At 38.2% G+C, this 72,089-nt stretch overlaps 2 protein-coding genes across 4 annotated transcripts; both read left to right on the forward strand.

Moving 5' to 3' along the window:
* Positions 1-2,780: 2,780 nt before the first annotated feature.
* Positions 2,781-31,006, forward strand: LOC103721719 (E3 ubiquitin-protein ligase RKP). 2 transcript variants are annotated; one of them, XM_008812029.5, is made up of 11 exons: positions 2,781-3,081; positions 3,299-4,953; positions 9,731-10,558; positions 15,880-16,040; positions 17,114-17,252; positions 17,547-17,630; positions 21,197-21,475; positions 21,579-21,710; positions 22,327-22,526; positions 24,251-24,455; positions 30,110-31,006. In XM_008812029.5, the coding sequence occupies exons 2-11, from the start codon at positions 3,454-3,456 to the stop codon at positions 30,428-30,430; spliced, it is 3,849 nt and encodes a 1,282-aa protein (XP_008810251.4). In that variant the 5' UTR covers positions 2,781-3,081; positions 3,299-3,453; the 3' UTR covers positions 30,431-31,006. The 2 variants fall into 2 exon arrangements, with proteins under 2 accessions (XP_008810251.4, XP_008810252.4); XM_008812030.5 differs by lacking the exon at positions 24,251-24,455.
* A 2,241-nt stretch (positions 31,007-33,247) lies between these two features.
* DPE1 (disproportionating enzyme) lies at positions 33,248-45,199 on the forward strand. Of its 2 annotated transcripts, none has more exons than XM_008812028.6 (16): positions 33,248-33,812; positions 35,612-35,674; positions 36,066-36,154; positions 36,245-36,305; positions 37,505-37,583; positions 40,502-40,638; positions 40,727-40,885; positions 40,989-41,065; positions 42,873-43,012; positions 43,144-43,175; positions 43,262-43,336; positions 43,469-43,541; positions 43,948-44,036; positions 44,208-44,252; positions 44,393-44,542; positions 44,835-45,199. In XM_008812028.6, exons 1-16 carry the CDS (start codon positions 33,312-33,314, stop codon positions 44,937-44,939), a joined length of 1,875 nt encoding a protein of 624 aa, XP_008810250.3. In that variant the 5' UTR covers positions 33,248-33,311; the 3' UTR covers positions 44,940-45,199. The 2 variants fall into 2 exon arrangements, with proteins under 2 accessions (XP_008810250.3, XP_088577908.1); XM_088721782.2 differs by lacking the exon at positions 33,248-33,812 and adding an exon at positions 35,245-35,374.
* Positions 45,200-72,089: the final 26,890 nt, after the last annotated feature.

Consider the following 72,089-nt stretch of genomic DNA (forward strand, 5'->3'; position numbering starts at 1 on the left):
CTCTCTTCCGGTCATACTTCTTTCTCCACCGCCAATGCAAAAATTTGTGCTCTCTTTATTTTTTCCAACCACACCTGCATGGATTGATCAGGAAAAACAAATACGACCAGTAATTGTACTTTTAATCAAAATCGTGCAACCTTATGGACCATGCACGTTAAAAGCTCGTTTTAGGGAAGAAGTGAAGCGTAAGTGTGGCCACGGTATATTTATTCCAGGGACAACAATGGCTAGTTTGTACAACATAATGTAACATACGATTTATAGCTTTCGGCAGGTAAATGGTGGGGTATTATTTTTATAAATCATGATGAAGCTTATTTACTTTCTAGCCAAGAAGTTGTGATGCAATTGCATTTAACTAAAATATTTTGACATGCATCACACATATTTCAATGTCCCATGCAACATTTGATTGGTATTGTTGGGGGAAAAATGGATTGCTCAAAACACGTGGATAAATTGCCGGCACTTGATGGCGAGCGCGACGACAGCAACTCTCAAGGCGCCTGGCCCCACAGCTTGCAGCCTTGATCTCAGCTAAGTTGAGCCCGATCGACCTTAAGGCCAAAGAAGACCTAGTCAAAGGAAGAAGCAGACCCTCCCACTCCACCGGAAATCAAGTCCCCTCCTCCTCATCCGGGGTCCAATCCCGCGATCTCCGCCTCAACGACTGTCAATGATTAAATACGCACGATATCAACGGACCGACAGCCAGCCCAAAATCTCGGGCCGTCTATGGTAATGCATTAATTCACACAATCACGTCCAATCACTACGGTAACTCATTAATTCGCACAGTCAGGTCCAGTCACAGGCAACCCCTACACTCCTCTTATAAAAAGGGGACTTCTTTCTTCTAAAAGGGGATCTTTTCTTTTAGGTAATCTTTCTACTTGCTCCACCAAAAATTTTTTTTTTGACTTAAGCATTGAAGGGTCGGTACCGAAATCTCCGGCTATCGGCTTCTTATAGGTTCTCCGAAAAAAGCTGTCCGCCATCGCAACTCCTACCGGGCTCCTCTTTTTCGGTCTGCGGCCACTCTCGGGTCCAGTTTCCAGCAACCGCATGGTCAGTGTAGTTGGGCTTCTTTGGTGACGTGAGCTATGCAAGGATGGATGATTACCTTTTTCAATTTTCAATGAGGCACGTTAACTCGGGCATTCTAGTCTTTCTAGAAAGCAGCGTGTCGTGTTTTGTAGACGATGACTAGGTGATTTTTCAAAAATTTGCCATGATTGGCAGGCGGAAACGCGTAGCGTACCCGCAAAAACGAGCTCCCGTACATTGTATGCATGGGAATTGATGGAGGCTCGCGGACATTGCGTGCGTCTCCATCCAATATTTCTATCAAAGAAATATATTGTCATGCACCGAAAAGAAATATAGGATGAGCGATTTGTCAACTCATTCAACTCGATACATCTGATCGCCAAAAAGTTTTCTTTTTTTTTTAGTATTGTAGATAAAATATTGAATATTTTGATCTCAACTTAGACAGATCTCATTGACCCCGATATTAACATAGATAAACTACTTTGGTGAATATCGAGATGCCACTCTGCACATATTAATAAAGACCAACAGTTATAACAATACCGTAGTCAATGCATGATCGGCGTACTTGCGGCCACGTGCTCACGTGGGATGGTTACTATGTCGTTAATGTGCAGCCGACTGTTACCATACAATTAAGACACGTTGCGCCAAATCAAATAACGAATTAGTATACTATTCTATATAAAAGGATAGCTCGGAAATTCTAAAAAAACTTATTTTTGGAGAACACTTTTCTACAAATTTTTTCTCGTCCACACTGTTGCTCTATTATTCTAACTTAAGTATTGGAAGGTTTTGTGTCAAGTGAATTTTTTGCAAGTTAGCTTTGAAGGCAACAAGTTCTTCCTCACCTCGATTTCATCCGACCTCACTCAGCTCGGTTCTTACCGACCTCAAAGTTAGTTGAGCAGTGTCCCGACCTCGGTTCAAAAATTTAGCAGCAATAAGTACATTCTTATGAAATAAGCATCGTGTTATTGTCCGGTTAAATAAAAAAGTATAGTTTTTTCTTGTTGGGTCGTTTAAGGTAGATCGGGAAAAAATATAAAAAATAAAATTTATTAAAACTTAACGAGCCGGTCGAATTTTTTAAGAAAGAGAATAAAATAATTTCATCCAACCTAATATCTAATTCAAATGACGAACTTGAATCCACCCCAACAAAGTAGATGCGAGAAGGGCTAGGCACCTTGGCACATAATATACACTAAGATCAAGTAAATTGATATAAATGGATCCAATAGCCAATTTGGGCATCTCTCAAAATGGTGTATGCATCAATGATCCTATTCATTGGCCTAGCTTGATCCACGTCCCACCGCCTCCTCAACATTGTGCTGCCTCCATAAGTCACCACAACTCCCATTTCAATTTAGCCTCGAACTCCTCCAACCTAGCCTAAATTGATATTGCAACATCTACATGCATCGCTTTAAAGTCACATCACTATGCGGTCACAATCCGAGAAGGCTTTTAATGGCGGGGCAGAGCTTTCCGCTTCGCTGAGCCAAAGCAAACAAAAGCTAAAGCAGAAACCAGCGAACTCCTCCAACCAAATGGGAGAAAAAGCCAGTACGGCACCTGTTCCGGCTCACCACCGGTGCTGCGATCCCATCGAGCCAGCCCTCGAAATATCGCGCCGAGAAAATCGCGAGTAGAATAACCCCGTCGCACGTGCGAATTCTCTCTCCTAGGGCCGGCGCTGGAACTCGGAGGAAGGTGCGGTCGCCACGTCATCTCCCTTAGCTCGCCACACGACCCGTCGACCCGTTTTGATTGACTCCTCGCACCGCCTCCGAGGGTCAGCGTGCGGGCGCCCGCGTGGCCTTCCATATTCGTTGAAAGAATTGAACCCATTTCTCCCGTCTCTTCTCTTCCCGTTTTATTTGTTCCTTCTCTTCTTGTTCGTCCATGGCGTCCGCGAACCCTAATGCTCCCTCCGCGCGGCCCTATTCATGGTCTATGTGAAATCCTAGTTCTGCTTCGCTAAGAATTCGGCTTCCGGAGCCCTGGCGCCCCTAGGTCCGTCTCCTCTGCTCGATATCTCTATCAACTGTTGCTTTACTTTGATCGAAATCTTGATTCTTTGTGTCTCTCGATGAAAATGTCGAGAATTCTCGAATTTAGTGCCTTTTGGGTTGATTTATCCTTTTCTTTAGGATTTTTCTCTTTGAATTTGATGAAGACTGATCAAATGTGGATTTTTCCTCACTTCTCTTTGAATTTGTTTGTTTTGCAGCTTTTTATGTTATTTGATAACAGATTGTGTACCTCTTTGAATTTTAATGGGTTGAAGAAGAAGCGGCTTGCAAGAAATTAATAGTAATTTATTGTCGAATAGGCTGATAGTGTTGAGGAAGCGGAAAAAGTATAGTTTGTTAGCCGTGAAATTTCATGGCTGAAGATAGTCTAAGGCATAATGGATTCTTGTCGGGCCTGGCTGTTTTATTGTCGGATGATGATCCGAGAGGAGTTTCTCAAAATTCTCACTTGATTTCATACTGCGATGACATTGGTAATCAGTCAGTGGAACGCACTCTGGAGCATATATTTGATTTGCCTTACAAGTCAATTTGTCCGTCTGGTACTTCAATTGATGTTGAATTCATCCGTTCCATTTTGAGGAACCAACTGCCAAGGTTTCAGCTTGATCCAGCAGTAGATAGCCGTAACAGAGATGGCATGTCTATTGCGAAACATGGGTCAGGCCCGGATGTTGTCGTTATAGATGATGCAAGCATTTGTGGAGATATCAAGATTATAAGGAAGCCACTGCTTATAGAAAGCCTTGCTGAGTTCAGTAGTGCCCGAGCTAATTCCTGTGTGTGGAAGGGGAAGTGGATGTATGAAGTGACTTTAGAAACTTCAGGGGTTCAGCAGCTTGGATGGGCCACCATTTTATGTCCCTTCACTGATCGCAAAGGTGTTGGAGATGCAGAGGATTCATATGCTTTTGATGGGAAGAGGGTAAGCAAATGGAACAAGGAACCCAAGTCCTATGGTCAGTCATGGGTTGTTGGTGATGTAATTGGATGTTGCATCGATTTGGATGCTGACATGATTTCCTTTTATAGGAACGGGGAATCTCTTGGTGTGGCATTCGATGGTGTTCGTAAGATGGAGCGTGGGCTTGGGTACTATCCTGCAATTTCTCTTTCTAAAGGAGAGTGCTGTGATTTGAATTTTGGGGCCCGGCCATTCAAGTACCCGATCGATGGGTTTCTTCCTATCCAGGCTCCACCTAGTTCCAGATACTTTGCTACTTATTTGCTCCAGTGTTTGTGCAGGCTATTTGAGGTACAGTGCTTGGATAAATCTGAGTCAGCATACTTTGAGAAATTTAGGAGGTTGAAAAGGTTTGCACCGCTCAAGGAACTATTCTCTTCCATATCTCGTGGGATTTGCGAGGAGTTCTTTAACTTAATCAAGGAAAGTGAGGAGTGTGCTGAATATATGGCATGGGATGCCTTTGTATCATTCTTATTAGAAGTATTTGGAGCACAGGAACCACATGATTATGCATCTTTGGATCAAATTATTGACCTTTTTTTAGAGTTTTCAGGATCAAGTTCTTTGTTCCAGCATGTAATTGTGGCACTTTCTTGTAGTTGCAAAGTGGCACCAATTGTACTGATGGAATGCCCTTATTCTGGATCATATCCTTATCTAGCACTGGCCTGCCATATTCTTAGGCGTGAAGACATGATGGTCTTGTTGTGGAAGTCACCTGATTTTGGATTCTCACTGGAGGGGTTCCTGTCCAGAAAGAGCCCGAACAAGCAGGATTTGCACAGCCTTATTCCATCAGTTTGGTGGCCTGGTTCATCTGAAGACATTGGTTCTGAAAGTAGCATGATGATGACAATGACAGCATTGTCTGCAGCTGTAAATAAGGTATTATATGCTGTTTTTGATTGGTATTTATGCTTTTCATTATTTAAAGTAGGAACTATCTTGGTTTTACATTGGGGTTCAAGATTAAAATGTATTTTGCTCTCTCTATAAGTAGCTTGTATAGCAAAGGAAAACAACTTTTCATCTATGAGATATCATTAATATAAATATGGCATGATCAGTGGTTATCTTTTGGGTGACATATGTTATGCCATCAATCAGAGTTTCAAGTTGGTCTGCGGAGACTTGGACAGCCGTCAAAGATTTTGAAAAGTTCTGTACTTAATGCGATAGAATTTAATCAACATTCACCATATATTGATCTAAACTGAAAAGCTATTGTGTTTAGAAAAGGGTTGTATTTTTATTCATCTACACGACATTCCATTATCATAATCAATTTTCTTGCTGAGTGATTGAAGTTTATTCATGCTCTTTTATCTTTTGGCAGTGCTGGTAGTATATTTTGAGGTTTTGAAACCTGCTGATGACAACTTAAAAGCTCCTCTTATTCTGAATTCGACGTAATCATGCAATTATCACTCATCAGCAGCAGTGCATCTGTCATTTTTTCACTATTCTGTGCTCAAGTTAGAGGCGCAGCCTGACAATCCTTTTTGCCTCTGTAGCCACACTACCATAGCAATTGGCTCAGATTAATTATGAAAAAAAATGAAGTTGTTTAAAATGGATCGCCCATGTAATATCATATGTTCAGACAGGTATTATTAGTCATATAGAAGCCTATGTTGACCCCTTCATCTGTTGAAATGACATTAAGAATGAAGCTAGACTGCTCATGAAAATATAAATCTGAAGGCTATGTTAGAGAGCCATATCTTTCTGTATTTTTTTAAATAAAAAAACCAAGCCCAGTGATCTGGGCTCTGTTTCTCACCATTTGTCTCTCTTCTAGCTCCTCAAAGTTCCATGTTGTCTTGGCTTCACTTCTTTAGTATAGATGATTTTCCTTCCACTTTTCGACTTGGTAAAAGTCATTTCACCACATATATTCCTTCTTTTTGCAATATAATTAAATTATTATATGGTGGTCCACAAGGTCTGTATTACTTATTCTTGCTAGAATAGTCGCTTCACTATTTGGTAGAGTAACATGTGAATAATATAATTTAAAACAAAATTAAATTTCTTTGAGCCCTTGTATCCTAATAATGGAAAATATCGAGATCGTAGTGCCTTATAGTAAACTAAGTCATGGTTATTGGAGACGAATAACAATTGTAGTATAATTTTATTGGTCCATTCATTTCCCCCCTCTTTGTACTTGGTCTCCCAAGTACGTAGTCATAACTCCACCGTTGACTCAAATGCTGCAACTACTTATGTTTATAATTTGTCTTAGCCCTTTTAGGCCAGATGGCTTGTCAAAACAGGCCCATTTGGTGTGTCTACCATATTTGAAGATGCATCTTATCTAGGCACTCCGAAATCATATACTACTATAGTTGTTCGAAACTCAAGTTACACTGTTGAAAATCTATAGTAGAATTAAATCCAAATTAAAATTTTGGACAAGAACTGCCACCCTCAGGCTTCTTACATATATCCATAATTTATTCAGTTGTTTTTCTCTCCCTTCATTGAATGATGATAAACTTGACCATTCGAATTTATATATTTTTCTTTTGAAATCCCTCCTTTCTCTTTGCGTAGCAACACAAATTTTTTTTCTTTTCCTTGTTACCAAGTATGTTACATTTCTTGTCATGACTTGAGGCTTGACTTTACACAAATTTTAAGGTGTGATCATCATACTTGATGGAGCTCAGCTTAAAATTTAATTATCATCAAAGAAGTCATATGATCAAACATCATGCAACTAACTATACAATATATGATAACCAATAACTTTTAGATAAAAATTCTCTATAGTCAATTGTACATGCATCTTCAAAAGTAAACAGAAAATTGATATATTGTATATGATAAATAACCATTTTAAGTATAAAATAACTATATTACCCTTTTGTATCAATATCCTTGAAAAAATTATATAGAATTCTAGCTCTTTTCAATACGATTTGAATTTAAATTTTTCATGAGTATTAACATAAAAAGGTTAATAATGTCAAATGATACTCAAAATAGTTTTTTATTAACATCATTAACTAAAAATCTAATGGGAGGAGAGTTCATGTGAAAACAAGATGATTTGAACGGTATATATTACAAATAATGATTTTCAAAGGGTAAATATGCAATAAGCTGTATTTGCAAGGGGACTTGCAAAAAACCCTAAAAAAGCTTTTGTTTTAAATTTGACCTAGAAATTCATTTCATACAACTGAACATTTTCAACTATTTCTTTTTAAGAACCAAAAAAGTTGCACCAAAATAATAGATGCCAAGAAGAACAAAACCACTCATATCCTCATTGCTAATGCAATTGAGGTGTCATAGATAATTCGGATGAGGCTACTTATGTTATCCTGTTCACTAATATAGCTAGGGCTACTCCTATCTTTGAGGTCAACTTATTCCACTTGACCAAGGGCCGATGTATGTCATCGATCTAGAAGTTCCTTTTTGACAATTCAAGTGAGGCCACTCATATATTATTTGGCTAGGGGTCCATATGTACCATCATCTATAATTGGAATGAGGTCATCAGTACTGCCTACCTAGAGGCTTTTTATTGATAAGTCAAATGAAGCCACTCATATGCCAGCTAGCTAATGGTCCATTCATGTATGTTAAGTATGATATTTTTTTTTACACTAGATAAAAATTCACTGACATTATGAAATACTTAATTAGAAAGCCCTAGTGGTAATCAGGCACTTTATTTCATGACCAAATGTAAAAAAGAGTCTGATAAAGATATGATTACAAGTCAGAAGACATAGACAAGTTAAAAACGATTTTAGAAATAGTATTGCATAGTTTCATTTTTTTTAAAAATAGAAATGGAAGCTGTTTTTAAACTAAGTCCTGATTTCCAAATAATCATTGACAATTAAATGATGGTTTCATTATAACTTTGTAATGATGCCAACTGTAGAGATGAAATTTCAAAGATCATAAACTTTGGAAATGATTGCAAGGTTTTAGAAATTCAAAATGACATGTGAACTTGCTATAGAATACGTCTAAGAACACCAAAAAGACATTTTTCGAAACATATGGAAGAAATACTTGCAAAGGATCCATAAACTTTTGAAAGGACCATAGGAAATGGGATTCTTATTGATACTTAAAAGCGACCAAGAGACTGAAAAATGGCATACAACTTTTTTTAATATTAAATTTTAACAGTATGGAAAAGTCACTTATTATATAAAACCAATGAACTTCATAATTCCTGGTGCAAGCTTCCCTTCTTCACTCTCCTAAAAGCCCAGTCTTCTCTTCCTCTTCTCTCCTTAACCACACTATTAGCTTCTATTTGTAGACTTGGAAGGGCAGTTTGGGAAGTAGGGCCCACTAAGTTTGTTTATCAAGAAGGTTGGTTACCCTAAGGTGGTTGACTAAGTTGGTCGTTTTGATGGGTTCATTGCCAGTTCAAGTAAGTTGAGCCTACGAGTTGGCATCCAGACTACAAAATAAAGAGATAGATAGGTTTGTTTATATGAATACCATTTAGATAAATGTTTGTTGAAGGTATTACATGCAAGTAAAGAACAACCCCCTAGTTGAATTCAAAAGAAATACTCAAAAATTCAAAATCCAGTAGGATAAAAAGTTGAATTTTCTGCTTTAGTTCATTTTCAGATTTTTGGCCGTAGGTCAAAATTTCAACTGTTAAATATTGAGGTATTTCTCAAAGCTTATGATTTTCTTTATACCTAGATATAGTCAAATCCAAAAGTCTGGTAAGAGAATTGCTATTTAGTTCAATTTTAGATTTTTGGCTTTAGGTCAAAATTTCAACCAAGGTCCGTTGTACCGGTACCGGTCGGCGTACCGGTGGCGGCTCGGATCGGTACGTACCAGTACATACCGGTCTTGTACCGGTTCCGTACTGGTATGGAAGTCGCACCGGCCAGTTTCTCAATGAAAAGCTTCCGGTACCGAATCCTATGCTGATCCGGTATCGGTCCCAGCCCGGACCGATTCGTACTGGCCAGTACGGGCCAGTACGAACCGGTCCGGGCTGGTACGGCATACCATGATTTCAACTGTTAAATATCGAGGTATTTCTCAAATGTTAAAAGCTTATAAATTATTTTATACCCAGATATAGTTAAATCCAAAAGTCTGGTAAGAGAATTCTTATATCTTGGTCTCTAAAGCGTCTCTTCTAAAATGACACTAAACAAGTTTCCACATAATATACATACATATATTTTTTTTTTCAATTATGTTTTGTGTTGTTACATGTCTATTAGTTTGTGTGGGTTATTTATGCATGGAATAATGTTTGTTATGATTCATGCCTTGCTAGTATGCCTGTTATAACTATTGCTTCCCCTTGGTGCATTTAGGAAAAGGATTCAAGTACTGAGTGCTGGCACTTGCACCATATGGATCATGCTGTGCTGTTTGTGCAAGTGATTGGCATGCTTTTACATCCATCATGTTAGCAGGCAAAGTACTGGCATGCAGTTGGTGCTTGTCAGTGCTACATTTTCAGTAAGGCATTGACACAATCTGTACAGTGCCATGCCGATCAGCTCCTAAGTCCACAATTTAGGGACAACAACTCCACTGCTATTTTGTTAAAATAGTGCATTAGAAAATAAGTTTAGGAATCATGAAGTGACATATTTATCCTAAACATGTATCAAGATTAATATTAGGCTTGCATAATATGCAGATTGAAGAAATGCAACAGGAAATCTGTAGTCTGGTCATACATTTCATACCTCCAGTATCTCCCCCTCAGTTACCTGGGTCTGTGTTTAGGACATTTTTACAGAATCTCATATTAAAGGTCAGAGGTGCAGATCATAAGAATCCTCCTTCAGGTGTTTCAAGCAATTCTATACTTGTCTCTTTGTATACAGTAATCCTCCATTTCCTATCTGAAGGGTTTTCCATGGAAGATTTCCCTGGTTCGATGAAGGGCTCTAGAATGAATGCTGGAACAGATGGTGGATTTCTTCATAGGGGCGGAAAGAGAAGCTTTCCTGTGGATTTGTTTCTCAAAGCTGATCCAAATTGCATTAGGACTCCTAGAATTGGAGGCTCAGTGAATCATGTATTAAAGTCTTACCAAGTCAATGGTTTAGAAACTGAAAAGGTATTTTGGGATGAAGGCTGCATGGATGATGAAGATACAAGAATAACACATTCTACAAGGCAAAAGCCTTGCTGCTGTTCAATATCTGATGTTGATGTTGTCCAAACTTCAAAAGATAATATCAGATATGCAACTAAAAGTTCAAAGGGGACTTGCAGTCCTATTCCAGAGAGATCAGCTCATGTTGCAGCAGAGTGCAGTGTGAGGAGTTTGAGTGATGAGATTGCAGATAAACCAAGTTCAAGTGATCAGTCGGAAACTGACTTTGGATATCAATCCTTGCAGCATTTGGAGAGTGTACCGATGACCAATCAATTATCTTCAGGCACATTAAGAGAAGAGGAGTTGCTTGATATTATGCTATTGTTGTATCATTTAGCTGTTGCTCCAAACTTCAGGCAGGCAAGTAAATTGAACTCGTATATTATCTTTTCTTCCATAGGTCATAAAACTATGCATATGCCAATTGCATATATTGTTTTGTATTTCTTCTGTATGAAGTGATATACCATGCCTTGAATTTGCTTACTGTTGGTGATGATGATTTCTTGCTGAGATTAGAGTGTGCATCTCTTGTATAGTTCAAGCATCAAGAACTTGGGTCAAATCCGATAAAAAACTGAATTTCTTTTGTAATCTTTTTCTATTTCATACACGAACAATGTGCATCTTGAAAACTTGGCAAAAAATTGGGAAATTTATAATGTCACTTCCGTTGTTGACAACCCACTGCCTTTTCCTTGCAACACTAGGTTTCTAACACTTTCTAACCAGTCTGCAACATAATGATGGTGGCCTATTGATGGTCAATAAAGTGGAATATCACAAAGGAGGATAAACATTATCATTGTTATTTTTTACTTAAATGTCTTGCTTTGCAAAATGTGAGCAAAACAGGCATTCTAATTTAAATAAATTCTTGTATCATCCATTGTTGTTCGTCTCTTTGCATATCCTGCTATATTTATTTTCTAGCATCAATACTCTTAAAATTTGCTAGGGTATAATTCAATCATTTCATATTAAATCTTAGATTTAATGGTTACTATGTACGTTAGAATGATGGATTGTGATTTTTAAAATAATCCATTATATGTACATTTTTGGAAATGTGATTGCACCTATGATGTTAAAAGGTTGAATTTTTGATGTTTTGGGCTTTTAGAACTTGATAAATCGGATGCTGGTATCAATGTTCATAGTTTTGGAACACCGAGAATAAACCTTTATATTCCTAGATATGCATTTAGTTTCATGCGTGTAGTACCGTGTGATGAATTGATAAAAATCAACTCAAACATAAAGAACAGAATGATCAATATCATTGCACCTATTTCCTTCCATCTTTCATGTATCAAACCATGGCATTTGTGTCTATCTAGGACAAAAATTTTCTTCTCTCTCTCTTTTTACTACATCTAGGAATGAATAAGCAAAAAAAGGTCAATAGTTTTCCTGATGTGGACAAAGAAGGAAAAGCATGTATTATAATAACTGAAGAAGGCGAAAGTACTAAGGTGAGGATATGTATCGGAATGGACTTTGCTTCTCTTACTCTTCTTGACTTCAAAATCAATAATGGGGCAACGAAATCGAAGATCCACATGGTCGATCATGATCTATACCACTAAAAGTGCCTAAAAACCATGAATTATGTGTTTTAGTAGCCTTTAACCTATGTATCATATGGACAAAAATGAACAATTAAAATAATATAAGATCATGTTTTGTTATGATCTAAGCATTAAAATCTATTGATTTTCAATCTATATATGTCTTAATGTGTGTAGACCAGGATCAATAAGGTGGATGCTTAGTTTAAATGATTTATTATGTATTTTACCACACTAGCATAATGGAAACTATCCATTTTGTGTCTCCATGATGCATTGGTTTGAAACCATCAAAATACATGATTTTTGATTTCTAGGCACTTTAGTGGTATAGATCATGATGACCGTACGGATCTTCTATTTGGAAGTTCCATTATTGATTATGGAGTCGAAAAAAATACGTTAACCTCTTCCCTTCAGAGGAGCAAAGTCCATCTCATATATGTAGATATATAAGTATATATAATATGTATATATATGTCAATATGTATATATGTGTGTATAATATGTATAGGTGTCTTGTTTTTGAGTAGCTATAATCATGGTCTGCCGTACTGGTCCGTACCGGCCGGTACGTACCGGTCCGATTTGGGACCGGTACTAAATCAGCGTGGAATCCGGTACCGATGGTTTATTGTTGGAGAACCGGTATGTGACCGGTACGTGACCGGTACGGGACCGGTCCGGGCCGCCACCGGTACGCCGACCGGTATCGGTACCGGTACGGCGGACCTTGGCTATAATTGATCTGAAATAGTTCACAGTTCATTCTATGCGATCCTCATGTAAAGTGTGCTACTTTTTGATCATCCTGGTAGTGCTAAACACACCTATCTATTGAACAGGGGGACTACATTGTTACATCTTGGGAGAATTCTTGTCAAATGGACCTTCAAATAACTTGAATATTATACTTCCAGAAACCTGTTTATGCAGACTTGAAGGATTATGAATTTGAATTGCTCATACTTGAAGTAACAGACGACGCACTATGACTGTTAAATTATGAACTTTTAGTATGCCATGCAATTATAACCAAGGAACCCCCAAAAAAAAAATCTTGAACCCTTGAAAGGACTTCTCGATGATGTTAAGAATTAAAAGTACTAAAAGTAATATGATGAAATGCTATGGCTACGAAAATACGTCCTTGGTGATCCAAGGTTTTAACTAAAGCTAGGGGGCAGCTTGTTTTTCATTGCTCAAATGATTGAATTATTAACTGACAGGCATAAAAGATCGGATGGTGCATATTCCTTTCTTTTTTTTTTATAGTGTTCTAAATAGGATTAAAGCACATTTCTGATGTGCCTTTAACAATCGCCATTGACCTTGTTATAGAAATGTACATTATGTTATTATGTATTTATGATTTAGTCTAGCAGCTGCCAACCTTTTATGGGAAGCCCGAATTAATTTTTGATGCCATGTTGATCTGACTTAATTACTTTCATATATATAGAAAAAAATACTGTTTGGTAATGCCAAAGGAATGATTTACTGATTATTGTGTAGATGCTGGTAGTGGAATTATTTATATTATGACTTGCAAAAAACGAGAAAATTTAGAACAATTCTAATGTGGACTTAAGTTCGGAATTTGAAGATCTATCTTGGCGAACTTTGACAAGTTTCTTATTTTCAAAGAAGCTGTAAGAAGTCATAAAAGTTAGAGCAAGAAGACAAAGGCATGCACCTGCATATTAAGAAATCAAAGGATGAGAACTTGAAGAGGAAAAGGAAGAAAGCATAATAAATAATATTGAAAAACTTACACCTCTCCAGTGAAGCACTTATGTAGACCAATACAATCTCAAGAAATAATACCATCCTTCCATAGTCCTCTAGTCGATGCTGTTTACAACTTGCCTTCAAAGACTATGTCTAGGATATTATTTTTGAAGATATGCAGGTCTCTGACTCCATAATTTTTGCCAGATAATGTTTTGGGCGTCCTTGTATTTTTTTACCTTGATTTTTTAGGGAAAAAAACCCAGGAAGAAGCAAAATAAAATATTTCTTGGGAGAGGGACATTAATATGCGTTGAATCTGATATGTGCATGCAAATGACTTTGGTGAATGAGCTGTAAAAGTGAAAAAAATTAATGGTGAACTGTGATGCAGCTTAGAATATGTGTGCAAGCATACCCGTAGTCAACATGATTAATGTAGCATAGTAGATGTTGTGATCTTGTGCTTGACTGTACAGCAATGCTAGTGCATGCCAAGTTGCCTAGCAGTACCAGGACATGACAGAGTACTTGTGCGAGGCTGGCAGGCCCCTGTAGTCTGGTACATGATATCTTACTCCCCGAGTATACGAATATTTGGTAGTTCAGCGGTAAATAGAGCACTCACTTTGCTACTTAACCTTAGGTTTGAGTACAACTAGACAGGTGGAGCTAGGATTCATCTTTGTCAACCCTCTTCCGCCTGCAAGTTTTACCTATTGAGCATTACCATATTCTGCATAGTAAGAAAATGACTTTAATAAACAATTTATAAATGAATTTTACTGAATCACTGTTTTAACTTTTAACAGAATGATCAATGTATTTTTATTATAATTAATGTGTTTTATCAGGCTGCCATTATAAATTTCTGACATTGCACGTATGAAATGTATTTTTTTTAAAGATGAAAACTCATAATTGAAGACCATTCTTGTACTATAACTGGGTTGAGTATACAATATGAAAGAGTATTATAAGCATGATATCAAAATTAATATTAAATATGCCAAGCGCCTTTATCTTCAAGATCTTGACTCTTTTAATGCCATGAGAGAGGAGAAGAGATTTCAAAACATTTGCCGAAAGCAAGAAAGAAACCACCCTCCAATATATAAAAACTAAAACTGATATGTCAGTCTCTTTTCTTAGTTCTCATGCCACTAAAAGGCAGGGAGAGACTGTGCTCATGCTTAGGTTTCATTCAATGTTTTAATTAAAACAGCAAAACATAAAGCATGCGCATGCATGAGAGAGAGAGAGAGAGAGAGAGAGAGAGAGAGAGAGAGAGAGAATTTGTTTGGTTCGTTAAGAAAGGTGGAAGCTTATCTGAGATTTGGTCCATTATAATGCTTTGGTGTTGCTAAAATTTTAAAAAAATCTGGGTTTGCTGAAAGAACTTCTATCAAATTTTTCCATCTTCATGATAGAAATTTCTGTGCAAGAAAACCAACTGTTAAGAGCACTCTCATAAAAAGCGTGGACTTGCTGGGTGGTCCCATTGCCAGTCAATCTCCTTAACCTAAGGAGAATTCTAAAGAAAATTGTTAGCGGTTGGAGAGGGAAACAGTTCATAATTGGACTGCCATAGAATTCCCCTCTTGGGTCGGAGACACAGACGCACACAAGAAAATGCAACGGATGTATATCTTGAGAGAACTACACATGGGGTGTAAAAGAATTAACCTTGGATCACCAACAACATAAATGCACATGAAGGGATCTGAACTCCTTTTTCCTCCCTCTCATTTACATTGTTCTTAGCAAAGGCCAAGTAGTTATTAGCAATATATATGATCTGAGGGACTCTTTAATCCTTATACTATCAGTTTAATCTTAAATTTACTCTATTCCTATTGCCTATTTTGTGTGTTTTTTTTTTTAAGTTTGTGTTTTCTTTGAGCGCAAGTTATGGACGGTAGCTTTCTTTGCAATATATGGAGCAATATTTGGAGTCTATTAGATTCAGGATGAACTCATCTAGCTTAACTGATGGCAGCCATGCAAAATAGCGGTCAAAGTTGATCTCTTGTGTGTCGTGACTGTTAAAGTTTGATTCTCGCTATTTTGTCACGATATGAGAGTTTCATCGAGTATCCAGCTTTCAGATGTCAATTTGTATACTAACCGAACTTATCTGAGCTGCTTCATGTTGTGTATACTATCTGACTGTACCTTGAGATGCATTTAATTTGTTCTCCAGTTCAAAATTTGTATACTTGTATTATTTGCCTACACCAACTATGAACTTTTTCTGAACTTTTTCTTTTTTATCATTGTAATTGATCTTCTATTGGTTTTGCACTAAATAGAATTTAAAATTCTATTTTTGCATTTGTATGCCATCAACAGAAGTTGACACAGATTCATGAAATGCAGGCATTCTACTACATGACACATCAGTCACAATCAATCTCTCTATTAGATGACACTGATAAACAAATAAGAGAAAGATCTTGCATTGAGCAAGTAAAGCGTTTAAAGGAAGCTCGTAATGTTTATCGTGAAGAATTAGTTGATTGTGTCAGACAATGTGCATGGTAAGAATACCAGTGCACAGTTTCATTTCTGCTACTTGCCATTTATCTCTTCAGTTTGGCATTTTACAGTTCTTTATATGCTTTTTTTAAGTTTCTCATACAAGTTATCATCCAGCTTGTTCATACTTGTTTGTGATGCCATGAGGATGAGCATCGTGACCTTCCCTTTTTATTCATGGTCTTTCTACAAAGATAAAAATGCTGCAGTCTTTTCTGTTTCATTGAATTACTTCTTCTGAAGGTTTATTTTTATGTCATATGAATTATTTCAACAAGTTTGAGTTGAGAAGTAATATGGTTTTATATATTGTGCCTAAATCACCATTTTTATTATTTGCATTAATGTTAGAAATATGTGACATATGGATTGCACATCTGGGGTGGATGCTGTATCTGTATATACCAAGCTAGCATTGTTTTTGGTTTATCTTTTTATGCCAAGTATTGAAACATAATGATGATTTATAAAGATGTCTGATACTTTTTTCTCCTGAAACCTTCTTGCTTTTCTAAGACCTGCCATCTTTTGATTGTGTATTACTGACATAAGTTTGGTTTTGCAGTTGTTAGTGTGGTATTACTGTTTTGTATAAAATATATAATACTTAAAATAGCTGAACATTCTCGGTTTTCTAGACTTGCGTTTCTTCAGTTCTCTGTCATTGATGGTGGCTTGGCTTTGGAATTGTAAATGCTGCCATGTTATATTGAAAATTTTGATCCTTCTAAGGTATCATATTCTATCTGATATTAGTTAGTCAAGGGAAAAGAAAGAAAAAGATGCTTTATAAACAAAATGAGTAACAAATGCTTGCTTTCCATATAATAGGTTTTTCTGCTTTGTCAACGCTGTTGTGATAGTTTGAAAGGACTATGTGTAATTCATTTTAAAAAATAAAAAATATTTTTTAAACTAAGTTTTGACTGTTTGAAGATTGATTTGGGGCTCTTTTGCTGATGTGTTCTTGTGATAAGGTGTGGTGACATGTATTTTTGTGATGTCTTTGTCAGTTCCTTTACTATTGTGGCTGTTCCAATCTGAATGCTGTTGTCTGTTTTTTTATGTGCTGCAGGTACCGCATTTCTCTTTTTTCTCGGTGGAAGCAAAGAGGAATGTATGCAACATGCATGTGGATTGTGGAACTGCTCTTGGTTCTGAGCAATACTGATTCTATTTTCCTTTATGTTCCAGAATATTATGTCGAATCCGTGGTACATGAATATTTGGTTTCTCCCATCTGGCTACATCTAATATAATATTGTCATGAGTAATGCTTAATGCACATGCTTATGTGCATAAAGATGTGCAGTTGCAGCCTGGTTATGCTGTGTGCCCAGGTTTAATGCCAAAGTGTTGAAGTGGTCAGGACCCACATTCTCTGGCATCAGTTACTGATAGGCAGTGTGACCAGGCTTTGTGTGCACGAGGCAGTAGATTTCGTATTTCTAAGTAATTTTTTTGATGATGGCGAATTAAATTGAAAGCTCTTTTATAACTTTTTGCAGGTTGACTGTTTCCATGCATTGCGCAGGAGTGATCCTCCTTTTGTTTCTTCTGCAATTTTTATCAAACAAGGGCTTGCTCCATTTGTATGTGTCAGCTGTGAAGCCTTTCCTCCCTTTGAGAAGCATTTAAATGCCATTGCTTTTTAATATATTTTTTTATCCTTCTCTTGCTGTAGTAAACATTACTAGTAGGATGCAAGATGCAGTTCTATAGATGTGTATAACATTGCAGATTCGAGTCAGTGTTTAATAGCTGCAACAAGAAAACCAACGTAACCGTTCATACTAGTAGTATGTATAAAATTATAGAAAACTAAAAATCAAGATCGGTATTCTCGGTACCAGGTACCGTATCGGTGCCTTATTGATTCTGTACGGTACGATAGCACCCTGTACTGAAGTAGCTCTCTAATATTTTTTTTCTCAATTTTTATACTGGTACGTCTCGATACAGGTCGATATAGATTGCCTCGGTACAGGTCGGTACAGGCGGTATGGGGCTTATACCGACTTGAAGTAAAGTTTCATACCAGTTTTCTCTCAGTACACTATGGTATGCCACGTATCAGGCAGTACGGGGTGGTACGGCAGAGCATGCTAAAAATACATCTGTACATGTAAAATATTTTAGTTTTAAGAGTTCTTTGTTTAACTTTTCTTTTGTTTGCAATATTGTTCTAAATCTTTAGGTTAAAATTCTATAATGTACGATGATGGCATTATTTCCTAAGAGAAACCTAATGCATCAATGGAGGTCAGGAGTTAGAAGGAGCCTGGGGATCTTGGAAGTTATTTGAATTTTTGGGGAGGATTGAAGAGGGCTTGTTGGCATTGGAAGGACTCAGCCTCAGGTGTATATGTGTATTATCACTTGGTTCTCTTTCATGAGGAGGAGGTTGAATGGGAAGGACTTTGAGTAATCTTGCAGGCACTTGAAATAGGTCCAACCATAAGGAGTAGGTTCAGTAATTCTAGAGTGAAGACTCCATGATTGGTTGGCTTTTTTCTGCATGATTAATGGGAGGGGCAATTCCACTGGTTATTCTAGTTGTCATTCGTAGGCCAACCTTGAATCATATCTTTCTCATTTGAACAGAAAATATGGCTGTAGTCCTTATTTTTTGATCCACATGGGTACATCGCTACAGAATCCTTGGATTCGAGTCTCTCTAAATTGTAGGCAGACGGGGTGGGAAGTGCAACACAGAGCATGTGAAGGTAAATATGAAGGTGCAATGGAAAGAACATTCGTAGAATTTTCTAGATAAGATCTTTGATGAGTTTATTATGATATACTCGGCGGGAATCTCTAAATGAATGAGTGTCAAAACTTGGTTTTGATGAATTTAATTTTTAGTTAAAAAGGAAGGAAATTTCTCAGAGATAAAAAATGTTATGCCATTTGATGAGAAGAGGTGACATGGTATCATATTTTGCCTATAGTTGGCATATGGGAGACACTTCAGCTAATTGTGTATAAGAATCAAAGTTGTTGGTCGGAGATAAATGGCTTTATGGATATGCATAGCATGATCATGAATTATTTTCAGAATTGGACAGGGACCTTCAGAGATTGTTTCTGGAAGGAGGGAAAAAAACTTAGACAACTTCTTGGAGATCGGTATGGTTAATTTGTTTGAAGTGCCAATGTATTTTTCTAGAATCAATGGTCTTGTGATGTTTCTGTATGCAACATCTGTCTTCTTACATCCTAAAAAAGGAGTGGGTAACATTATTGTGTCGACCACTTATTGAACAATCTTTCAAAACCATGGCTGGTGCCGTTGCCCAATGACTATGAGAAGTATCAGGTGCACTGATATCTTTGACAATGTGCCTCCAAGTGCATGCCAATGTTGTTTGCATTTATCATTGCACTGGGTGACTTGCTTTTAGAAGGCTCAAAGTTTGTAGGTTTGACTTGGAGAAGGCATATTGTCATGTGTACTATTATCCATATTGTTTTCAATGAACAAGTTGTTTCTGAGGCAGGATGAAAGGGGTTCAATATGTTCACATTTCTTCTACCTTCATTTCCATTTTTAAATGGTTCAGATTAGGAGTTTATTAGCCAGGGTTCATGAAAAGGTATATTACTTTGCTTTTTATTCACCTTGGTGTTTGAGGTATTCCCATGTCATTCTTCAAACTATTTGAGATTTTTTTTAGATGGTTTTCCTGGCTAGGGAAGTTTTGGACATGGTGACTCAACCTAGCATATAAATGAATATTTACATGAGAAATATGGTCAGGGTATTGCAATACTTGTTTTCTTTTCTCTATTTTAAATATAGTTGTTTGAGCGAGCTATGGGCTTCATGAAAACCTGACGAAAAGTGCCCTTGAGGTGTGGATACTGACAACTTGTTTTAGCTAGCTGTGTTGATTGTGTGATTGGCTGTTTTATGTAGAAATACCTTTTTTTTTTTGACTTCTAGAATTTGGAAACCTAGGGACATGATGTTGCGATTATGAATGAAAGTTTGATGGTTAATGCATGAAATCCCAAATTTCTAGACTTTACCAGGCAAATGTGCATGCCAACTATTTATGTATTGACCTAGGGTTGTTTTTCTGGATCGACTGTTCTCATTCTGATGGTGGATCTGCTCTCTAGGGGGGCTATAGCTTCAAATTCTATGCTGTAACCGTGCAGTGTCCAAGTAGTTGGATAAGCTTGATGACTAAGATAATGGTGATAGTCATAGATATTGCATCCTGCTAGATTTCAAAACCAGTAGATCTGCTCTTTGCTTCCATGAAATCTTCTAGTTTAACAAGAGTGCTACTTTACTATTTGGTCTCATTAGTCTTACTGGTCAATTAGCTTGCTGTTATTATAGCTAGGAAAATTGAGGGTGTTACATAAAGTATGACTATATTTCTCTATTCATTTTGCTTAATCATTTCCAGATTGTTAACTAGCTTCTTATGTATTAGTTAAAATTGAATTTATGAGCATGCAGTATGCTACATTCTTACTGTTCACAGCAATAATACAAAATGGGTCTAATAAAATGACATATAGAGCTGTGTCACGAAGATAGATCGCAATTTTGAGCTAATAAATCTGGCATTGTAATTCATAATGAATGGTTTAAATGTTTAAAACAAAGACATGTTTTGGATAACTTAAGTATAACTTAGAACCGATCATGATAGGAGGAGATGATCGACAAATGGTGTGGGCAAATTAAACATTGTAAATTTAACCAAACTGGGTAAGTTAAATATGCTTGAGTTTGTAAATAAATAAACCATATTTTTTGATTGATGATTTTTTAGATAGTTAAGTTTGACATATGAGCAATATTGCCCTGATATTGTCTCATATATTAATTCGAACACTTTGATCATACCAACGAGGCTTTGTTGATCAGATAAAAGGCTGCTAAAAAGATTTCAAGTTGAACAATTGTATAATCATATAGTAAGAAAATCAGAGATCCTTGCAGATACATTAATGACTGTGATCACAACAGACAACCAACCTAAACTGGAAGTGATTGGTAATTAATGTCATGAGCAGCTGTCTAAATTAGAAGAACCTCATAAGGATTGAGTATGCAGTTTCCCTGGTGTATCTTGTATCAGTTTGAGATACTTGGCTAGGAAACTCATAGTTTGAATTTTCCATGTTTTGTTATCAGATAACCTTTGTTGTGAAGCACTTCAATGATCCACGAATATCAAGTGCAGACATAAAAGATCTTCTTCTCCAATCGATATCAGTCTTAGTACAATACAAGGATTATTTGATTGCTTTCGAGAATAACAAGGAAGCTGTTAGGAGAATGCCAAGGGCATTACTGTTGGCATTTGATAACAGATCCTGGATTCCAGTCACGAACATACTAGTAAAGCTATGTAAAGGTTCAGGATTTGGTTCCTCAAAGCATGCGGAAACTTCGTCATCTGCACTTTTCCAGGTTAGACAACAATATGATACCTCGTCATTTTTGCTATGTCTGTATTGTATCTTTCCTTTTTATTTTGTGTAATGTGTTGTTTTGGTCCTTTTGCATCATGAAGGTCTTATTAAGAGAGGCATGCGTCCATGATGAAGTGCTATTCTCTTCATTCCTTAATCGGCTTTTCAACACTCTTAGCTGGAGCATGACTGAGTTCTCTGTGTCCATTCGAGAGATGCAGGAGAGTTATCAGGTTTACTTTTTGTTATTTTCTGGTGTATGGATTAGTAAGCTGATTCATTGCAAATCTGATTTGCTGAGTGACAGAAATTAGGGCAGTCTGCGGTTGCAAATCACTTGCATTCTTTTTTTAGTGCTTAATTTGTTGTATTGAGTAGTTCATTTTCTGAAAATCTTCAGTTTCTCATGGTAGGTCTTTAGAAACTTCTGCAGGCACCATTGGGATAATAATAAAATCGATATTTCATAATGAGGCCCTTGCAGTTCCATTTAGTTAAAAAAAATATTGAAAAATTATTGGAAAAAGTTAAAAATTCATCAATGGATACCTCTAATTGTAGAGTAGTCATCAGATGTGTATTTTCAGTTTGAAACAGTGTTTTTCCATTGATTTGCTGAATAGAATTTCATGGTTGCTCTCAGAATATGCTTAATCGTTGTTGGCGCTGAAGATTTCTACTCTATGCGCTATACTTTGTAATATTTAAGTTCCACAAATACATGATCATTGATGATATTTTCTTATGATTGGCTGACTGCAAACTTGAATACTACTGATTCGATGCTATTGTTTCTTTTTTCCTTCTGTAATGATTTGTTGAATCCTGAGAGGAAACTCTCTTTTGCAGATTGGTGACTTGCAGCAAAGAAAATGTGGTGTTGTTTTTGATCTTTCATGCAGTCTTGCAAGGATACTGGAATTCTGTACACGTGAGATCCCTCAAGCATTCATTTTGGGGCCTGACATGAATCTTCGGAGGCTAACAGAATTGGTCATCTTTATTTTGAACCACATAATTTTGGGTGTGGATGCTGAGCTTTTTGACTTGTAAGTTAAAAATCTTGTTTTGTACTTATGCATTTTTCTTATCAGAATGTTTGGCAATAAGACCAATAAGATGTGAGAAACATCAAACCAGATGCATGATTAGAGAAGAAAGGATAAACTTAGAATAATTACCTAAAAGAATTGTTGGAGTTGCAGGATTCGAGTATAATGAGTGGAAAATTTAATGAGATTGTGTGGCCATGTATAAGAAAATCTGACATTCCAATATGGAGGCAGGACCTGTACTTGCATGCAATTCTCCAGAAGAAAGAGGCCTCAAGTTAATCTAACTAAATCAAGATCCGGACAGGCTTATGTTGACATTTGGTAGTACCTTAATTGGAGTAGTGGTGAAGTAAGTTTTTTGTAAAAGCATCCCATATAGACAATATTAAACTTGTTGTTTACAGCTTTCTTCAAAAGTGATGGATATTGAGCTGAAACTACAAATTTATTGCTGATTTTTGAACTAGAATTCACTTAACCCACTCTCCTTGAAAGTAAAGAACTTGTTGGTGTTATGGAAGTAATTTTGATCTGTTGTCTTTTGAAGAACTAGAATTTTTACTGTAGCACTAACTACAAAGGCCTTGTTTGGGAACACTTTTGGAGGCATAGAAAATGCTTTATGGAGCGGAAAAAGCTCTTTTAGGATATATGGCGGTGTTTGGTAAAAAATGAGTACTTTATGATTCCCCGACAAAGCTGATAAACATTCATTTAAGAGAAGCTCCATTTTGGAGCTTTTCTTTAAAAGATCTACTTGGTTGATGTCAGGAGGCTGCTTATGATGTAGAAAATTTCATACTGACCAAAATGCCTAGGAACCAATCATGTATTTGCATTACTTATTATCATAGATATATTATATTATATTATATCATTACATTATTATATTATATTATTCTAATAATATACTATTATATTTTGTTATAACAATATTAGATTAGTATTCCATACAATATAATATTATACCACAATATAATACAATATAATTATATTACAATATTGTATTACATTATATTCATTATAATAAAATTATACTATGCAATAATTTTTTAATATGTAATAATACATTACTATATCATATCATATTATTATACTATACAATATAATATTATATCACATTATATTATAATTATATTATATTATTACATCACATTATATTACAATAATATAATATAATATAATAATATTGTACTATGTAATAATATTTTACTATGTAATAATTTATTATTATATTTTATCATATCCTATCATATCATGTTATATTATTATATTATACTGTATGATAAAATATAATATAATATTACATTATGTTATACTATACTATATAATACTATGCATTGTCTTTTATTATTTTTTTGACATACTAAAATCACTTTATTAGTTTAGTTACCAAGCAGATGTATATGTTTCATAGCACATTAGAAATATAGTTACTAAACAATAAACAACTTTTTGCTAAAAGATCTACTTTTAAAAGCTTTACTATCAATATCAATCCCAAATGGGGCCTAAGTGTTAGTTGACTTGCAAAAATTTATTTAATTGATTTATGATACATTAAATTCTTGACTTGAGTCTTTTTTTTGGCTGCATTTGCTGTTTTAAAAATATTTTATTTATCAATTTTTAAAGGTCAAGTCAGTGCATTGCCTTCAAATTTTTTTCATCTCTCCGATTACTATTTTTTAAATTTATTTTTTATGCTCCTTTTGTAGGTTACTTAGGCGACCTAGCCAACATCAAGAGAAATCAAGTAGGACTATGATCCTTGCACCTCTTGTCGGCATCATCCTTAACCTCATGGATGCAAGTGCAGATTCTGGAAATCAGGAACTGAATGATGTTGTAGCGGTGTTTGCAAACATGGATTGTCCTGCTACAGTTCGTTTTGGATTTCAATACCTCTTGAGTTATGATTGGGTTAGATTTCTTGAATCTCATGTGCTTGATCTTCTATTTCTGTTTGATTTTGAATTATGGACTTGCTAAAGCACCACAGAATTTCTCTCGAAAAAATAAAAAGAAAAAAGAAAAATTCAAATAGCTAATTATCATATAACAATAAATTATGATTGAAGCTAGAATGGTGTAAAACTCAAATAGCTAATTATCATATAACAATAAATTATCATTGAAACTAGAATGGTGTAATAATGCTCTAGAAAATAGCAGTTTAAACCAAAAGAGTGTGTGAGTGGATTCTAGTCCAGAAGTAGTGAAGTAAATCTCTTGAAAAATTTAGGAGTTGGCACTCTCCTTAGCGTTGCATTTTAGCAAACACATGATAGGTTGACCTTGAGATGTTAGAACTTCTAATGGAGTAGTTCAATTGAACTATAGTTGGTTTTGATAGAATACAACTGTAATTTAAGATGCTTAGTCTTAGGAGGTTGGTGGTAGCATAGAGCGTGAGTGTGGGAATTGAAGCAAACATTCCGGAGGCATTTGGCACTCCGATAATCTCTGATTACCATGTTGGAGAATTATAATAGACTATGTTTCATATGCCAACTGCGATTTATCACTTTTTTTAATAAAAAATTCTAAATTCTTGTGTCATGGACTTTGACATATTTCATTGCATGCAATTTATAATCTATTCTTTTGTCTAGCTTGTATGTTGACAATTCACTTGCTCTTTGCATAACATTGGAGGGCACTTAATATTGTCCTTGTTCATTGAGCATTAAGGTTTTAAATTTGGGCCTTTGGCCAAAACCAATTCTCAGTTTTGAGCCTGGCATGGTCCAGTTGGTTATAGTACTTGTTTGCTGCATCCTATGTTGCATCGTGGTGTCCTGCTCAAAAGCTAGACTCCAAGCTCGAACTAACCCGGCCTGGCCAATTACTTAAGGCATGGGTTGATTTATCTCCATTCTTAGGCCCTATTTGGTAGAGTTTTTGGAGGGCCAAAAAGCACTTTTTGGCCCTCCAAAAGCACTTTTAGATGAAATAGGGGTGTTTGGTAAAAATTTTGGGAAGCTACTTTAGCTTTTTCAGAAAGCTAAAAATAGATTTTTAGAAGAAACTCCATTTTGGAGCTTCTCTGGAAAAGCATTTTTAGTTTCCATCAGAAAGCTGTTTTTTTGGCCAAAATACCTATGATAAAATATAACAATTACACTAAATGTCTCTTTATAATCCTGAAAATCTGTAGGAGTCCCAACAAGAAACCCTAGTCGCCGAACAGATTCTCTCCCATGAAGAAGGTATTCTTTTTTTCTATTTTTGTATGCATCGTTTTGAATCCTGTTTTAGGAAAAAAATTTTATAATTCTCCATTTCTTCCTAAACAATCTGTCTTCCATCGATCTCTCTTTTTCATCTTCTATGATAGAGGACTGCAACATTGCGATCCACCTCTAAGCATGGACTGTGACATCACGGTTCTTCGTGGTCCATGCACCAGAGAGGATATGGACCGCGGCATCGCGGTCCAGGCTTAAACGAAGAGAGGGCGATAGAGGACTGCGGCATCGTGGTCCACCTCTCAGCGTGGACCGCGACATCGCGGTCCTCCTTTGAGCGTGGACTGCGGCATTGTGGTCCACCTCTCAGCGTGGACCGTGATGTCGCGGTCCACCCACTCCCACGATTGACCACGGTGGACTGCGAGATCCATCGTGTTACAGAGAGAGGATCTCTCTATTACTAGGAGAGTTCTCTCTCTGTTACAGAGCAGAGAGAGGATCTCTCTCTATATTACAGAGCAGAGAATATTAATTGATAGTAAATTGTTAGAATATTAGAGAGTATCTTTAGAATATTAATTTAATTGATAATTCATGTATATAATATTAATTCAATCGACATCTTTAGAATTCTGTAGTAAATTGTTACTTTTAGTGGCCTTATGGAATCTATGCAATAAGTTTACGTATTAATTATATTTTTGAATGCATGAGTAATTTTATTTATGTACAAGAAATTAATATCTAAGTAAGTTATATATGTACGTAATCTATATGTATGTAAATTGTACATATTTAGATATGCTTTACAAGGTGCTTTATGATTATGGATGAAATCATGACTTATGATTGACAAAATGTTTCATGTCTTTGTTGTTGTATTGTAAGAAGAACAAATTTCTAAGAAGAGCTAACATACCCTTGCTGGTCCATCAACCCAAGATGAGAAGAAAATATTATATTATACTATAAATATAATACTATATTACATTATATCATAATACATTGATTTGCTATGTTAAATAATTTAATATTATATTAAATTATTATGCTATAGTATACAATATTATATTACTATATTATAATAATATTATATTACATTACAGTAATATTATATTATATCATATATTTATGTATTAATATATATTATATTTTATTATGCTCTATTGTATAATATTATACAATGTCCTTTATGGTTATTTTGTCATACCAAAAGTACTTCTCAGTTTGTTTACCAAACACATGTTAAAGTGTCAGTACTTTAGAAATGTAGTTACTAAACAGCAAGTAACTTTTTATAAAAGCTCCGCTTCAAAAAGCTTTACTTCCAAAAGCTCTACTGAACAGCTCTGCCAAACAGGGCCTTAGTTGCAACCATAGCACGGATGAGGGAGGGAGAAGCATGGGAATTGACACCAATGGAGGAGAAAGAAGAAGGAAGTTGTGTTGGATTTTGTTGTGGTTAGGGCAAGGAGAGCTAGAGCACTTGAAATCACTAGTGGCAAGGAAGGAGGTCAAGAGAGGAACCAGGGAACTAGCAGCAACAAGAGAGAATTAAGGGGGGATGGTTCACTTAAGAGATCATCCTAGTGGTGCATGCGTGTGTTACCTAGACACTCCTGTCCAGCTCCAAAATTGATATCTGATACGTATCTGACTCGATACGCACTGGACACTTTCATACTCATGAAGTTCCTTGGTAGTCACTCTTAGAGATTGGAAAAGCGTTGAACTTTTTCAACGACGAGTTTGATTCCCTTTATTAATATTAGGAGTATTTGTTCTTTTTAGAGATGGTTCAAGGATGTTAATATTGAAACAAGTTTGTAAAATATAATTTTTCTTATATCCTTAAGTTAATTGGCATAAATATATATATATATTAATTGATTCAAAGCATTTATGTTAAAAGATCTTAACAAACAATAACTTTTCAATATTTTAATATATAACAATGTTCAAAGAAATAAATATATAAAATATCTTTTATTTTATCTCCCGTATCCCTATATCTCCCATTCTCACTCTTGTTGAGTCACATAGTTGGAAATATGTCTGAAACTGATTCTCATATCCGTGTCCATGCAGCTCTGGTGCAAGTTGGTGGCCGTGAGGGGGGAGAGGATCGATGGGTTAGAGAGGATGGGGGAAGGAGAGAGGCAAGGGCTGAGCACAAGAAAAGTGTTGGGATTAGATTAGGATTTATATATAATAGAAGAAAATGTTTCTTAATGTTTTATGTTGGGCCATGGAACTTCCAGTTTGCTTGAGTTTGGTTAGAAAAATATTTAAGTCATGGATTCTAGGCCAGATTTGACCCTGTAGGCTGGAAACCCATACCTAGTCCCATCCTTTTTCAGGCTAGCCAAGTCAAACCAATTTTATCCATGTCCACCTGCAATACTCAACTTATTAACATTGTGAGAGCTTCTTTCTTCTAAATTTGGCTTATAATGGTTTAGTTTAAGTTAGAGAAAGAATTTTCGAATTCTGCTCTTTCTAGAAAAATGAAAGAACATGTTAATTAAGTCTCCTCCCTTATGAGAGGATCTGTGTGGGCATGTATATAGTCCCACATTAGTTGTGTATTGAGGAAATCTTAGGTACTTATACAGAGTCAAGAGATTCAAATAAAATCTTTTGGCTAGCCTTTTCGGATGAGGTTTTAAGTTGATGCAAATAGGATCAGAGCAAACCCAACTATGGTTCATGTGGAGTACACCACAAACCCTTTTAAGGCTGACCATGTGTCTATTGTGGTGTTTGTGGTTGGATTTTGTTAGATTGGGATCCTTCGTGAATGCCACTCATGCTAGGGTTTAAACAAGGGGATTATGTGAGGACCCCTATGGGCATGTTTTTTAGTTGTGTTACATCTACATGGCCATGAACATGAGAATTGGATTCAGGACTTGTTAAGAGGATAAAAAGAAGATACGGGATATGTCGAAAAGAATTAATATTGACAAAACTTTATATTTTAGGTGTTGTATGAAAGGAAGCATGAAAAGATATTATTTGTTATGGTCTTTTAACATACATGTTCCTCATCCAAATTTCCTAGGTAGCTTCAGATTTTAGGAAAATGACAATCTATGAAATCATTTTAATATTTACATTCTTAACCAATCTCTGAAAAGAAGAAAACCTCATTTTAAAAATATTATAGTGATTCTAACTCATTAATGGAGTCAACTCTTGATCAATCTCTAAAAACTGCAATTGATAAATATTGATAACTATCGAAGTGTACAATGCGTATCCGACTTGGATATTATCCAACACGGATTCTGGGTGCTAGATGTGAGTGTCTAACATAAGTGTTTAGTACCACATTGGTGTTGCATCAAGAAAATCTTGGGTATTTATATAGGGCTAAGGAACCTAAGTAATACCTTTTGGCTAACATGTGTGATGTGGTCCATGATCATTACAAGAAGCCAAGATGTCATCAAGAGAATTTCGATTGAAAAGGCTGAGGGACTTGATGGCATGGAAGGATAGAAATCTCAAGTTCTTGGAGCTTGGTGTGAGAGTAATTGTCATATCAAATTTGTATAGGTGTGGCATTTTATCTTATAGTTTTGTATATTTTGCTTTAGATATTTACATATCTATGTCTTGATGATTAGATTTTTAGCAGAAAACAGAATGATACTATCAAACACTAAATTGATGTATAACATGATTTCCTAACATTCTAATTGTTAGCTGATATAATTTTTATGCTATTGCATTATTGGACTTTCAGCTTGAAACATGCATTCATCTGGTGAATCCAAACATTATGAATTCGCCAAAATTTTGTGGTAATAGATTTTCTTGGCTTGTTTTATCTTCCATTTATTTTTCTATATATTTTTTTTGAAAGCTTTTTTGACTGAAACTCTAGAACTTAGACGGAAATTGCTGAAACTGAAACTCAAGGGTTCAGTCAAACCTTGATGAGCATCTTGATCGTTCATCCAAAATTGCTTGCTTTTATTATTAGAAAATACATTACCATGTTGCTGCATATCAGGAGCCATTAGTATTCCTATCTTAGCCATAATTCATTATTGGCAAGCTGACATTACTGAAGCAATATTGTCAGACTTCGTTCTGAAGCTAGAATCTTCTTCCCAGTTTGCATTTGCTTGGAACTCAGATGTGATTGTCTTGTCCCTGCATCATGTTTGGTAGAAGCCACTGACTGCAGTAGACCATGAAATGTAGCGATGTGCAACATCTTCTATAAAGTGGACAGCATAATACTCCATTCTATTGTTGCCCTATAAGCATGTGCATAACAAATATCTTCATGTACTAAAATTCTATAATTTTTTCTTATGTCACACACTGATGCGTTGCATTATATTGTTTTTGATTGTTGCAATTATGCAGAGCAATATCCTACAAGGGGATGCTTCTCTTGCAAAACTAGCGCAGCTTGAGGAGTTCCTGAACTACCTGAGAAGCAGAACGGAGGCACTAGATGGGATAGGAGAATTAGGGATTAGCACAGATGATGAAGGGGAGAACCAGTGCTGCATCTGCTATGCCTCTGATTGTGATGCTTTTTTTGGGCCCTGTCACCACAGGTCTTGCCTTGGCTGCATTACCAGGCACCTCTTGAACAGCCAGAGGTGCTTCTTTTGTAATGCAAAGGTCACCGCAGTAATGAGAGTGGACCTGAAGGGCTGCAAGTTGGCGAAATTGGGCTGAAACACAGGCGCATAAAAGGCGCTCGCTCATCTCATCCATTCCTGCTACCTGACCGCCCTGAAATTATTGGTGAAATGTGGTCCGTAAAGAAGCAGGCGAGGTTGCCAATTTTTTTTTGGAAGAGACCTACCAACATCACTGGACGGTGGCTGTCAGAAAGGATTGGATTGCAGGGATGGTACTTGTATAAAGATAAAAATATAACATAAGATATAGGCCCGGAAGTTATGGCGTTTTATAGGAGGATTGAGAGAAGAAATGGCTGTAGGATGCTGCAGGTGAATTTTGTAGTATCAAGGCATTTTAGTTTGTATATAGGAGATGTAAATCGGAGATAAATCTTTCTTCTCACTCCAAAAAAGCTAGACTGGGTCGCGGGTTACAATATTTAGGCCGGCAAGGAATTTTGTTGTACAATTTTTAGTTTTATCCTGTACTCGAGAAAATTTGCTGAGGGGGCATGATGTCTACAGACTTTTGCTAATGGCAACAATTTCGCTATTTAAACTTTTTTTTTTCCTGCTCTTGTATTAGAAAAGCTATATTTTCAAATGGAGAATGATGTTCGATTATCAATTGGTTATGATGTTTGACTCAGTAATCTTTTTCATCTGAGAATCAGACAAATCCGAGCGTCTGTTACCATCTGCGCAAACTGCTCTTTTTTTATCGTTTCCACCTTTTGGCGGCGTCGCACAGGGTTGAGTGAATCATAAATTGCCAGTTGGTTTCAAGCGGGTCCGACAAACCTTGTGTGATTGAATAGCTAGCGCTCCACTGCATGAAAACTGCTAGGCTAGTTGGCTCTGCAAGTATTAAACAGAGGAAGAGAAGGACATGGAAATAGATGGATAAGAATAGCGCAGATGGAGTTGAGATATTGTTGTCGGAAAGAAAGATTTGCTATTCTTGAGGTGACCGAAAGGTTCTGGTCTCTTCATTGCCTCCGTGGCCGGCTAACTTACCCCAATGAGTAACATCAATCTCCTAGGTTCATTTAAGGGGGGTGCAGGGGTACCCCCTAGCGTTGCTCATCTGCTATTCAAAACAATTTTGCTTACATCATTCCATGTTCCACTTAACTGTTCCTTCTACATGCGTAGGAACTCGTACATAGCCCATTTGTTTCATACTAGAAGTCTCCCTTGTCGGTATAAATTTATGTCAATAAAAGAATTATCCTTCACGGATTTGCTTGTCATTCATTTATATTTTTATTAGCATTTCTTTTATTTTTTACATGTATACATATTGGTTTTAATTTCACAGAAAAAAACTACTCTTCACTGGATTTGGTTATGCTAAATTGATACTTTTGCTGTTGTAATTATTTTGTCATTCCTCATACGTATCGTGCAAAGCACAAATAAAAAATCTGAAAATTCATCAAAAATTCTAGAGAATCATAAATATGTCAATCTTAATTTCTAATATCCTACAATTTCTATCTTCCATCACAACCATCCAATTATTTTCTATCCACCATGAATCCTCAGGTTACCACTCAACTAGTCCACCAAATGGTTCAAACTTCACGCTCTAGAAAACCAAAATCAAAAACATAAAATAATAGAAAGCTACATCATTCTCTGCTATGTCTGTTACTCTTATAGCCTGGGTGAATCCTAAGTCTTTTGATTTCAAGCCATTCAATCGCCACCTAGTCATATCACAGTTGGTCCTTTTTCACACGGTAATAGACTTTTTGCAAGGTCCTTGCCATAAATTAGATATTGTAGAAATATTTTAAGACGCTTTGCTTTAAGATAATTATATATGTATCTTTAATATAGAGAAGCAATATATATGGGTTATCATTATATAAGATATTATTTTCAGAGATTCACTTCTCATTAAATTATATTTTTATTAACATTATTATTCTTTTATTTGTTACGTGCATCCATGTCAAGTTTGACTCAATAGGTGTCTTTCCTGAAGATCAGTACTGCCTTCATACTGGTACCCAGCGTATTTTAATGTTTTAGATTCGTATATTTGAACATCGCAGGAGTGCGATCCAAGTCCTGTTACACAGATTTTGGGTCCTTTTTTTAAAAATTTTATTTACGTCTATATCTATGTATGTTTGATATGCTGCTATCCGTTCCTGGGGATCTTATCAATCAATAACAAGTGATAAATGGAGAACTGAATAAAACATTAAATAAACATGATCTAAAAGTCGAGCGCTTAAAGGACGAATCTAACAGCTAAGAAACTAAACTTTTCTTTGAATACTCCTTACAAGCAGGGTAGGAGTTAAGCCTGGTAGAACTCTCTCTCTCTCTTTTTTTTCTTTTCTTCAAATTATTGATTTTTATATTTATTATGTTATTCAGGAACAATTTACAAATTTAATGATTTACTCATGAATTATCCAAAAAAAAAGTCTTTATGGGAGAGAAATTAATGATACTTTAATATTTCCCGACGTAGCTGTTTCTGCAACTGTTCTTCCTCTTTCTTGTTTCTTCCGATGCTCGATTGAAGTTGCATTATTAGATGGTTGTTTAGCCACAAATTTTTTTAAAAAACAACAAATATAGAAAATATAAAAAAATAAATATTTAAAATATAGAGTCATTGGATATTTATCTATTGATCCAAATCCAAAATGAATCTAATTCAAAATCAAATCCAAACTTGATCATGTTATTGGGTTGGGATTCGTATTTTACTTAGATTTAAACCCACGTGCCACCCCTTTCCATCCCTATGCAGTCGGATCGCGATCAAAATGCCACTAAACGATGAAAAAAATGTGGCCAGCCCGGATGAGTTCACGAATACCACGTCTCCAGCTGAGGAGATCTCTCCAAACTCTGAGGTATTATCACCAAAAAAAAAAAAAAAAAAATCCGCATAGAAACTTCATTCTATGCGAGTATCGCATCTGGCTCCGCCCACGATCCAATGTCCCCTTCTTATCACGTGCCTCCTATGGCTCACTCCGCTTTGGATCCCATCACCCCTCTCTCAGTGCTGTGTGTCTCTAATGGCGCTCTCTCAATCATTATTCCTCCTCTCCTCCGATCTCATCACCTTCTTCTTCACTTCCTCCACCGTCCGAACCACCCGCTCCTTTCCCGCCACCACCCCTCGAACCTTAGGGGTGAGATCTTGGTCGCGGAGGAGGAGCCGTCGATGGCCCATGGCGGCCGCCGCGGCTCTGGCGGAAGATCTGGCCGTCCGCCCCGGGGAGGACTTGCCGGAGGACTACGCGTCGCGGTTTCCGGCGGGGGATCCGAGCCGGCAGCGGCGGGCGGGGGTGCTGCTCCATCCGACCTCGCTGCCGGGGCCGTACGGGATCGGGGATCTCGGCGACGAGGCGTTCCGCTTCTTGGACTGGCTCCACTCCGCCGGTTGCTCCGTCTGGCAGGTCTGAAACCCTACCACCCTCTCGAAGGGTCGGTTCCTGTTTGTTTTTAAGCTTGAGGTTTGCGAGTGAATCGGATTGGGTCGAGACTAAAATATATCTGGATCCGATTTAAAGGTTTGGGCCGGAAAGTGGATCGGTCGGGTCTGAGTGTTAAGAGAAATTATTAGTTGGACGGGCCAAGAAATTTTTCATTGGACCCTTTCTTGATTTAGACTAAATTTATTTGGTCCGACCGACCCGGCTTTGTTCTGAGATCACGGGACCTAGTTTGTGGGGCCCATGAACCAAATCGAGTCGACTGAAGGGATCGGCTCGTGGTCTGCCCGATCCACTCGCACCATATTTCTTTTTCAATTAGCGAAAATGGCGCTCTAGTTCTGGCGAGTTACCGTGAAATTAGCTCGAGGATCGAGTTTAGTAGTTGGTGATGCAATTTGAGCCTGTTATTTTGTCACAACTTCCCCATTTGGAAGGTTAAGGATCATTGTATTTCTGGACCTTTTCGCTGATAATGAATTAATGATTAGGATTTCGAGAATTTAGAATTGTTTACCGGAGGAAATGAGCTAGTTTGGTAGTATTATTAATATAAATGTGTGGAGTAGTGCTGGTGAGTTCATGGGAAGTGAGTTCCTGCAAAGCGAGATCTGTTTTCAAATATTTGACGGAATGGACGTAAATCAAAAGAAGTGGCGAAAATGATTTGGTCAAGCGTGATTTTAACATTTACTATAGAAGGAATTGCACCATCATACTATGGTCAGATATAAGAATAACAGTTCAACTACAGTCACTTTCATGTTGAAGAACTGGCTTGAAAGCTTTCTTTTAACTGAAGTTGCTTTCTGAAAATGGAAGACAAATATGCAACTTATCGTTGTTTGTTGAAATCACCATTTGTCCCAAAAGCTTAAGTCGATAGGATGAGGTAGATTTATTTATATATTTTATATTTTTTTACACTCTTTCTCACATGTAGGCCGGACTTCTCTTTAATGGGTGAGCCCAACATGTGAAATTTTTTAATAATGGGGTTAAAGAGTGCCGAGATAGGGTTCAAACTTTGAACCTCTGCTCTGATACCATGTTAAAATCAACACTTGTCCAAAAGCTTAAGTTGATAGGATGAGGTAGATTTATTTATATATTTTATATTTTCTTACACTTTTTCTCACATGTGGGTCGAACTTTCCTTTCATGGGTGAGCTCAATATGTGAAATTTTTTAATAATGGTGTTAAAGAGTGTGGAGACAGGGTTTGAACTTAGGACCTCTGCTCTGATACCTTATTGAAATCACCAGTTGTTCCAAAAACTTAAGTTAATAGGATGAGGTAGATTTATTTATATATTTTATATTTTCCTATAGTTAGATGATTTGCTTAAGTTTATTAAAGTGAGAGATTTTGAGATGGTTTATTATGCGCAGGGGTCATGAGGCATATGTGGATGTTATTAATCATGATGAACAATGATCAAAGCATAGTGGAAGTTCTAAATATGATCATGTTCATGTTGTTGAAGTGACTTCTGAACTTCTTTAAGTGAAGTTACTTCTGGAAGGTGAGAGATGAGTATGTGAATGACCTTAGTTACATGAATTACATATGCAAACTTTGGAGATGGATTGGTTGGATGACTTTTGTTAATTGCAGATCTACTTGCATGCAACCAAACTGACCTGACCTTTGCCTGTGTCTGTGCATGTGGTTTTAATCCTTAATTGGTTTCGTCAGATTTGGTGAGTATCTTTGATATAATGACGTTTCTGAAATGTTATCTATGATTTCTTTTATGCAGGTTCTTCCACTTGTACCTCCGGGGAGGAAGTCAAGGGAAGATGGATCGCCCTATGCAGGCCAGGTGATCTTACATGTCTCAAGGAAAAAAGAAAGAAATTTAAATTTTACTGCAATACATTACTTTTTGTATATACTACATCTATCGGTGACATTACTGCAACATTTCAATAGATATTATTTGATTCACAGCTGTTTGTTCCATGAGCAGCTTTTTATCTCATAAAACTTCATGTTGTATATAAACCAAAAGCAAATCATACACCAGCAGAATGAATGTGAAAATAGTTCATTGTTGAAGGAGATTATAATAATACACTGGCAGGTAACCATCCCTAATTCAAATATCTATAGGGTCCAAAATGGGTTCCACTGTAATGAAGACTGAGGCCAAAATACATTATATTCTTGCTCTTGCTCAGATTATTAGAATATTTTTTGATAATTATTTGCAGGATGCAAATTGTGGTAACACCCTTCTGATTTCTCTTGAGGAGCTAGTTAAAGATGGTTTACTGATGAAGGATGAACTTCCAGAGCAGATGTGAGCTTCTGAACTGCTTGATATGTCAGCATATGACTTTAAAAAATGATTTCTTTATAGGATCTAACAATTCTCTGCTGTCAATGCCAGGGAAATTGAGCATGTTGAATTTGCAACTGTGGCAGATGTAAAAGATCCTTTAATAGCAAAGGTTAGTAGATAATGCTGAACTGCAGGTGTTGTCATTTCTTTTGCTTATTTTTTGATAGAGTGAATCATCAATTTGGAACTTGTCGACTGACTTATCAGGGATCATTGGTTCTGTTTGACTATCCCTCATGTGTGGTTTCCACACTCATGTTACATTCATCATGATGACCCCATCATTACTGTTTAAGTCTTTATGACATTGAACTTACCTGTTGTGATCGAGATGCAACTTTTTGGATTAAACCCAGTGATTTAGCTGAACCTTGCTCTTGGTGCACATGTTAACAAACATATGAAATTCTGTTAACTAAAAGAAGATAAGGGTACAAAGATATGAACTTCTGGTGGGAAAATACCAATAAAAAGATATGATAAATTAGAAAATGTAAATCTCATACCAGAAGATGATTATATTTCATCTATGTGTGAGACCATCCATGATGTATTTGGACTACTGTAGGACTTAATTTGTGCTCGTTCTATTCTTTTCTTCCTATTTAGTAGATCCATTTAGTATTGTTCTATTAACCTGTCTTCTAATGGTGTTATGTGAACCACATATAGTTGTAATTTGTTAAGGCATGCAGGTTCTAGAATGCCAGTATAATATAAGCTATCCTACGATATTTGCATTATGACAATTACATGGTTGTATTCCCTTTTTTCTCCTTGTATGAGTTTGTAGGTTGTAGAAAATGTAAATGGTCTTATATGTCCAACTGAATGGGTGTCTTGCTCATAAGGCTTAGTTTTCTTTGTAGTTGTATATGTATTTGCTTTACGAGACACATTGCAACTAGTTTATGTCTAACAGGCTGATAACATGTTTTTGTTGATCAATCTAAAATCTCAGTTTTTCAAGATGATTGTCAAGGGGGTCCACTTCAATGGATCTTTTTGAGACAGGTTGCAGTATGTGTAAATATATAATCATGGTATTACTATCACCTAACAGCTTTTTAAGCAGCCTGCATTACAATAATCATTCTAAGCATCACTTTGCATGCACCATGGCATAAGGTCATACATTGACATTTTGAATGACTGCATGATTAAGATTGGCCAGCTAATGTTGTGTATGCTAATTTTTGCATTAAAAGACCATGGGGTGAGTACAAACTGTTTTAACTATGTGGTTGCATTAATTTTAAGGGAGTGTTATTTGGATGATGATGCTGGCTAAATTTTGATCCATGTTAGGCAGCAGAGAGGCTTCTTCAAAGTCGAGGGGAGCTTAAGAAACATCTTGATGACTTTCGTAAAGATCCTGGCATTTCAGGTATTATATTCATTTCTGAACAATAGGTTGCTGCACTGGTACTGCTGTCTGTATGCATTCTAAGTAGTTTCTAGTATTTGTTGAAGGACAGAGTTGAGTCTGTTGGGACTTGGGACTATACTTTATAAAGCAATTGTGATCAACTAATAGTTATACTTTATAAAGCAGTTGTCATCGACTGATAGTTGGAATTGTTGAGGCACAACACTGTACTTGAGCAGTTTATATTTCTAAGGCCAGCACATGGATTGTACCCCTCATCTCTCTCTCTCTCTGTGTGTGTGTGTGCGCGCGTATGACATTGTTCAAAGAGTGATAATCATAAAGGATGTCAATCTAATAAAAAAGAGAATTCATTTATTAACGCTTTAACATAAACCTACCAAAAGAGAAGTCCCAAATAATTTCTATTTTTAACTATTCACACAAAAACAAGGCTCCATATGCTCAATTCCAGTTATTATCAAATGCTTATACCAGTTTTTCAGCAATGAAAGGTTTTATATTCACTCTATAAAGAAGTATCCTCTTCTATGGTTACCAGCAAGGCAATGAAAGTTTCTAGTAGCATTATGGATGTGCATATGAATGTGATGCCTTTGTTTTTTGTTCACATATTTTTAAGATTGGTTACTCAAGTCAACATTGTAAGGACTTTCATCTTTTCATGATAAATGAAGACTGGAGATATCGTGGCCTATTATATCTCTCATTAATGCTAAGAAAATGAGAAAAACATACCGAATGCACATTAAAGATGTTAATTTATTTACGAACTGCAAGAAGCATAGAAATTGACAAATAGGCTTAAGATAATAATGAAAAGGAACCAGAAGAATGTGACATGGGAAGAATTGTGGAGTGAGAGAATCATGTAGGTCTCTGGATAAATATATATGTAAAATACTCTTCGATTTGATCCACTGTTGGTTCTAGTATGTTTTAGTTTTGAGATATGTTATTGTTGGAGAATGTGTTTAATAACATTTCAATTTTTTTCTGGAAATATTCTTAAATGGTTAAATGACATAACAGATGTATTAGTATGTAAAACATTATGAACATATATAAATACTACAATCTATTATATACTTTTTACTGTAAAGATTTATATTCTGTGTAATTATATTGTGGAAATGATTATATAAATGATTTATTTTGATAAAGCATCTTTTAGTTTAAAATATATTAAAGCATTGTAAGTCAGTATAGGTCACTTAAATTTGATGCCTTTGTTGCACGTGACTGGTTCAAGAGTATTTAATGAAATTCTGTGATCCCATCAACCTGTAAAATATTTGGGGTTAGGTTCCTTCGCAAATAAATTATTTATTCATGTGCTTAATAAAAAAAACAACTCCAAAACACAGTTGATGTGTTTCTTTGTTTGCATCTCTTTCTTAACATTATCTAGGAAGAGAGAATCAATAGGAGGTTCATTTACTGAAGGAGATTGTTTCATAAAGGTTTCACAACATGATGGTGCACAGGCATGATTTAGCAGGAGCTAATGTAGACTTTTTGGCCTTGCTTAAATGTCTGGATGCAGTGAAGTACTTTCATTATATTTAGTAGTTTTACTTAAAAACTTATAAATATTTTTGGGGAAAATGGAAGCACTGTGCTCAACGATCTCTGTGCAAAGAAAGAAGATTGCCCATGTAGGTGTAGCAGCAAGATAGGAGAAAGAAATTAGAATAAAATTCAACTCATAAAGAAGGTGAAGAGAAAGAACTGTCCAAATCAAATTAAGACGTTATACCCTTATTTACAGATGTAGCCCACTGTACATGGCTTCTTGAGATAGGTCTCAGATAGGTCTTTATATCTTGCAGTGGGAGGATGATTTGTCGTCTTGTTATCAGTATAAATTTTGTTTTGGTTTAAGCATGTAGATTATAAACCTGTTTAGGAATTCATGGATCCATTGTTTCTAGACTGATTTGGGTGACAATAAGGGTGTTTAATATATTTAATCAATAAAATAAAACAAGAATTTTTAAAGCTCTTGCTGGTTTGAATCACTAATAGAACCTGTATTTGAATTTTTCTCAAACCATTTTTATTTAACGAAGGCTTGTGTATGTTGATGATTAGGGTGGTTTGGAAGGAAACTGTTTGCTTTGAGCTACTAAAAGAAAATAAAGTTCAGGAGCATTGTTTGAAAAAATAGGGGCTATGTTGTACCGTGTTGTCATGCATCTTAGGAGATTTAGCTGGCATGTTTGATATTATTATGCAGTGTCTTACTCAGTTTGGTAACGCAAGTCTCTTGTATTTGAGTTTTTAGCTTCCCAAGAACAGTTAATTTTTAATACAGGTCAATCCATAATCCCCATTTGAACCATCTTGTTTTTAACAGTACTTAAACTTCTGTTTTCAAAAGGAAAGACTCTAAATGTAGGTCCGAAACTATGCAGCGCCATTTTTTTCTTATAATTTTAAGATTTAATATTTACCTACTAAACACTTTTTGCTGCATGTATAAGACTGTGCTATGCAAGCATATTAGTTGTCCTTACTTTTGTGTGTGTGTGTGTGTGTGAGAGAGAGAGATTCCCTTTTACCTTTTTTTCACTAAGGAACCTTTTTAGAGAAGGGGGAATTTGGTGGTGGTCTTTCCTTCTTTTTTTTTTCGGTCAAAGCTTTTAATGTATGGTTTTCTCCAAAAATTTCTCTGATTTTATCTTTGATCATCCAACATTATCAATCTATAAAGCATGCAGACTTTGCGCCATTTGTACATGAGTGTGTATATATTGCGCCATTTATACATGTGTGTGTGTGTGCGTGTCTGTGTATATATGGGCTCAGCATAGATGAGCAGAGTTGCTTTCAAATTTTTAAGATTTCCATTCTCTTTCCTAAGTACCTTCATGGATGGGTCTTAGTCCTCATACTATTTTTTGCCTACCTAGGTTGGCTTGAAGATGCTGCTCTTTTTGCTGCAATTGACCGTAGTGTTGATCAATTCTCCTGGTATGGTTGGCCTGAACCTTTAAAAAATCGCCACCTTTGCGCCTTGGAAGACATATATCAAAACCACAAGGACTTTGTAGGCACCTCTTGATTCTACCTCTCTCTCACGAAATAGCTAAATGGAATATTTCATGACCATCAAAATGTCTCTTTCTATCTTGCAGATCGACATATTTATTGCTCAACAATTTTTATTTCAAAGGCAATGGCAAAGAGTTCGCAGGTATGCTCAGAAGTTGGGAATTAAGATTATGGGTGACATGCCTATTTATGTAGGCTATCACAGTGCTGATGTTTGGGCAAACAAAAAATTATTTTTGCTGGTATGTGTTTCACATGAAATTTGGAGACTATCAACCGTCCTTTTGATTTGAGCTTTCAAAATATTATGACATCACTTCATCTTGTTTTATCTCTGTGTTGCAGGATAGGAGTGGTTTTCCAATTCTTGTTAGTGGTGTTCCTCCTGATGCCTTCAGTGAAACTGGTCAGCTATGGGACAGGTTGAAACTCATACGCCAAAAGTTGCTTCAGTATTTTTCATCTTCTCAGACTAATAGCTCGAATAAATAGGAAAGCTTCCGTTGTTGATAGGATTAAACTCTATCTTGGGAGCATGTCAAGCCACAGCTATAAACAATACCTCATGTCATCTTTATCAGTCTGCATTTGTTGTCCAACAATTGCTCCTACCCAACAATATAAATGATCACTTTGAGATCTATTTTCTCCACTTCCTTTGAGGTCCTTCTTGTCCTCCCTTTTATTCTACCTCCTCCAAAATTCCCTCTTTACTGGATCTGTCTCCTGCTCTCAGCACCCATGGCCAAATCATCTAATATGCATGCTCTCTGCATGCTGTTATCATATCATCTGCACTTTGTTTTGCAGTCATTATTCTCCATATTTTCAATAATTCATTATTGCAGGATTACTTTCTAATAATATTTGGCCACGAAGCTGATTAACATTGCAGACTTGTTCATCAAAGCTACTTAATCCTATACAATAGATCTCTCTTTGCAATTGATGGCATGATCTTAAAAGCTTCAAAAGTCAGCTTTACAATAAACTTTTCTTTTTTATATAGAACTAGTTCCGTCCTTTTGGATTTGAAGTCAAATCTTAACTTGCCTTCTATAGAGTTGGTGGAAAGTGTGAGATCCGAATCACTTTCTTAGTCTGCTTATATTCTTCTTGTTCGGATGTGTCACCTACTTTACTTCATTGGGAGAGTTCTATCCCTCAACGGCGGCAAGCAAGGTCGGTTGATTGAATGATTCGAAAAATGAAAAAGTTTATAGTTCTAGACACTGAGAATGGCAGACCAGCGACCAGTGAAGCCGCTGGAGAAGTGTTTGAGGCTCCTTGAGTTTGTCCATCGAGCCAGTAGCACGCATACTCATCTCATAAAAAAAAAACTCACTCACTTTAAGTAGGACTGGAACTTTGAAAACTCTCTGGTCGTTCCATTTTAGCATGCCAAAACCGTCATGGCCAAATCAACTAAATCGATTTCAAAAATATGACTTTATCTTTCAATGAGGGTTCGGCTTCGTTCAGCACCATTACCTTTCCGGCAGCTGGCTGTTGTTTTCAATACTCAGCATTACCTTCTTATGGATTGGGGCAGCATTCGATAATCTGCATTTCTTTTCTGAAAGAAATCCTTTGAAATAGTGAAATTTGGTGGATATTGACTAATAAAATTAATCTGTTAACTTGCTCACAAGAAATTGTAAAAGATTATTCTTTTATACACATTAAAAAATGTCACACATGAACTCACCTTCCTAATATATCAATATGAAACTCTCTTTATTAAAAAGTGTGCCATGATTCTTATTCTTCAATAATTACAAGGTAAAAATAATATACCTAAAAGTTTTTTGAAGTTTTTATTTATTTATGTTTTCATATTGATTCTTTTTTATTTTCAATATGTACAAAAAGTTCTTACAAATTTCATGCTGTCAATTCTTCATCAGTATACATAACTAGTTATCTTATTGATTCTCTAGTCATGTGTTTGGTTCTTTGTGCTTCAGTGATGTATTGGGCTTATGATAGATCCACACGATATCACTCACCTATGACCTTTTTTGGGAGTTTTAGAAATCAAAGCTCTTACCTCATAGATATGAAATATAGTTTTTTTTACTTAAGAAGAATTGAGGACTTTGTCACATATTGGAATTTTAATAAAAGATTATATATGAACCATTTACATTTCTTTCTTGATTTCATTGTTCCATTATTTTCTACAGTGTGGAAGGCTAATCGCCTTTCATTTCATTGTCTACTCAACAGCCCTTTATATGACTGGAAAGCTATGGAAGATGATGGTTTTGGGTGGTGGACACAAAGAATTAAACGTGCACTTGATTTATATGATGAATTTAGGATAGACCATTTCAGAGGTTTTTCCGGCTTTTGGGCTGTTCCTTCTGGTGGGCAATTAATTAACACCTTTATTTTGGTTATGGTGATACATGAAATATTTCATAACATAAATGGTACATACTTGCTAATCCACGTAATCAAGTAAGTAATGACTGCTACTGGAATTCATAAATTGCAGAATCAAAGATAGCAATGTTTGGAAGCTGGAAGGTAAGCATTACATGAAAAAGATACAGGTATTTCTTTATAGGACATTAATTGATTATGCATGTTTTTTTTTATTTAATTGGCTGTAGGCTGGACCAAGGAAAGCATTCTTTGATGCCATCTTTAGAGCTGTTGGAAAAATCAATATAATAGCAGAAGACTTGGTATGCTCCAGTGTATTCCAAAATGTTTCTGTAAATGTTGGGTTTTTCTCTGCTTGTTGATTTTTTTTCTTCTGAATCTTAATTTTTTTATAGTAGTTGTCGTCAAGTACTTTTCTTCCTTAATCTTTGTAGGGAGTGATTACTGAGGATGTTGTTCAGCTAAGAAAAGCTATTGGGGCTCCTGGAATGGCAGTTCTCCAGTTTGGTAACATTTTTTTAACCAGAATAGCATGATACTGAGGGGTCCATATGGTATTGCTTTTGTTTTCTGTTTTTGTTTTCAAAAATCTAAGATGAAAATTGAACAAGACTGAACAGATACGCATATAAACCCTTTTGTTTTTTTAAATTGTTATAGAACCATCAGAGCTTTTGGCAGTAAACAATTTATTATTTTCTGAAGAAGTGAAAATAAAAGCAAGGGCCGGTAGAAGTTTGGTGCAAATGCTATCTCCAAACATCAATCTCGACGTGGTATTTCACTTTCAGGGAAACATAAATACAAAAACAACGACAATACCAAACAGCCCCCAAGCTTTCAATATATTTCTGAAATGACATGAATCTGATTTTCCTTTTTCTTTTTTGACCCACATCTTTTGGTGGCCCAGCTTTCGGAAGTGGCTCAGACAACCCTCACTTGCCTCATAATCATGAGCAAGATCAAGTCGTATACACTGGAACGCATGATAATGACACGGTGAACATCCATCATGTGCACTCACCTTTCCATTTATGGACGGACAGACTTTGGGTTTGATCACCAATATTAATCAGATTCTGAAATAGCCTTTCATATGCCTTATTGAAAAAATTTGGCCAATTTGTTATGGCTCCATTAAGTAATTGCTCAATCAGTTGCATGTTACAGGTTCTCGGTTGGTGGGAAAATTTGGTGGAGGAAGAGAAGTGTAATGTGAGTATTTCTGGTGCCTCTATTTAATATCAGTATTGAAGGGCTCAAATGCTCTGCAGTTGCAGTTTGAAGTTTAAACTTTAATGAAGAAGTCTCCATTGTTAGATTTGTCACATCAATAAAATGATTTCTTCGCACAGGTCCAGAAATACCTCTGGATCGCCAACGAACCCATCTCATGGGCATTGATTTGTGCTGCAATCTCGTCAGTTGCCCGTACTGCTGTCATACCCATGCAAGACATCCTTGGTCTGGGAAGCTCAGCTCGGATGAACATTCCAGCAACACAGGTCAGTCACCCGACCATTCAACTCTTTGTTGGAATAGAATGTAGATTGATGCAAAACATTTCTTCCAGTCAATGAGTCTCCTCTAATCCTTGTCATAAACCTGGAAACACTTTAGTTCTTTTAGAGTCATTCAGGCATCAATCATAAGCTACGGATCAACAACAAAAACTAGCAACACTTTGCTAATTGCTCTGGATACATATAAGAGGCTTGCACCTAAAATTAACAATTAAGATATCATCATACATCTGCTAATATAGGAGAGATCCTTGTTATTCGTTCCTCTTCACAGTTGGGCAACTGGAGATGGAGGATACCAAGCTCGGTCAATTTCGATGGCCTGAAGCCTGAAGCAGAAAAATTGAGGAACCAGTTGGCATTGTACAACAGGTTATGAAGCTATGGTCATAGCTGCTGAACCTTGGGCACGTAGTCCACCAGTTTTAAGTCTTTTGATAGCTTTCTATCCATCTTGTACCACTTGAATGCATAAGTCCGTCAATATGTCAGATTTCAGAGTATCAAATAAGATTTGTCCTCCAGGACAAATAGACAGCCATGTGCTGCTTCTTTCCGCCAAACAGCCATGGAAGAATTGTGAGAGAGTTTTCGGCTGAATAAGAAAGCAAAATGAATCAGCATTCTCTATGGCTGCCATTCACTTAAACCAGCATTGAGCATGTTTGAGTCGTTTTAGATGACAAATTAGTTTAGATACATGGACATGTAATTAGATTTAGATACATGGAGCAAAAAAGAAGAAGAAAAAATTGGTTACAAGTAGGATTCCTTTAATTCAGATGCCTGTCTACAGTGACTTTCAGGGGATTTGAAAACGGACAAAAGAAGTGCATCTCAGAAAATGGGAATTCCTTGGATGTGCCGACATGAAATGCTGGTGTTTGGATTTACTGCAGCCGTGCTGCAGGGTTGAGGGCTTTAGCTGCTGCTTTTGTTACCAAATAAATGAACAAACGAGACGAATTATAGGGTAGCTAATTAGCTTTTTTGTGCCATCACATCAATCCAGGTCTAACTCCTTGCCATAGATAAGTAGGTTCTTAATTATCTCCAATTATTGACAACAAAGTCTGCCTATTGACTCATACCTACTCTCTGTACTACTCCTACATTTTTACCAGTTAAGGTATCAATTTTTAATTCGGTATACGAGGCATATGAGCTGGATGGCAGAACCGTTCTGGACCATAAAGTTTTGGATTAGAAAAAAAAAAAAAACAGAAAGTGTTCAATCTTAGTACAAGGTGTATATCATACTGACCACACACATATGATTTATAGTATTGATTTTGTGGGCTTTGCTTAACGATCAAAATGTATAAAATATATAAATAAATCTATCTCATTCTATCAACTTAAGTTTTCAGAAAAAATGCTGATTTCAACATACTATCAGAGCAGAGATTTTGAGTTCAAATTCTGTTTCCATACTTTTTAATCTCATTATTAAAAATTTTACATGTTGGGCTTACTCATTAAAAAAAATCGGACAAAAAATATGCAAGGCGGTGATCTCAACACCAAAATAGACTCAAAGCCTGGTGCGGTAATGTGAACGTAACCAAAATCAGCAGGATGGGCTCGGGTCCCATACTACATTTGTCGCACCAGATGGCTTACAAGAGGATGATATTGGCACTACAGCAAGGAGATGAATGATCATTCACTTGTCTTGGGTGAAAAACTATGAAAAACCATTTACTTTTTCGAATCACACAATGACTTCAGTAAGAAATTCGATAAAATACAATTTAAATTTTGAAAAAAAAACAATAGTTCATTTAGAAGAAATATAAGTAGAAATAATGATTAGATATTTATATAATAATATAACAACCTTTGGCCTTTGGGTGCTGAAACCGATATAATTTTCGTTACGATGGTTATAACGTTGTTAGTTTGAACGAGTTCGTGTCTTTATGCCAATAATTGGGGCACAAAGTCCCAATCGGCTTAAATCAAGGGAGGGTCGACCAAAGTCCGGTCAGGCTAAAGTCTTCCTTTGGGGTCCATAAAAGAATAGAAACCTGAAGATAGTTGAGTGGGACAGCAGAGGAGAAAATAAAATATGGTGATGCAATACGTAAGTTGAGTGGGACAGCAGAGGAGAAAATAAAACATGAGTTCTTGGGTAGACGTTCACCGATGAATAAAGCACAGAGAAAACAGAAGCGGGCAAACTGGGTAGGCGGGTGGGAGCGGGCTGTATGGTGCGGTTGAGTGGGAACTTTTGCCGAACACTGGGTAGGTGGTGCTGATGGCGGTGCGGCCACCCAATGCGGCGGAGGTGAAGGGAGAGCAGGACGGCCGGCGTGAGGATGCGACCACCTCCTCATGGTCGGAGGTAGCTCAGGGCCCCTGGCGATAGATGTGGGCCCAACACTGGATTACGGCGGAGGAGTTGGCGATTCTCCATCGACTCTTTCCCAAGGTGCTGAAGTTACCTCCCGACCGCGTGGACAGGGCACGAACGGCGTGGGCGTCTACAGCGTTGGTCGTCCGGAGTTTGGGCTGTCGCGTGCCAGCGAAGTGGGTAGCATGCAACCTACGGCGCCGGGGCAAGCTGAATACGATGTGGATTTTGTTCCGATGGCGAAGGGTCTGATGACTCTCTGATTTCAGAGCGGGGAAGATCGTGATGCTGCGCTGGCCAGCGGGTCATGGCGGGTGGCTGGCCAACTCATGGCGATGGAGGCATGGAGGCCCGACTTCGTGCCAGGCATCAACACGGTGAGCCGGACCGTGGTATGGCTTCGCCTCTCTAGTCTCTCCCTAAAATTCTAGGACAAGGACTCGCTGCTTGATATTGCTGCAGAGGCTGGCTGGCCTTTGGATATCGATAAGGTGTCCTATCAACTCCAGCGAGCGGGGTATGCGAGGGTGATGATAGAAATTGATGCCCAACGCCCCCTCGTGCCGGGCATCTTCCTCCAGGGTGCATCGGGAAGGTTTTGGTAGGCCTTCGTGTACGAAGACCTTCCGACGTTTTGTTTTGTGTGTGGCCGGCTGGGGCACTTGGAGGACGCATGTCGCCACCCCGGGCCACAGGTGGAAGAGGATTCCGGATCTCCTCAGGAGGGGCCTGGGATGACGGTGACTGGGTGCATCAACAGGTAGTTCTTCGGCCCTTGGCTTTCCACGAGTCCTGTCTGCTTGACCCGAGGCGCTGGACCGGAGGGTCAGGCGGGGAAGGAGACCGAGATCCAACCGAAGTCGGCTCCGAACCCTAGCCCTCCCTAGTCGAGCCCTCTGCAGAGCGAGCCGGCGCCACCCTACTCGTCCCCGGACTTCGACGGTTGGCAACAACCACGGAACGTGGCACGGCGGGGGAAAGGACAACGGGGGGTGGCTCACCGGAGCCCAAGAAGACGGCGAGCCAAACCACTGTAGAGACTCGGCTCCAACCCGAGGCAGTACTGGAGCGAGAGCGGCCGAGTCAACCCAGCGGGTTGAGCTAGGGTGAGGGCGTGCAGGAACTGGGCGCAGCCCAGGGTGTGAAGGCCGGCTCGGGCGCAGCGAGCCTATCTCCCGGGACTGGCCTGCTGAAGAGAAATAGGGGCCCGCCAAGAAAGACAGCAGCCTGCGATCCAGAAAGACATGGGCCGTGCCAGTCACCCGTGCCAACCGTGCCGGGCACGGGCACTACATCCCAGGGAGGAGTCAGACTCCATGTATGGGGTGGCAACCTCCCTCTGGCCGCCTCGGCGGATCGGACTTGCCTCCTCCAAACCAGGGCATCATGGGAGGGGGGTGTCCATTCCCGGGTGGTCGGCGACACCCTTTCTCGGCAGCAGGTGCATGATGAAGCGGCCGGGAGTGGGGCGAAGACGCGGGGAAGGAGTCCCCTTGGCCGAGCGGGGGGTCTGGAGAAGCTACCTGGATCTAAATGGGGCAAGTGCCTGATGGCTGGTGAGGCATCTGCACCTGGGAGGAGGGAGGCGACAATGCCTCTTACATTGGTCGGGGAAGAAAGTAGGCTCAGGGCGCAAACCATGAGACGTTGGACCCAATTGGAATGAGGCACAGGGAGATGATGATGTTACTCCAGAAGGTGCTGCAGAATTCCAGAGTGGTGGAGGAGGGGACAAGTGAAACAGATGGGATTTGGATGGGGATTAATGCAGGGGAGTCATCTTATGGGGGGATTTAGTTGCAGTTGTTGGGGGCGGCCTTGAGGGAGAGGGCTGCGCCAAAAATCAAGGTGAATTATGAGGATCCTCCTTTGGAACTGCCGGAGGGTTGGGAATGTTTCAATATAATATTTGAAGCAAAAATAAAACTAAACTATTCTACTTCAATAAATAATAGGCAGTAATAGGCTAAAATAAAAAATTAAAAATAAAAGTAGAAAAAATGGAATCCGAGATGCTGAGGTGTGGTATGTTGGTCACTTTTCTTGAAGTAGATTTCGCCGCCTTACAGTGCACTAGGCTTGGATGGCGTTCTACTCCTGAGATACAACAGCCTCTCGTTCCTTCAACCTCGATGATTTGCACAGATCAAAGAAAGCTTCGAACCCAGAATCAATATGCAGGAAGCCCGTTTTAAAAAAAAATTTGGAAGAAATATTTTAACTGGTAGGAAGAGAGTAGAGAAAGGAAAAGAATTTGAAATCCTTTGCTTTTTGTCTAAAGAAATATATATTTCTAATCTGTAGAGGTCGTCTATTTATATACCTCTACGAGAGGGCCTGTCGGGTGCGTCTCTTCACGGTGTGCGTCTCTTCACGATCGCAGGCGCGATCCTTCGCGTGGCGAAACCGGTCGCGGGCGCGATCTTTCGCGTGAGGCGCGATACCGCGAAGCCACGGTCGCGGGCGCGATCTTTCGCGTGAGGCGCGATACCGCGAAGCCACGGTCGTGTCCCTCTTGCACGGACGTAAAAGCACTTTACGTTCGTGCAAGGAAGCCGTAAAAGCACTTACTTTTACGTTCGTGCAAGGAATCCCCTCTCCCCTCTTGCACGGACGTAAAAGCATGACATAAAACATGAGGAAAAGCATGAAAAGGGTGACACAAAAACCCATGGGAAGAAGGACTCGAACTCAAGTCCTTGTGAGAACTACCCACATACAAACCAGCCGTACCACCAAAAGATGGTGAAAAATTAAAACATTTAATCATTATAAATCCAACAATTCCCCACCTGATTAAAATATTTTTTTAAGATTTTATAAAAAATAGTCGTACCGGGCTTTTCATGTCACGACTTCAGTAAAGGTAGCTTGCGGCTTTGAACCTTTAGTATACTTACATCTGAAAGGAATAGTGGTAGCTAAAAAGCTTTGAACCAAATCCTTTGGTTCAGATTTCCAGATACTTCACCCATGACAAATGTAAATTCTGGGTTCATCATGGTGGTGCTTTTCGGCCTCATGCACCAATATCTCAGTTTCATGAGCGCTGTAGGGGTTAAACCCTTATCCCCATAGATTGCAGCCACACAGTCACACTCACATAGGTGAATCCTTCAAGGGTGCTCACAGCACAGCACCTTGTCATAGACTCGGACTCATTCAGAGTTTTTAACTCTTCCGTATACCTCTGCTGTGTTTAGCACTCACATCATAGGAAGAGACCAAATGACATAAAGTCATTTTAATAATAGTGCTAACTAATCATTAAACAACTTGTTTTTTCCGTTGAACCTTTCGTCTTGGGATCTCCTGTCAAAATAGGTTGGGTTGCCATTGTCAATGATTCCTTATGGGTTTCAGTCCCATCCCCCGTGATGTTTCTATAACTTTGCTTCTAGCTAGTCCTTTAGTCAAAGGATCTGCTAGGTTACCTTCAGATCTAACAAATTCCAAAGTCACGATACCATTTTTAATTAGGTATCTAATTGTCTTATGTCTCACACTAATGTGTCTTCTGTTTCTCTTGTTATATTCAGTGTTTCTACAAGTATTAATTGCAGCTTCATTGTCACATAACAAAGAGATAGCAGGCATAGGCTTTTCCATAATAGGAATTTCGGACATAAGATTTTTAAACCATTCTGCTTCTTGAGATGCAGAATCTAAGGCTACAATCTCAGCCTCCATAGTGGATCTGGTGATCACAGTTTGTTTGGATGATCTCCAAGCAACAGCTGCACCACCCAACATGAATATGTATCCACTAGTTTCTTTTCGGTTCATTGAATTAGTGATCCAACTAGCATCACTGTATCCTTCAAGTACAGCGGGAAATCTTGAGTAATGTAAACCATAAGATATGGTACCTTTCAAGTATCTAAGTACTCTGTCCAGTACTTCCCAGTGACTAAGACTAGGGCAACTATTAAACTTACTGAGCTTTTCTATAGCATAGGAAATGTCAGGTCTACTTGTATTTGCAATATACATCAGTGTCCCAATAATCTGAGCATATTTTTCTTGGGCCACTGGATCACCTTTGTTGCACTTCAAGTTCAAACCATGCTCATAAGGTGTACTTACTGGTTTACAGTTGTACTTATCAAATTTCTTCAAAATTTTCTCAATATATTGTGATTGATCAAAGATTATACCATTAGGTATTCTGGTAATCTTATTACCAAGCATTACCTCTGCCTGACCTAGATCTTTCATATCAAAATTATTAGATAAAAAATTCTTGATATCAGTAACAATATTCATATCAGTACCAAAAATTAAGATATCATCAACATATAAACATAAAATAACACATGAATCATTTTCTAACTTAGAATATAAGCATTTATCAGATTCATTTACTTTAAAGCCATAAGAAACAATTATTTCATCAAATTTTCTATGCCATTGCTTAGGAGCTTGTTTTAAACCATAAAGGGACTTGACTAACCTACAAACTTTTCTTTCCTGTCCCTGAGCCACATATCCCTCTGGCTGATCCATATAAATTTCTTCCTCTAAATTACCATTGAGGAAGGCAGTCTTGACATCCATATGATGGATTATCAAATTATGGATTGAAGCCAGTGCAATTAAAGTACGGATAGTGGTTATCCTAGTCACAGGAGAATACGTATCAAAGTAGTCTATACCCTCTTTCTGAGTAAAGCCCTTAGCAACTAATCTTGCTTTATATTTTTCAATTGAACCATTAAGTCTTAATTTCTTCTTAAAGATCCATTTACAACCTATAGCCTTACTACCAGGTGGTAAATCAGTTAAAAACCATGTTTCATTAGTCATAAGTGAATTCATTTCACTATTAATAGCTTCCTTCCAAAATATAGAATCTAATGAGTTCATAGCATCTTTATATGTTTTAGGATCATCTTCAACCATAAAGGTATAGAAATCAGATCCAAAATCTTTCTTTTTCCTAATTCTTTTGCTTCTACCAAGTTCATTAACATCAATAAGTTCATTTTCATTTTTATTAGAAGGTGAAGTACATGATTCATTATTTGATCTATCTATTATATGCTTTTCTATTTTATCCTTCAAAGGAAAAATGTCTTCAAAGAAAGAAGCATCTTTAGATTCAATTATAGTATTCTTATCTATGCCATTAATGTCAGAACTAATGACTAAGAATCTATAAGTAACACTATTAAGAGAATAACCAAGAAATATAGCATCAAAAGTATTAGGTCCTAATTTTCTTTTCTTAATTAAAGGAATATTAACCTTAGCCAAACAACTTTTAGGAAGTTTAGGTTAGGTTTTCTTCCTTTCCAAAGTTCATAAGGAGATTCATTAGAACCTTTAAATGGAACCCTATATAGCAAGAAACATGCAGTAAGCACTGCTTTCCCCCACCAAACCTCAGATAAACCTGAGTTGGCAAGCAAAGATCTTATCATATCTTGCAAAGTCCTATTTTTCTTTTCAGTCACTCCATTAGACTGAGGTGAATAGGGAGGTGTTACTTCATGTAGAATTCCATTAATTCTACAGAATTCATTCAAGTCATTAGAGGTGTATTCTCCTACTCTATTTGACCTGAGAATCTTTATTCTTTTGTCAAGTTGATTTTCTACTAAAGATTTATAAGACTTAAATATCTCAATTACTCATCTTTAGTTTTTATCACAATACTTAGAATAATCATCTATGAAGGTTATGAAATACCTTCTTCCCCCTTTAGTCAAAGTTCCATTTAGTTCACATATATCTGAATGAATTAATTCTAATAAGGTGGAATTTCTATTTACCATTTTAAATGGTTTTCTAGGTTGCTTAGACTGAACACAAATTAGACACTTTTCTTTTTCATCTAATGAAACATTGGCAATAAACCAGAACTAATCATTCTTTTAATAGTATTATTATTCACATGTCCTAATCTAGCATGCCAAAGAAATGAAGAACATATTGAAAGAATAACTTTATTATTGCTATAAGAAGGAATATCCAAAGGTACATCATTCATTTTATTAATTACATATAAGCCATCACACTCGTAGCCTTTGCCTACAAATATTCCATTCTTTGTTATAATCACTTTCTTAGATTGAAATAACAAAGAATAGCCACTTCTTATTAGAAGAGATCCACTGATCAGATTCCACCTTCCTTCGGGCATATAGTACACATTAAATAGAGGAAGCACATTTCCAGATGTAAGCCTTAGAAGTACTTTTCCAGTTCTAAGTACTCGTGCCGAGGTAGAATTCCCCATAGTCACTGTTAGGCCGCTCCGGATCTGATAAACAGTAAAAAGGGTACGATCAGTACACATATGAACATTCGCACCTATATCCACTAACCAATCGGTAGAATGAATTGCCAAATTTAACTCTGAACTTAAAGTTACGTACTGATCATCAGTACTAGTAGGGCCAGTACTGGATAACACCATGTTGGTTTGTTGATTGGCAGGTTGAGAAGGTGCATGTTCATAATTCTGATACTTCTTCTTCTTCATCCGGCATACTCTTGCCATATGATCGGATTTTCCACAATTGTAGCAAATCGGCCTCCGATCATTCTTATTGATTTGGTGTTTTGGCTTCATGGATTTTTCTTTGTTCTTAGGTCCACCCTTTTCAAATTTGGAGTTTTTGAACCTATAGGTTTTATTCTGGCCTTCTACAAAGTTCACCTTAGTTAGAAACTCAGGGTTCATGATTTGCTCATTGTCTTTCTCAAGATGTTGCTCTTGGATCCTAATGGCAGATAGTAGGGTTTTCATGCTCATTTCCTCGGTCTTATGTTTTAGGGACAACCCAAAATCTTTTCAAGAAGGTGGAAGCTTGTCAATGGTACAAGCAACTTGAAGGCTCTCAGTTATACCCATTCTCCTTAAGCCTAATTCATGATAAATCACTGTTAGCTCATGAGCTTGGTCAACTATGGGCTTGGTGTCTACCAACTTATAAGACAGGAATTGACTAGCAGTATACTTGTCCATTCCGGCATCTTGGATACCATATTTTTTTATTAAAATCATCCCAAATCTCCTTAGAGGTTTTCAGAGTGCAATAGACATCAAAAAGGGGATCAGAAAGATAGGACAAAATCCTACCCCTACACAGGTAGTCTTTCTTCTTAAATTTCTCTAAATTACAAGTCCTAGCCGGTTCATTCTCATCCTCATTTGGAGGAGAGTCAAAAATTATGGAAAATAATCCAAGAGTGGTTAAAAAGATTTCCATTTTCTCTCTCCAACGCTTAAAATTAGTTCCATTAAACTTTTCAGAAGGAACCGGATCACTTGCATTGGCCATTGGGGTAACTCTAATTACTAGCCTATTATACGTAGGGTAATCTACTTCAAGATTGTTTCAATATAATATTTGAAACAGAAATAAAACTAAACTATTCTACTTCAATAAATAATAGGCAGTAATAGGCTAAAATAAAAAATTAAAAGTAAAAGTAGGAAAAATGGAACCCGAGATGCTGAGGCGTGGTATGTTGGTCACTTTTCTTGAAGTAGATTTCGCCGCCTTACAGTGCACTAGGCTTGGATGGCGTTCTACTTCTGAGATACAACAGCCTCTCGTTCCTTCAACCTCAATGATTTGCACAGATCAAAGAAAGCTTCGAACCCAGAATCAATATGCAGCAAGCCCGTTTAAAAAAAAAATTGGAAGAAATATTTTAACTGGTAGGAAGAGAGTAGAGAAAGGAAAAGAATTTGAAATCCTTTGCTTTTTGTCTAAAGAATTATATATTTCTAATCTGTAGAGATCGTCTATTTATAGACCTCTATGAGAGGGCCTATCGGGTGCGTCTCTTCACGGTGTGCGTCTCTTCACGATCGCAGGCGCGATCCTTCGCGTGGCGAAACTGGTTGCGGGCGCGATCCTTCGCGTGAGGCGCGATACCGCGAAGCCACGGTCGCGTCCCTCTTGCACGGACGTAAAAGCACTTGCTTTTACGTTCGTGCAAGGAAGCCGTAAAAGCACTTGCTTTTACGTTCGTGCAAGGAATCCCCTCTTGCACGGACGTAAAAGCATGACATAAAACATGAGGGAAAGCATGAAAAGGGTGACACAAAAACCCAAAGGACTCGAACTGAAGTCCTTGTGGGAACTACCCCACATACAAACCAGCCGTACCATCAAAGGATGGTGAAAATTAAAACATTTAATCATTATAAATCCAACGGGGAAGCCCTCCTTCGTCTTGACATTTCGAAGGTTGGTGCAGCAGCACAACTCCAAAATCTGTGTGCTATTCAAGACCCAATTATCCAGGAGGAGTCTTCAGAGGCCAAGAGGGTCGTGTCAAGATCGTGGGGGTTCTACAATGTGGAATCCTTAGGGCTATCCGGAAGCATCATTGTCACCTAGAGGAGACAGGATTGCTGCAAGCTTGATGTTTTCAATGTTTGTAGTCAGGAGGAAATCATGGTGATTTCGGAGGGCAATGGAAGGCCATGGGTCTTTGCAGCGATTTATGCTAGTATAGACTACAGAGAGCGAAGGATCCTGTGGGAGGAGGCTTTTAAGCTGGTCAATCAGGGTCAACCAATGCTGATAGCAGGGGACTTAAATTGCATAGATGATCCCCAGGAGAAGATGAGGGAAAGGCTTTTTTCTATAAAAAGAAGGTTAGGGAGTTTTAGGAGTTCATTGCAGTGAATGGGTTGATTGACCTGAGCTTTTCGGGCCCAAGATTCATTTGTTGCAATAATAGGCTGGGATGACCAGAGTTTGGGAGAGATTGGATAGAGCTTTTGCCACTGCAGGGTGGGTCCAGAGCTTCCCAGATTATCATATTCGAGAAGTTTTAGCTTTGTTATACTCGGTCTTGGGATATTGTGAGGGAAACATGGGATGTGCCGGTGAGGGGGGATGCTATGTACCGAATGTCTCAAAGGTTGGAGTTGACAAGGAGACGGTTGCAGAGGTGGAACTGAAAAGAGGTTGATAACATCTTTAGGAGGATTGAGGAGGCTGAGGAGGCCATTGCCAGACTATAGTCCCAGGAGACTGTGGTGGGAGGCTTATTGGAGGGTGAGATGGGAGAGCTCAGATCACTCCTATCTATGCATGATTCTTTACTTCGTCAATAGGAGATTTTTTGAAGACAAAAGTCGAGGGTACAGTAAGTCTTAGAGGGAGATCGGAACACCAAATTCTTTCACCAATTGATAGTGATTAGGAGGCAGCGGAACAGGATTAGGGTTATCAGGGGGAGGATGGTCAGTTGTCGGAGGATCCTGATATGATTCATAAGGTGTTGGAGCAGTTCTTCAAAGATAGATGAACCGTGTAGACTGGGAGTAGGAGCCCTCTCGATCTACCAAGCCCATCGATGGGGGTGTCAGAGGAGGAGAGCTTAGCATTGATCAGCCTGGTTTTGGAGAGGGAGATTCAGGAGGCAGTATAGACACCCGAGCTGAATGGCTTCTCACCGGTGTTCTTCCACAGGTACTGGATGCTAGTTGGGCAGGATGTGATGGAGGCTATACAACAGTTTTTTAGTACGGCCATGATGTCTCTAAATTGGTAGAGAACCTTTGTCACCCGATCCTGAAGCGGCAGAACGCCACTGAGCCTGGCTACTTTTGTCCTATTAGCCTATGCACCATCTTATATAAGGCTACGACGAAGATCCTAGCAGCCAAGTTGAGGGTCGTTCTTCCAAGGCTTATCAGTCCCAAGCAGGGAGCGTTTGTGGGAGGGTGGAGCATCTCAGATAATATTCTTATTGCTTAAGAGTTCATGTTTGATCTCAGCAGGGCTCCAATGAGAAGAAGCCTGATGGGGATCAAGCTTGATATGGAGAAGGCATATGATGAGATGAGTTGGAATTTCGTGCGGCTCTCCCTTCAGGATTTTGGCTTTCATGAGACCTGGATCAGATGGGTGATGAGGTGTGTGAAAGCCCCCTCCTTTGCTATTTTTGTGAATGGTATACCTTTCCGATACTTTGTGCCTTCTAGAGGGTTTTGCCAGGGATGTCCTTTGTCCCCCTTGCTTTTTATTATTTGTATTGATGTGCTCTCGAGAGCTTTCTGGTATGCAGTGTACACCCAAGCTTTGGAGACCTACAGGCCAGTGCAAGAGGCCACTCCGATCTCTCATCTATTGTTTGTTGATGACTGCTTGGTGTTAGGCCGGGTGCTTAGACAGACGACTTGGTTATCAGGAGGATCCTATAGGACTATTGTTTGACTTCGGGACAACGGGTTAACTTGAAAAAGTCTGTTATTTGCTTTATGTTAGATATATGCCCTAGAAGCTAATTTGGTTGACACATTATTAAGTCTGAGATATTATTTTATACTTGAATTTATTATTATTGAATAATAAATGGGTATTCTTTTCATTTATATTGTTTATGTGTCTATAAATCGTCCAAGAAATTAATAAGATGATGATACATATTCTCAAGAGTTGAGAATTTGAGCCATGTATCATTGGTGATTAATTTCTAAATGTTCCTGATCAATGGATCATCACGAGGACGGTGATCGATCCGATCAGTGCACAGATCGCTTTCCTTATGGATGGACGAGATTCGAGTCCACAGTGTAGGGACACTGAAGTGAGAGTGCAGGTGCTTGTTAGAGAACAAGGGTACTGAGCATGACCAAGACAAGAAGTCACTTGGATGTGTATCCACTCGTCAGTGACTTGCTTGATGTTGCTGTAGTGTGACTGGTCCTTTGAACTGTAGTACTTCGGCTACTCACAGTGAGGTTATTGTAGTTTGACTGCACATATACATGGTCTCTAGTCATATGGGTCCTTGTAGTATAGATTGGCTGCAATAGGTTCACTGTAGGAGTAGGGTATGCACCTACATGAAATCTATCGACCTTGATAGATGAGGAGAGATCCTATGTGATTTATAAGACTGAGTTCTAAAATCTTGGCCAAGGTAATATATATAGTGGAGAAAGAGTTTTCCACTCTCGAACTCAAGTCGAATAAATCTAGACATATGACAGACGACGGCGTTTGACGAGTTATCCATGACCTCCGGTCTGTAGGGATTCATGATAGAAGGACTGTATCATACGATAACTACACCTAGAGGTTCATCATTCCATTCTACTGGGTTGCCACCACATGCTGCTAGGTATCATTGGTGGATGGTGAGACTCATAGGGACCATCTTGATGGTCGATGATCCCTGGTGAGTTGAGTTGAAATTGTTTCAACCCATTGAAAAGAGTTTTAAATGATATTATGATAGAGATCGCAATATATCTCACTACCAGTCAGAATAGAACCTATGGGATCACACACATTAGAGGTATTGACCGATCCGATGGTTGAATTGTGATTAGGAATCACAAATAATCAATTTGATTGATAATTGGTTAACCCGCTAAGAGTTAGTGAGTTGAAGAAGGAATAATTACAATCGGATTGCAATTTAATTTAATTAATTGGACTTGATCATGAGTCCTATTTGGAGTACGATCCTTGGAGTCCTAATTGGATTAGGATTTCAAATTAAATTAGAGTCCTACTTGGAGTAGGATTTTTAAAGTCCTAATTGCCTTAGGGCTGAAATTTAATAAGTCCTAATTAGATTGGGAGAAGAGAGAGGGGCCTACGCCCCTCCCTTGGCTGGTGGCGTGAAGGAAAAAGGAGGGGCCACACCCCTCATATTTTGAATTCACAATAGGATAAAGATGAGCTCCTAAAATTTAGGAGCTCATCTCTATCCACACACCATAAAAGAGGGGTTCAAAAGGGCTACGAATTTTTTATGCTTTTCTTTGGGATTTCGGCAGCAAGAAAGCCCCTTCCATTCCTCCTTTCAGCCGCAAAGAAGCAAGGGAAAAGAAGCTCTTGGCGTGGTCTACTTCATCCCGTTCCTTGGTTCCTACGCGAAGGAAAAAGAAAAGACTGCGGGTTTTTGTTCTCCTTCCATTGAACCATCCTTCTTCTTCCTCCTCCCTTAGGCATTCAAGAGTTGATTGATAGGGAGGATATCATCCAACAATAGCCATCTCTGTAAGGAAGCTAGCACCTCGGGGAGATACAAAAGCTTCAATCGGTTCACTACCTCGTGTGGATACCCGTAGAGGCCGGACGCGTGTGCGGCTTCTATTGAACCTTCAACAAATCCACGTAAATCAGATTTACGGAGACCATCTACCCGCACAAGGTGAAGATCTGATCTTCTTAATGATTTTAAAATGATTTATAAGAATTTAATCCTAATCTATCTACAAACGACGGTTTTAAAATACGTTCATGCGATGAACGGAATCTTGCATGCCTTCCGCTGTAGATCTGAAAATTTTTGAATTTTTCTGCGGTATGTGACAGATCCTAACATTTTAGCCCGAAGACCAGACCACATGTGAAGGATTCCATCATGGAGATTCTGGGGGTTGGCGAGCAGGAGGGCACATTGAGATATTTGAGGGTCATGATACTGGGCCAGCGTCTCCGTAGCAGGGATTGTTCCTTCATCGAGCTTAGCATCAGACACATGCTGGAGGGATGGCAGATGCACACACTATCCATGATGGGCAAGGTCACCCTAGTGCGGTCGGTACTTAGTTCGATCCTGATCTATCTACCATCCAATTCTATCCTTCCAGTGATGCCGCTGAGATCACTCAAGCAACTCTTTAGGAACTTCATCTAGGGGAGGCGCAATGATACAGGCTGCATCCATTTGTTGGCGTGGGAGGTGGTTTGGCAGTCGGCCAGGCGGGGCGGATTGGGGGTGATGTCACTGGTGGCGAGGCGGGAGACCTTGGTGGTGCAACACGCAACCGAATTTCTGCTAGAGCTGAATTGCTTGCGGTCCTCTTTGCTGAGGACCAAGTACAACGCCCTACTAATTGGAGGGCGAGCAAGTCGCCATCACTCATCTATCTGGAGGGAGATATACGCCAAAGCCCCGCTGGTGCTTCCGGCGATCAAATGGGCAGTTGACGACGGGCGATCCATAGATGTCCTCAAGGATAGCTGGATGACTGAGCTTCCGATCTGTTGGTTGCCGACCATGGTGGACACGGCCAGGCTAGCGGGACACCGGGTCAGTGACTTGTTTGTGCCCGGAGGGAGGCGATAGAGTGAGAGGCTGATTCGGGAGGCCTTTGGTGAGCAGCTGGCGAAGAGTATCCTGGCCCTACCCATCCCAGTTGGGGAGGATTCAGACAAATTAGTTTGGATGCCGACAGGGCAATCGAAGGTACGGGCTAGAGATCTTCAGGCACTGATCAGTAGGGAGCCCGTGCGGCAGATTGATGGGGGATGGATTTGGAGACTAAGGATTCACCCTCGTGTGGCGCTCTTCATCTGAAAGGTGGCTTGGGGATGTCTACCGACCAGGAGTTTGTTAGCCATGCGAGGCGTGCGGACTACTCTTTGGAGGTGGTCACCTACTCCCCTTCCGCCGAGGTGAGAGTCGGCAGAGGATCTACTACATCATTTGAGGTGCTCCATGGAAAGTCCTAGCATTGTAGAGGATGGGATTATGAGAGCATACATGGCCTATCACATTTGGTTGGACAGGAATGTCTACCTATTTGAGGACAAGAGGATGTCCTCGAGGACAGTGGAGGGGAGAGCTTTGATCCATGCTACGGAGGTCTCCACAGTGACACACCGATTTTCTTTGGGATGACTAGAGACATCTGGGATACCCGTACCGCTTTCACAGCCCCTAGGTTTGCCCTTTTTTTCTTGGGTACCTCCACCCTCTGGTTATCTCAAAGTAAACTTCGATAGTGGTATATCAGTGGATGGAGCCTTGGGAGGTGTGGAGCTTGTGACCAGAGACCATTTTGGCAAGCTGATTGCAGCTGAGGGTCGGCATACCCTAGGTCTGACCGTTGTCGGGGCAGAGTTACGGACAGCCCGGGAGGGCATCTCCTATGCGAGGCACGTTCTGTTCTCGGTACCGACAGGATGTGCCTCGAGAGCAACTCCTCCACGGTGATTGACTGGGTTCGGGGAGTGGACATGTTGATAGTCAACTTTAAAGACCATGCAATAGCACGTATCTTATAGGATAGTGATTGCGGGTATCGATCTACAGGGATTGGGGTACAGTTGTTTTCGGATCCTGTTTCGCTAAAGCAGAGGAAGATGTTTGGATACGGATGGAAGAGAAGCGCTAAGCCGGACGCGTGGAAGAAGCGGAAGAAGGTGATGATCCGTGGAAAAAAAAGGCTGGCTATGGAAGTTTGAATCATGGAATATCCCGACGCAGGAGACTTGGGAATCTGGCTGGGATCAGTCCTGAAGAAGAGGACGCGGCTGACGGGCTCTGTTCGTGGATGTGGAGGGATCTTGGATGCAAGACTTCACATGGGACGGCTGGGATCAAATGCGGAAGGCCGAACGTGGGATGCTGGGAGGAATCCGTGGATGAGGAAGTTTGGATTCGGCTGGGAGGAGTGGGTTGTATCATGGAGAGGTGAAAATGCTAGGAAAAATCCGGAACAAGAGGAAACTCTGATACGTGGAAGGATTAGATGGATAATTTGTTTGCAAAGTAATCCCCCAGCCATCCCAGCGTTCATGATCCTTTTGAAATCCCATGTACTTTGTCATGTAGGCATGTGTCACTCGGGATGGCTGCCATGTGTGCTCTAGCGTGATCAAGCCTCGTGGTTGTGAGTCAGATAAATGATGGCTTCAACCCGACCTGCACACCTTAAATTTGACTAATAAAAATCAATCAAACTCGAATTAATTTATTAACATGCAACGATAAAGGGAGACACATTTTCTCATGTTTAAAGTTAAAATATGTGCATAAGTGCTATGTAAAATAGATTAATTTATACATTATTTAGCACTTATCATACCCCCAACCTACATTTTGCTAGTCCTCGAGCAAAATCAAAATAGAAAAAAAAATTAACTCAGTTTTGCAGGAATCGCGATTGCATTTATCGTATGCAATAAGGCTTTAAACCCTTAGGTGGCCCTAGTGGACGAGTTTGGTCTCGTGAGAATTTCTGGCGCAGATACCCACAAACTGCTGTCTCTACCCAAAGAATTTATTTTATTGTTTTATAAAATCTAATTTCAAATGCATTAATGCCAAGAATTTCAACAGCACACAAAGTTTTAATTACTAAATCAGCCCAAATCCTAGGTCAGTATGCAACTTAAGTTGAGTTATTAAGTTTCCATTAGGAAGTTGTAAGGCTTATACTTGGGTGCTCGGTGATATCTGGACCATACACATGCTAAGGCTTTAGATCTCCAAAATACTGCTAAAGCTAGTAGTTTCCAAGAATTGGTCAGATAAGACCTAATCATTGATTCAAAATCATCCTATCTTGCAGGATTTCGAGAGTTGTGGATATTTACTTTAATACCTCATGGGCTTGATATGTAATATTCCAGTTTACTCAAATTTTTACAACGACGGCTTTCACACTATCATCTTTTTTAAGGTCAATATTATTTTCTCTTTCTCTCTCTAAATTATTTTTTTTATTTTTTTATTTTTTTATTTATAAATAAATTATGCATGTACAATGAACCAATAGATGAGATTTTCCTGTCCCTAAAAAAGAAAAAGAGGACCCCCAACATTTTGAGAAAAGGAGAGATTATCAATCATGGAAAAATCGATAGAGAAAAAAAAGCCGGCTATCGGAATAGTAGCAAGCATTCAGTCAACAACTCCAATACCAGATGACATAAGGTGTTGGGCATCAAGACTCCCCTACGGACCTATGCTCGGGTTCCTCATACAAGCCCGCTGATCTTTGACAATAGGTAGCCCTTTTCGATGTACCAGACTAAATCCACTTTTTTTTTAAGATAAAAATGAATTAGATAAGTATGATTCATCAGGACTCAAAGTTGCTACCAGACTTAACAATAAATGTTGAACCTAACCCTTAGAAGTGCAGACTATGTGTGTTGTGAAATTCCAAAGTAAAAATTATCTTACAACTCACTAAAAGAACTTTTAATAAAAAGAATTTAAATTGTCTTACTCCTGACAAGTCATTGGGCTTTTTTAGATTTTATATACTTCGTGTGTTTATCATTTCAGTACTAAGGCATAGAAATTAGGCTTTTTTTTTCTGAGATAAAACTTCTTTATCAAAAATTCGAAAAATAAATCAAAAATTCGAAAAACAAATCAAAAATTTGAAAAACAAATCAAAAACTCCAACCCCACACACCCCAACCTAGATCAGACATTGTCCTTAATGTTTATTATTATTATTATTATTATTATTATTTATTTTTTATTTTTTATTTTTATTTTATTATTATTTATTTTTTATTGCTTTTTTATTTTATTTTATTTTATTATTTTTTTAAGATAAAAATATGCGATGCATATGAAGGATAGAAGCATTTTACCATAGTTGCATCAGTAATACGAGGGATCCTGTTAATAAATTAAAAAATACAACAAAAAAATATGCAAAAATGACCTACGAGAATTGGGTTGCCTTCCAACGAGCGCTAAGTTTAACGTCTTCAGCCAGACGCAGCGCATCCTTATCAAATCATACCGGGTTCATGTCGAGTTTTCCAAGGAAGAAAATTTGTGGGAGACTAATTATCGAGCAAGAAGTTGACTGCTTCTATGGCCTTGTCTATATCAAAGTCAAAATGGGCCAAGCATGTTTTCAGAGGGTCATCTGCCAAAATATAGGGAAGGGCTTTTTCTACAAGATCGTCCATTTTGTCTGTTAGGAAGCACTCAGCTTCCTTTGTGGTTTGATCAGAGGCACAGAATACATTTAACTTGACCTTCATATTTTCAAAAGATATATTCATCACCCCAGTTCTATAATTTATACACGCATTGGCTGTAGCTAAAAAGGGACGACCTAGAATCATAGGGATCTGTTTCCTAAAGTTAGGCACATGCTCCATATCAAGGATAATGAAATCGACGGAGAAATAAAATTTGTCTACCTTGACTAGAACGTCTTCAATTGTCCCTCGTGTTATCTTCACAGATCTATCAGCCAATTGCAGAGACACCGAAGTAGGCTTTAATTTACCTAATCCAAATTTCTCATAAACTGAGTAAGAAAGAAGATTAATACTGGCTCCTAAATCTAAGAGTGCCTGATCAATAAGATTATCTTCTACGATACAAGAGATGGTGGGGGCACCAGAATCTTTGAACTTAGGAGGGGTTTTGTGTTGAAGGATGGAGCTCACTTGTTCAGTTAGGAAGACCTTTTTAGGCACATGTGTCCTAGATTTTCATTTTTGGGTATAAAGGTCTTTGAAAAATTTAGCATAGGATGGGACTTGTTTTATGGCATCAAGGAGAGGGAGGTTGATTTTGACTAGTTTCAAAACCTCCATTATTTCTCCTAAGTTCCTTTCATGCTAAAGGGAGAAGGTGCATTTAGACATTGAGAAAAAGGGGCCTTCGGTGTAAAAGGTTTGGTCGATACTGGACTAGATGGAGACAAGGAAGTGTTTGGATTCTCTTTAGGCACAGTCATACCCTTGTCATCATTTTCCTTACGCTCTCTTTCTCCAATCTTATTATCCACCACATGACCACTCCTTAGGGTAGTCATGGAGTTAGCTTGCTCATGATGAACATCATTCGGGTGAGTCTCTTGAACCATGTATTGCCCCCTCAGATTATTCACTGGTTGGCTCAGAAGTTTACCTTCCTCTCTTCTATTTAGTGCACTTGCTAGCTGCCCTAGCTGGGTTTCTAATTTGGCAATAGACTGGGTATGGGAGTGCAACAATTATGTATTGGCTTCTAGTCCTTGAAGGGCAGTCAATGCTTTTTACTCAAAAACCATATCTCTTTGGGGTGGTGAAGGAGAGACATGTTAAAATTATGAATAGTGAGTAGGAGGATGGTTTGGATGAACATTGTGGCAAGGCTGAAAATTTTGGAAATGAGGTTGGGAAGTACTAGGAGTTTGCTGCTTCCAAGAAAAGTTTGGATGGTTGCACCATCTTAGGTTATAAGTGTTGGAATATGGATCATTACTTGGTCGGGACTGTGCTTGGGTAGCATTAACTTGTTCTTGTACAAATTCAGAAAATTGAGCTGCCGAAAGGCACTCATAAAAAGGGTGAGATGGGCTAGAACAAAGAGCACACATTTGTGCTTGGAGAATGTTTGGAAGCTATTCTCTAGACATTAATTGATCCACTTGTGGGACAATGCATCTACTTTGTCAGATAAACCTATGAACTGGCTAACTTCATATATGGTCCCTTTTCTTTGGAAACTCGGGGGTGCTTGACGAGCGGAGGAGGCATGGTGGAGAAAATTTTTATTGAGATTTTCAAACAATTGCCATGCCTCATGTTTACTTTTAAGCATGAAAGTTCCTCCACAAGAAGCATCAACTATTTGACGGTTTCGTTTAGACAACCTGTCATAAAAGCATTGCATTAATTGCCACTTGGGTATTTGATGATGCGGGCATTTTCGGAGTAAATCTCTAAACTTTTTCCAAGTTTCATGAAATTCTTTCCTGTCAGATTGGGAGAAGCTCGTGATAAGACGCTTAAATTGGTTCATTCTTCCTATGGAAAAATATTTTTTTAGAAATTCATGTTGCATTTGGGCCCATGAAAGAATAGAATTGGTTTCTAATGAATAGAGCCACTGCTTAGCTCTATCCTTAAGGAAAAAAGGGAACAGTCTAAATTTCAGAGCATCATCAGTGAAGTTCTGAATTTTGACAGTAGTGCAGATCTCAAGGAACTCATCTAAATGTTTGTATGGGTTTTCATTGCTGAGTTTATAAAAAGAGGGAAGCATTTGGATGACACTAGACTTAATTTCAAACTGTACAGCAGCAGTTGTATCAGGTAGCCGAATACAAGATGGAGAGGTGTAAATAGAAGGAGTGAAATACTCCTTTAGCAGCTTGGGTTGTTCTTCAGCCATCTCGACAGGTGGTGTAGATCCTAAAGTTCTATTCGTGCGAATTTCGGCTTGAAGAGCCCTAATAGAGCGCTCTATTTCAGGGTCAAAAGACAATAATTCAGAAAATCTGAAACGACACCCTAGCATACACTAAAACTCTTCTTATCAGTCAAGTGCAGTCAAGCATGCAATAAAAACACATCAAATCCTTGTGTTTGCCCTAAAATCACTAGACAGCTCCTAACTGGTTTGAAGAGGGCACCTAAGCTGCCAATCCGGTCTTATGAACTGAGTTGACCAGGTAAGCTCCCAGGTAAGTAGGGGGTCACAATGCGTTCGCAAAGGTCCCACTTAAAAACCACTTTTCTCGAACAGATGAACTGTCTCTCTTAGAGGGACAAAGCTTGCCTAGACATCAACTGAGCCACAGAGCGAAATTGGTGCAACTTTCGGTGGTCTTCGTCCTATTGAACTCGAATGTCCCTAGGGACCAATGTCTAATTGATTTTAATTAAAGTGATAGCTATGTGAGAATTGGTTTACCTGATTTGGGCAAGAATCTGGTGATGAAATCCAGTTCTTATCTTGTTTGGGTGATTGCCCTTACTATGTGCATGATATATTAAGTGGTGTGTCAAGCAATCATACATGCCTTACTCAAATTAAATCAAACAATCACAACAAGGATTCAAATGCATGAGCAACCCAAGTAATATCTATTCGAGCACTCATAGTTTAAAGGGGGCGACAGACTAGACACACATATGTCGAGACATATGTGCCGAGCTTCCCCACTATGTTTGCAAGCCGATCGCGAAAAATAAAGATAAGAGAGGTTTAGAGGTTACCAAGCAAACATTTCAGCAAGCTAATTGATCAAACCACTTCAGTACGTGTCCTTTAGTCGTCCAAAATTCGTTCCTTCTTTCTTTTCCTTCTTTTTTTTTTGATAATCCTAACAAAATAAATGATGATTAGTACATCTAAAAAATATAGCAATATAAGAAAATAGATGTATCCAATCGCTAGAAAGAAATTAATAAAAAAATAAATAAAAAAAAACAACCGTGCTAGCAATCCCCGGCAACGGCACCAAAAATTGATAGTCAACTTTAAAGACCACGCAATAGCACGTATCTTGTAGGATAGTGATTGCGGGTATCGATCCACAGGGATTGGGGTACAGTTGTTTTCTTAAAAAAAAAATATTTTAAAAAAAGAGTTTGTGAAGACTATTGAACTAAGCAACTTAATAAGAGATGCAATTAAAAATGATATAAGTAAAAGAGTCTAGGATTAGGAATTCACCACTAATATAGCAACAAGGGTTATTTGTAATTTATTTCATTCTTGGATTATTATGCAAATTGGCTACAAGCCTAATAAGCATTCGAATAAAATTTCACAAAAGTAATTTTGGCATAATCCATCTTCAGTTAGCATGAAATGTCTATCCTAATCTAAGGTGGCAGCACACCGCATCTTCCTTAAGCATGAACTATCTTATTTTTACTTTAATGATCATAAAAAACACTTGTATAGACATCATACTTCAAATTACAGAATTTAAGCATGAGATAAAAGGGATATTTATTAAGAACAAGAATGTCTATACAATTCCAAGAACATGAAATTAAATAAACAAAATTCATATCCCTTTGTTAGGGCTGCATCCAGCCCCAGTGAAGAAATAAGCCTTTCATGGGATTATGGATGATAGCAACAGTGGAGAAGGCTTCCATCGCGACTGGTTCTCTCTCTTCCTTGTCTCCTGCCTTCTGTGACTTCTGTGGGACTCCCCAAAACAAGCTGAATCCCTCCCGGTGGAGCTTTCTCCCGAGAATGAATGCCCCCACTGATCAAAGATGTCACTCTTTATATAGGCTCGGTAACCCCCATGTTTTCCTCACGTGGCTGTTCCGAGAGGGAAGATAAGACACGGGATGCACACGAAGTCTTGGAGATAAGAACTGATCGCGGAAAGGAAGCGGGGTGCAGTTGGAAGGCGGATGCTGCTGGTTGTGATCTGGATAGCTGGATGACGCGAAGAAGTTCGGATGGAGATGATCCGCAAGAAGCAGAGGCTAGGAAGATAAGCTCGATCGCTTGTTCCTTGGATATAGCACGTGGAAGACGACTGCTCGCTCTCCTCCAGAAGCAGAGAAACAATTCGAAACAGGGGAGGATGGGTGAACGTGTGAGGTTACTGGATAAGGATGGATCACGTCCATGGATGGGAGATGTTCCATGAAGCTCGGGATGCTGGGAACAGACGCCTAGGACCTATCCATGGATGCTGGATGCTGATCGCGAATGGGATGGAACTTGGGACTCAGCTGGCAGCTGGGATGCTGAGATTTGCTGGGAGGAATCCGGAAGAAGACAAGGATCACATGCGAATGGTGGACGCGATCCGGAAGAGGCTGACGCAGCTTCAACATGGAGGAGACGTGGACGGCTGGGAGGAAGCTTGATTTGCTGGATCCGTGGACGTGAAGCTCGCAATGGGAAGATTCGGATCCTGTTCCACTGAAGCAGGGGAAGATGTTTGGATACGGATGGAAGAGAAGAGTTGAGCCGGACGTGTGGAAGAAGCGGAAGAAGGTGATGATCCGTGGAAAAAAAAAGGGTTGGCTATGGAAGTTTGAATCACGGAATATCCAGATGCAGGAGACTTGGGAATCCGGTTGGGATCAGTCCGAAAGAAGAGGACGTGACTTGTTCTTGGACGGGCTCTGTTCATGGACGTGGAGGGAGCTTGGACGCGAGACTTCACATGGGACGGCTGGGATCAAATGCGGATGGCCGAACGTGGGATGCTGGGAGGAATCCGTGGATGAGGAAGTTTGGACTCAGCTAGGAGGAGTGGGTTGTTTCACGGAGAGGTGAAAATGCTGGGAAAAATCCAAAACCAGAGGAAACTCTAATACGTGGAAGGATTAGATGGATAATTTGTTTGCAAGGTAATCCCCCAACCGTCCCAGCGTTCATGATCCTTTTGAAATCCCACGCACTTTGGCATGTAGGCATGTGTCACTCGGGATGGTTGCCATGTGTGCTCTAGCGTGATCAAGCCTTTTGGTTGTGAGTTGGATAAATGATGGCTTCAACCCGACCTGCACACCTTAAATTTGACTAATAAAAATCAATCAAACTCGAATTAATTTATTAACATGCAACGATAAAGGGGTACAGATTTTCTCATGTTTAAAGTTAAAATATGTGCATAAGTGCTATGTAAAATAGATTAATCTATACATTATTTAGCACTTATCACATGTATGGGGATGATCACCCACTGATTTGTGAGATCCGTAGACTGGCCCGAGAGTTTACCTCCTTCAAAGCAACACATGTGTTCTGAAAAGCGAGCAGAGTAGCAGATTGGGTCGCCTCATCTGTAGCCCAGCATTCTGGAGAGTTCATTTGGACGACATTGACAGTTTTATCCCCTTTCTTGTATCTTATACTTTCTTTTGACTTGGCAGGATATACTTACGTTAGAGCTATATAAAATGCCATTTTTACCACAAAAAAAAACGAGTTCATTCCCTATTATTTTTATCATATTTTTTCGATATTATCCTAGTCTCCGGGGATTGCACGGTCTCAACTTATTACTACTAGCAAATGGTTGTGACAGCTCCATGAAACCACCTGATGGTTCGATCTCTCTCCGTCCATCTTCCCGCCAACCTCCTCGAATCACCATCTGTTAGCAATATCTTATCTAAACAAACAAATGAATCTAAAAATTGCAATTAATGGAAAATCTTAAACGGAATAATATATATATATTTTGTTTGGCTTTCAAATAATTCTATTTTGACACAAATAAAATATATTCTAGCATAAAATAAATCTATTCATATAATATATTTAAATCATAAAATTACAAATCCTACAGATCTACTAATATTAAATTAAAATAATAAAGGTAGAAGGAAATAGCCTGATTGAAGGCAGGTCGAAGCGCGTAAACGCTGTCCCAAAGAAGCATTTGCCCCCACGTACGGGTCTTCCGACAATCCTCCTCTAAGATACGACGATCCTACAACTTCTTCTTCGGTACGTCTTGGAAGAAATCAAAACGAACCCAATCAGACTTGCAGATCCAGCGAAGAACGAACGAAAAAGAATAAAATAAACTTAATAGAATTGCAAAAATAAAAATGAGAAGCGGCTAAGAGGAAAAACTTTTCTTCAGGATTTTTTTTATTTTTTTTTTAATTTTTCATATTTTGAATAGGATGAAATAGAGGGTTTATATAGGGGTTTTACGCAGGGGCATTCCGATAATTTTGTGGATGTGTCTGCGTCCTTCACGCGGAAGGCCTGTTGGCATTTTCTTTTTTTCAAACCGCATGCGGCCAACTCTTGGGTCGCGTGCGCATTTAAAATTTTTTCAACAATCCCCCATAAAAATTTTAAATAATTTTAAAAAATCAAAATAAAATGCTGGATATCTTATATTATGTAATAGGTATAGGTACCTTTTGGTTTGAACCTTTACTTAGTGACAATTGATTATATCTGTAGAGCCAAGGTGGTCTTAACCTTGAACCTCAGTCCATGGCTCAGAATAAATCAACAGCACACATAATATGGCCCGATCTAGATTCTAAGCGGGTTGCGTTAATATGGCCATGCACGGGTATCTATCATGTGCTTTTTAGGAAATCACCCATTTTTCATAATCGCGGCCTCACGACTGCACATATAGGTGAGTCCTAATAATTAAGCTAGCAAGGAAGCTCCTGCCTCTTGGGTCTCAGACTCATTAAGAGTTATACAAACGAACTCATCCTACCGCTTGCTTTTATGAGCACTAGCGCCATAGGGATGAGGAAAACATGAAATAGTATTCCTCTTAGTCACACTCCGGTTTGTTTCTACCCATTGAACCTTTTTAAGGTTGGGTTTCCACCGTGGTGATCTATCTTTATGGGCTAAGCCCCATCCCCCTCGACGACTCTAGAACTATTGTTCTAGACAAACATTTTTTCAGCTGATCAGCCAAATTGTTTTCTGATTTTACAAAATTTAAAGCAATAACATTATTTTTCAATTTGTATCTTAATAATTTATGACGCACTTTTAAGTGCCTGTTCATTTTTACATTGGCATTTTCTTGGTTGCAATTATCTATTGCAGATTTACAGTCATAATGCAGGGAGACAGGTGGTAAAGATGACTTATCTATAGAAATGTCTATTAGTAGATCTCTGAGCTACTCAACCTCAGTGCTAGTGGTGTTTAAAGCTATTAGTTCAGACTCTATGGTACTCCTAGATATCAGGGTTTGTTTGGTGGATTTCTAAGATACCGCGGCACCTCCTAGGGGAAAGATATATCCTGTGGTAGATTTAACATCTAAAGTATCGCTCATCCAGTTGGAATCACTATAGCCTTCTAGAACAGCAGAAAATCCACTAAAGTGCAAACTATAGGACTTAGTATCCTAAAGATACCTAAGGATCTTTTCTAATGCTGTCCAGTGATCTCTATTTGGATTAATAGTATATCTACTAAGTCTATTTACAATATATGCTATGTTTGGCCTGGTGTAGTTTGCTAGGAATCCTAGTGAGCCTATAATTTGAGCATATAGGCTTTGAAGGATAGAAATTTCTAAGTTCTTCTTAAGGTGTGTAGAGGGATCAAAGTGAGTAGAGACAGGCTGACAATCGGAATAATTAAATTTATTGAGTATTTTGTCAACATAATGACTTTGGGATAACTCAATTTTATTTGCACTTCTAATTATTTTGGTATTTAAAATAAAATCAGCTTGTCCCAAGTCTTTCATGTCAAACTTATGACTTAAGAATTGTTTTACTTCATCAACTATTTGAAGATCTGTTCTAAAGATCAGTATATCATCTATATAGAGGCACAAGATCACAAATTTGTATCCAACTCTCTTATGATATACACATTCGTCTGTGCTAGTAATTTCAAATCCAAATATCATTATGGTTTCATCAAATTTCAAGTGCCATTGCTTGGGTGCTTGTTTAAGACCATAGAGAGATCTAACTAGTCTGCAAACTTTATTTTCTCGGCCTGAGATTACAAATTCCTTTGGTTGGTCCATATAGATTTCTTTATTTAAGTCTCCATTTAGAAAAGCTGTCTTGATATCCATCTGATGAATTACTAATCTATGGATGGAGGCTAATGTTATAAGGATCCTAATAGTTGTAATCCTAGCTACAGGTGCATAGACATCAAAGAAATCTACCCCAGGTCTCTGAGTAAAATCCTTGGCAACTAATCTAGCCTTAAATTTATCTACAGAGCCATCAGGCCTAAGTTTCTTCTTAAAAATCC

This window comes from Phoenix dactylifera, chromosome 5 (assembly GCF_051530095.1).
Source record: "Phoenix dactylifera cultivar Ajwa chromosome 5, Ajwa_hap1_PhDact_Kaust_v1.1, whole genome shotgun sequence".
Lineage (NCBI taxonomy): Eukaryota > Viridiplantae > Streptophyta > Magnoliopsida > Arecales > Arecaceae > Phoenix > Phoenix dactylifera.

Coding starts and splice junctions, on each gene's coding strand:
- LOC103721719 (XM_008812029.5), top strand. CDS start 3,454: ATGGCTGAAGATAGTCTAAGGCATAATGGATTCTTGTCGGGCCTGGCT. Junction 21,711..22,326: donor AGATGCAGGAGAGTTATCAG/GTTTACTTTTTG, acceptor TCTCTTTTGCAG/ATTGGTGACTTGCAGCAAAG. Junction 22,527..24,250: donor GATGCTGAGCTTTTTGACTT/GTAAGTTAAAAA, acceptor CTCCTTTTGTAG/GTTACTTAGGCGACCTAGCC.
- DPE1 (XM_008812028.6), top strand. CDS start 33,312: ATGCGAGTATCGCATCTGGCTCCGCCCACGATCCAATGTCCCCTTCTT. Junction 40,639..40,726: donor ATCAAAACCACAAGGACTTT/GTAGGCACCTCT, acceptor TCTATCTTGCAG/ATCGACATATTTATTGCTCA. Junction 41,066..42,872: donor ACTGGTCAGCTATGGGACAG/GTTGAAACTCAT, acceptor TCTACTCAACAG/CCCTTTATATGACTGGAAAG.